Here is a 72,089-nt window from a genome sequence, read left to right on the forward strand (position 1 = left end):
CACCGCCTTCAAGGGCACCAATAGTGGAATCACGGCACCTCGCATTGTGTGAGGGCGTGAGGAGAATATGGTGGCCCTAGTGGCTTCTTGGGGAGCATTGTGCCTCCACACCCCTCCAACGGAGACGTACTTCCCTTCAAAAGGAAGGAACTTCGGTAACACATCCTCGTCTTCACCGGCTCCACTCTTGGTTATCTCGTGCCTTTACTTGTGCAAGCTTATTTGTGTTGTATCCCTTGCTTGCTTGTGTGCTTGTTGTTGATTGCATCATATAGGTTGCTCACCTAGTTGCATATCTAGACAACCTACTTTGATGCAAAGTGTAATTTGGTAAAGAAAAGCTAAAAATTGTTAGTTGCCTATTCACCCACCCACCCCCCTCTAGTCAACTATATCGATCCTTTCAATTGGTATCAGAGCCTCGTCTCTTTATTAAGGACTTTGCCGTCCGAAGAGTATGGTTGACACCGTAGACGGTGGGAAGGAGCACTCCGGTGTGAATCCGTCCTCGTCTACGGCTGATGGGGGAACCGCGATCTCTCGCGAGGAATTCAATGTGGCTTTGGACACATTGAAAACCTCCATGACGGAAGAGGTTGAAAGCATGTTTAATAAGTTCATTGAAGGGCTTAAACTATCTACCGCACCGTTGATAGTGGGTGATCCCACTAACAAGGTGACGGATGCTTTCAACAAGGACTACGGATTAAGCGAAGATTGGCTAAGGACGAGGTGCGATGCACGTGGGAAATGGTTCCAAAGTCGATGTGATCGCGGTCGGCACGCTACCTCTACATCTACCTTCGGGATTAGTTTTAGACCTGAATAATTGTTATTTGGTGCCAGCGTTGAGCATGAACATTATATCTGGATCTTGTTTGATGCGAGATGGTTTGAAACAATGCGGAATAGTTTCGCAACTCACGCCACCCGGAACACCACAGCGTAATGGTGTGTCCGAACGTCATAATCGTACTTTACTAGATATGGTGCGATCTATGATGTCTCTTACTGATTTACCGCTATCGTTTTGGGGTTATGCTTTAGAGACGGCTGCATTCACGTTAAATAGGGCACCATCGAAATCCGTTGAGACGACGCCTTATGAACTGTGGTTTGGCAAGAAACCAAAGTTGTCGTTTCTAAAAGTTTGGGGCTGCGATGCTTATGTGAAAAAGCTTCAACCTGATAAGCTCGAACCCAAATCGGAGAAATGTGTCTTCATAGGATACCCAAAGGAGACTGTTGGGTACACCTTCTATCACAGATCCAAAGGTAAGACATTTGTTGCTAAAAATGGATCCTTTCTAGAGAAGGAGTTTCTCTCGAAAGAAGTGAGTGGGAGGAAAGTAGAACTTGATGAGGTAACTGTACCTGCTCCCTTATTGGAAAGTAGTTCATCACAAAAAATGGTTCCTCTGACACCTACACCAATTAGTGGGGAAGCTAATGATGTTGATCATGAAACTTCAGATCAAGTTACTACTGAACCTCGTAGTCAACCAGAGTAAGATCCGCACCAAAGTGGTTCGGTAATCCTATTCTGGAGGTCATGTTACTTGACCATGGCGAACCTACAAACTATGAAGAAGCGATGGTGAGCCCAGATTCCGCAAAATGGCTTGAGGCCATGAAATCTGAGATGGGATCCATGTATGAGAACAAAGTGTGGACTTTGGTTGACTTTCCCAATGATCGGCAAGCCATAGAGAATAAATGGATCTTCAAGAAGAAGACTGACGCTGACGGTAATGTTACTGTCTACAAAGCTCGACTTGTTGCGAAATGTTTTCGACAAGTTCAAGGGGTTGACTATGATGAGACTTTCTCACCCGTAGCGATGCTTAAGTCTGTCCAAATCATGTTAGCAATTTCCGCATTTCATGATTATGAAATTTGGCAAATGGATGTAAAAACTGCATTCCTGAATGGATTTCTGGAAGAAGAGTTGTATATGATGCAACCAGAAGGTTTTGTCGATCCAAAGGGAGCTAACAAAGTCTCCAGCGATCCATTTATGGACTGGTGCAAGCCTCTCAGAGTTGGAATAAATGTTTTGATAGTGTGATCAAAGCATATGGTTTTATACAGACTTTTGGAGAAGCCTGTATTTACAAGAAAGTGAGTGGGAGCTCTGTAGCATTTCTAATATTATATGTGGATGACATATTGTTGATTGGAAATGATGTAGAATTTCTGGATAGCATAAAAGGATACTTGAATAAGAGTTTTTCAATGAAAGACCTCGGTGAAGCTGCTTACATATTGGGCATCAAGATCTATAGAGATAGATTAAGACACTTAATTGGACTTTCACAAAGCACATACCTTGACAAAGTTTTGAAAAGGTTCAAATGGATCAAGCAAAGAAAGGGTTCTTGCCTGTGTTACAAGGTGTGAAGTTGAGTCAGACTCAATGCCCGACCACTGCAGAAGATAGAGAGAAAATGAAAAGTGTTCCCTATGCTTCAGCCATAGGCTCTATCATGTATGCAATGCTGTGTACCAGACCTGATGTGTGCCTTGCTATTAGCTTAGTAGGGAGGTACCAAAGTAATCCAGGAGTGGATCACTGGACAGCGGTCAAGAACATCCTGAAATACCTGAAAAGGACTAAGGATATGTGTCGTGGGTTTGTCACGGCAGATGTCCTAGCGAAAGGACTTAGTCGTGGAGCCATCGCAACGGGTTAGCTTAAAGGGGTTAAAACGGACAAAGGACACGAGGGTTTATACTGGTTCGGCCCCTTGCGATGAAGGTAAAGCCTACGTCCAGTTGTGGTGGAATTGCTGTGGTCTCGAGGATCAAGGAGCGGAATCGCTTTACCTAGATCTCGAGTTGTTGTTTCTTGTCCCTGAACCGCCGCCGGGTCGTGAATTATATATACACAGGTCGACGCCCGCCGGCTTACAGAGTCCCAATGCCGGTTTATACACATACCGGCTCGGTCTCTACTTTGTCATACCTTACAATACAAGTCATGTATTACATGGCTGTTTATAGCTACAGGCCTATATCTACCTTTGGGCCTTGGGCCTTCGAGTCTCTGTAGTGAACCGCTTTATTCCTTGTCTTCATGGGCTTTAAGTATAAACAATCCATTATGGGGATAACCCGGCTTCCTTGGCCGGTTTACACCTAGTAGTAATATCCCCAACATTAGGCCCCAGATTGATTTGAACTGGTTCATGTCAATCTCCAAAACCTTGAGAAAATTTCTTCTTCCATATCTTCGCATAAATCTTGTAAACCGCCATGACGTCACCTGTTATTTTAAACGGTATATTCTTCACCTTCATTAATGAGCCTCCGACAATCGAGGCGTCAAATCTGTCACATATCCATTTGTTAGGCTCCTCGATTCTTGCGCTTGACCCTTATCCTTTCGTCTTTATAAATACGGCCGAGGGCCCTTTACATTTTCCCCCCTTCTCTTCGTCTCCTTCTTCCTCGCGACGTCTCAGAACCCGAGCTCTGCCGCCGCCGTCGACCTTCGTATCTGCATCAACCAAGGCCGCCGCATCAACCTGATCGAACCAGAGCAACGCGGCGCTCCTCCGCTGTTCCGCAGCACCGGTAAGTTCATTTTCTTTTCAACCTCAGATATGCATTAGGGTTCCGCCGTTCGTCGGTGTTCTTCCCTGTTCGTCTTCCTTCTGTTCTTAGATCTCATAACTTGATTTGCAACTGATAGTAGAAGTAGGCAATGATAGTCCAACGTCCTTTGCCAACCTCAAAAAACACCTTTTACTGCCTGAGATCCAATCAAACAAACGTGTTCTTCCACTGCCACCATTAATGGTTAAATTTATTTCCTCTTTTTAGAACTGTGGCAGATCCAAATTTATACCACCGATCTATGAAATCTGTTTGCGCCATACTTAGAAATTTATTGTAAATCTGTAGCCTCTATACCATTGTGGGCAGTTTATCCTTTAAACTTTGATAACTCATCATATACCATTAGCCCTCTGTTAAACCGCCAACCTGCTTTAAATGCTGAAATCCGGTTTAGTACACCCAAAATGCCTGAAATATCATCATCTTCCATCATTGCACCGGTTTGTAAATTGTAACCATGAACTTTAAACCGGATATCGTGCTTTTTTCCAGCTTGTCACCAGAAATGGCCAAACAATTTTGTTCCTGTAATTGGGTTCCTTCCCGGGTTACGGAAGCGCAGCTGGCTGGTTGTGTTGCAACGGGCGCTTTAGCAAAGAAGGACACTATCCATTGGCGACTCCCCGGCCCAGAATTTCCTCCTGAACCCCAAGACGGAGAAGTTATTGTATTTGCTGATCACCTGAGCCGAGGCTTCACTCCTCCCGGATCGAAATTCTTCTGTGACGTGCTCGCCGACTTTCAAATCCATCCCCAAGATCTCGGTCCAAACTCCATATCCAATATTTGTGACTGGCAAGTATTCTGTGAAGTGGACCTGCAAGAGGAACCTACTGTTGATCTGTTCTGGGATTTCTTTTATCTAAACCGCCGTACTGAGTTTACGGATGGCCCCAATACTGAATTAGGCGGGGTTTCAATTCAGAAGAGGAGAGATGTTGATTTCCCTCATGCCAAGCTTCATAGTCATCCTAAGGACTGGAATCAGACTTGGTTCTACTGCCGCAACACCGCCCCAGCCAATGAAAATCCTTTGCCGGGTTACCGTCCACATCAGCTTACCCAAGCTCATCCCTTTCCTCAACGGTTGACCGCCCAAGAGCGAGCAAAATATGCCCTTCAACTGGCAAAGCTCAGAGCCTTTCTTGCAAATGGGCTGACAGGCGTGGATTGTGTCCGATGCTGGGTTTCATGGAGCGTTTTACCTTTAAGCCGGCGGCCTGGTTTAATGTGTGAATACACAGGGGATCTGAAAGACCTGCAACGTCATATTGACATCCAGCTGACTGATGATGAAGTCACCGAAGCTGTTAAAAAGATGCTTAATGAGCCAATAGATGTATGCAGCAAAACCGGGCTCAGTCCTTTCTATGCTGCCAATAAACCGCCAAAGGTATAATCTACCATATTTCTGCATTGATCCATCCTTTGTTAAATTTCTCCTTTGATGACTTACTATTTGCCTATGCAGGCCGATGATCCATTCTGGAAGAGGAAATCACAAGATAAACCGGTAAAGAATCCTCGGCTTAAGACCAAGGCTTCAAAAAAGCCTATGAAAAGAAGGAACGTTGAACCGTCCGAGCCCATTATTGATGATGATCTAGTTAATCCGGATTCAGAGGTAGAACTTGACTCTCTCGGTTCATTTTTTATACACCTTATTGACAATGATCATTATCAGGATGAAGCGGAAGCCAGCCATGCTGATGAGGTAACTATTCTTTCTTCTGATTCTGATCCTGTGCCAGTACCAAGAATTCGTCGAGCCATTCGGAAAGTAAAATTTTCATGCCCTCTTTCTTATTTGGACCCGCACTTTCTTTTAAAGACGCAGCAGCATGAAGCTCGCCGCACAACTCGACATAGCGGCCAAGTGGTGACCTCCTCCGGTTTACCAAATTCGCCGGTTCGCAAACGCCGCCAAGAGGTTGCTTATACTCCTGACACCCTTTACCCTAAGGCGGGTTACACCCGATATCCTCTTAATCCATCTGACTCAAATTATCAGGGAACTTCTCATTCATTTTCCGATGAGTCGTCAGCAACACAACTTCCTCCTCCGAAAACCGTCCCTGGGTAAGCATAACATACTTTTAAGTTTTTGGTCTTGTATTATATTGTCATATTCATCTTCGTGTCTGCTCTTTTTCAGTGCTAAAGCCAGACCCAGCAAGAAGGCTAGATTGAATAGGCCAACCGACCATGAACCGGCTACCGAGCCGGAGAAAACCCCAGAGGCTATTGACCCGGAGGCTAACACTGTTATTGACAATCCGAAACCTCAAGCAACCGACACGCTTGTTGAACCGGTAGAAGATAATCCAACAAACCAGTCAGCTGATCCTTTAAGTCCAACTGTTGATCCGCCGAGCCCGGCTAAACCATCTGATAAACCGCCAAGCCCTGCCAAGGCTACGGACGATGATGTTGTTCTAACTGGCCTTGGTTTCAGCTCCCCAGGTCGTCCTGTCGCTTTATCAAAGTATAGCGCCAAAGAAGAAATTTCTGCTATGGACAAAGGGAAATGGAAATCCGAGTTATCCAACTATACCAACCTCAGCGCTCAAGACCTTCATTCTGGTTTTTTAAACCGCCTGTATACAAGCCGCGACTTTGAAGCCGGTTTAGTAGGCCTGATGAAGGAGTGGTATGAGGTAAATGTCACTTTCCCTTTGCATAAATATTCCAATAGTCCTTTTGCTAGAACTGGTCTAACGTATCAACTCCAGTAGCCCCCAAGGGCCAGTTCATAATATTGGTTTGAACCGGGTCTTGAATCGATATTTGCATTTTGCTGGTGTAGCCCCCATGGACCGGCTTATATCTTTTTAGAATGATCCGGTACATCCTATAGATCTCACCACTTATAATGATGACAATCCATCTGAATCTGAATGAATACGCATTAGCCCCCAAGTGTCAAGTAGATAACTTGTTATGTGCTTGAGACTTTAAATTAATAGCTGATAAGAAGCAATCCGCATTAGCCCCCAAGTGCCAAGTAGATAACTTGTTATGTGGTTGGGACTTCAATGCTGTAATGCTAACTTATTATCTGTATTTTGCAGGCTGAGTTGTCCAAAAAAGACTCCCAAATCACTGATCTCCAAGGAAACATCAAGTCTATGCAAGACGAAACTTGCAAAGTTAAGAGCGAGCTGACCACCACTTTAACAACCATGGAGCAGCTGAAGGAATTCTTCAAAGGCGAACGGGCAGATTGGGAAACTGAAAAAGCCACCTTGTTAAAGCGGGCAGAAGATGCAGAAAACGCCCTTAAACCGGCCACAGAAGAGCTGAGCAGCCTGAAGCGGCAGATTGATGCCATGTCCTCTGCCATCTTTGGTAACAATCTCTTCTCCAATATGTAACAACACCAGTTATAAAAACTTCCGGTTAAATAATAATTTGATCCTTTTGCAGGTAGCCGTGTTACTCATCTTGGCGCAGATATGCGCAAAAAATTGAAGGCCGTCTATACTTTGGTAGACCAGCTTTATACCGGCGCGCAACGGGCCATCTGCACAGCTTCCAATAACCATCCGCCCCCGCCGCTAATCAAGGAAACACTGGAAAAATTGTCTATGATGCCTGCCCGGATTGTGGAATTGAAGAAATCCGCTGCTAGGTCCGGCGCCCTTACTGCACTGATGCGCGCCAAGGCCTGGATCTCTGACCTTGATCCGGAAGATGTTGGAAATGGTTACCCAAGCCAAAAAGAGGACGGTTCAGAATTTAACAATGATGATCTCCGGGCTATCACAAGAGAGATGCGACCACTGGCAAGTAAGTTAGCTGAAGATACTAACTTGTCAATTTACCAGAATGTATATGATGCCAGCGGCAAGCGAATAAGTGCTCCCACTTATGACGTGGAAAATCTGATCCCGCCGATCCGTAAGCACACTTACGCTCCTGATGTTGAACCGTCTGATCTTATACACGATGAAGCTATCTTTCAAGCCTTAACAAGAATTGATTGGACAACTATTGACTTCCAGCCACTGAGTGGAGAGAAGGAGGATGAACCGGCACATGAAGATCCGCAACCTTCACATCAACCTGAGGCAGAGTCATGATCCGGAAGCCGGTTTAACTTGTGCCTATTGTCATCCTTGTGAAAAACAATCATTCTTTTGGGCAGTCGAAACGCCTTGTAATAGGCTAGTTTGAACAGCTGATCTGATATGCCATCGTGCATACGTGTTGCACACAATATTGTTAATCCGTCATGCTATATTTGCTTATGACCTTTATCGGTTTGATACAGCCCTGTTTCTGCATAAAACAAAGTGAAAACTGTCCTGGCGGTTTACCGCCGGACGGGTCATAATGCCCAATATAGCCAAGGTTGATAACCATAGCTTTAAATAATGAAATATGAAAACATATCATACCTGTGATATTGAATCACTTTGTTGGTTTACCAACATTCTTGTAATAAGGGTTGCGACCCAAATACTGAGTATTGATAACTCAAACCATGTTATGCTGGTGTATAATAAGTGATGCCGGGTTATGATAAATACCGGATGATCATCCTGACAACTTATATTTAACTCCAGGCCAGGTTAAATAAACACCGGTTTATACAGATGACTTATAATCAGGCCGAGCCATTGGACGCCGGTTTAGCTCAAAACTTTAACAAAGAAGAAAAACTGACCAATAAAAACCAGAGGAAAAACTTGTAGTCGAGGCTTTTCAAGGGCTACCAGGCCCAAATGCGAGGCTTTTCATGGGCTGCCAGGCCACTGAGTTAAACCGTTTTACAAAGCCTTTTAAGATGGTCCTCAGTCTTTAACCAATCGCCGGTCTATCATTGACAAGTTCAGGGTCATATGCGATTGACTTGTCAAGTTGGCGGGTCATACCAGGCTTACCTGGGCAGAGTGACTTACTTAATGAAGGCAGGTTAACCCAGGGTTTTAGGTGTATACAGCAGGCTTCCAAGCCACGGCTTGATAGCCTATTGCAAGTGTAGATTTCTTTGTTCATTGCGATAGCAAAGAATCCCCAAGCAACATTGTGAGCTGTGCTCAACGGGTGCCTATGTTTGAGTTGTTCTTGACAACACTCTTTGGCCCCTAAGTAATGGCATTGCGCCAGCCAAAAGGTGTAGCTATGGTTGAACACAACCAAGCCCCCAAGTGACTTACTGTCGTGGCTGTTGAGCCAGCCAAGAGGTGTAGCTATGGTTCGAATACAACCAAGCCCCCAAGTGACTTTCTTTTGCGGCCTTGAGCCAGCCAAGAGGTGTAGCTATGGTTTGAATACGACCAAGCCCCCAAGTGACTTATATTGATAGACAGCTGTAGAAGCTGAATCAAGGGGTAAACCGGATGTCGCTTTACAAACAGAAACCTCCGTGTAACCACTCATGATATGAGAAGAACAGCAGATACCCCTCTTTAGCTGGGGCTCTGGTTTATTATATTGATCATAATATATACATCGTCAAAATATGTACATGATAGGAGCCTATGGCTCAAGTGTAGTAGGGCCATAGATGAGCTATGTTCCACGGCCGGATCGTCTCCTCCTCTGATTTGCGTGAGTCTTTATGCTCTCGAACATCAATGAGGTAACCATTGTTCAGATTCTTGCTGACCACAAAGGGCCCTTCCCAAGGCGGGGATAACTTGTGCATATCGGTCTGATCTTGGATAAGCCGGAGCACTAGATTGCCTTCTTGAAAAGTTCTGGTTTTAACCCGGCGACTGTGATAACGCCGCAGGTCCTGCTGATAAATCGCCGAGCGAGCCACCGCTACGTCCCGTTTCTCATCCAACAGGTCCAACGCATCCTGGCGTGCTCTTTCATTATCTGCTTCAACATAAGTTGCCACTCGTGGTGAGTCATGACGAATATCACTTGGAAGGACAACTTCCGCTCCATAAACCATGAAGAAGGGTGTATAACCCGTAGATCTATTGGGGGTGGTGTTAATGCTCCATAAAACGAAAGGCAACTCTTCAACCCGACAACCCGGTGTCCTCTGCAAAGGAACCATAAGCCGGGGCTTGATCCCCTTCAAGATTTCCTGATTAGCTCTTTCCGCTTGACCATTAGACTGGGGGTGGGCCACTGAAGACACATCAAGACGGATGTGCTCTCTTTGACAGAACTCCTCCATAGCACCCTTGGAAAGATTCGTGCCATTGTCTGTTATAATGCTGTGTGGAAAACCAAAACGGAATATCACCTTCTTCATAAATTGAACCGCCGTGGCTGCATCACACTTGCTAACTGGCTCTGCATCCACCCATTTGGTAAATTTATCAACCGCCACCAAGAGGGTCTTCTTATCCTTAGACCTCTTAAAGGGTCCAACCATATCAAGCCCCCAGGTTGCAAATGACCAGGTAATTGGAATCATCCTCAGCTCCTGAGCCGGAACATGAGCCCGACGTGCAAACTTCTGACAGCCATCGCACCTTTTGACCAAATCCTCAGCATCAGCATGAGCCGTCAGCCAATAGAAACCATGACGAAAAGCCTTGGCCACCAGGGACTTTGAACCGGCATGATGACCACAATCACCTTCGTGAATTTCGCGTAAAATTTCACGGCCTTCTTCAGGAGAAACACAATGTTGAAATGCCCCTGAGACACTGCAGTGATGTAGCTCACCATTGATAATAGTCATGGACTTGGAACGCCGGATTATCTGCCTGGCTAGAACTTCATCCTCTGGTAACTCACCCCGGTTCATATACGCCAGATATGGGATCGTCCAATCCGGGGTGACACGAAGCGCCGCCACTAACTGAGCCTCCGGATCAGGAATAGCTAAGTCCTCCTCCGTGGGTAGCTTGACCGACGGGTTATGCAAAACATCAAGAAAAACATTGGGCGGCACCAATTTACGCTGGGAGCCCAACCGGCTTAAAGCGTCCGCCGCTTCATTCTTTCGCCGGTCCACATGATCAACCTGATAACCCTTGAAATGACCTGCAACATTATCCACCTCTCGATGATACGCTGCCATGAGGGGGTCCTTGGAATCCCAAGTACTAGAAACTTGTTGAGCCACTAGGTCCGAGGCACCAAAACATTTAACCCGGCTCAGATTCATCTCTTTAGCCATCCGAAGACCATGGAGCAGGGCCTCGTACTCAGCTGCATTATTAGTACAAGGAAACATCAAGCGGAGAACATAACAAAATTTGTCACCTCGAGGGGAAGTAAGAACCACTCCAGCCCCCGAGCCCTCCAATTGCCTGGATCCGTCGAAATGAATCGTCCAGTATGTGTTATCCGGTCTATCCTCCGGCGCCTACAACTCTGTCCAGTCATTGATGAAATCCACGAGCGCTTGAGACTTGATGGCTGTGCGAGGCATATATTTTAATCCGTGAGGCCCAAGCTCAATAGTCCACTTAGCAACCCGGCCAGTCGTTTCTCTGTTCTGGATGATATCTCCCAAAGGAGCAGAACTGACCACAGTAATGGGATGGCCCTGAAAGTATTGCTTCAGCTTCCAGCTTGCCATAAAAACCCCATATACAAGCTTCTGCCAATGTGGATATCTCTGTTTTGACTCAATGAGCACCTCACTGATATAATAAACCGCCCGTTGAACCGGATACTCCTTTCCTGCCTCCTTGCGCTCCACCACAATAGCCACGCTGACAGGCCGAGCATTAGCAGCCACATATAAGAGCAATGGTTCCTTGTCAATAGGAGCCGCAAGAACAGGTGGTTCGGCAAGCTGCCGCTTTAGAGCCTCAAACGCTTCATTAGCCGCATCACTCCAGACAAAGTTGTCTGTTTTCTTCAGCATTTGATATAAAGGGATGGCCTTCTCCCCGAGACGACTTATAAACCGGCTCAATGCTGCGATCCGGCATGCCAGTCGCTGAACATCATTGATGCACTTCGGTTTAGCCAGTGAAGTCATAGCCTTGATCTTCTCCGGATTAGCTTCAATGCCCCTGTTAGACACCAGAAAACCCAAAAGCTTGCCTGCTGGCACACCAAAAACACACTTGGCCGGGTTGAGCATCATCTTATAAACCCGGAGGTTATCAAAGGTCTCCTTTAAGTCATCTATTAATGTTTCCTCCTTCCTGGACTTCACCACAATATCATCCACATAGGCATGAACGTTGCGCCCAATTTGGTATGAAGACAGTTCTGAACACAACGCTGATAAGTTGCCTGGGCACTCTTGAGCCCAAAGGGCATAGACACATAGCAGAAGGCTCCAAAGGGAGTTATAAAAGCTGTCTTCTCCTGGTCCTTAACTGCCATCTTAATCTGATGATAACCTGAATAAGCATCCAGAAAACTCAAACGCTCACAACCCGCCGTAGCATCAATGATTTGATCGATACGGGGGAGGGCAAAAGGATCAGCCGGACATGCCTTGTTTAGATCCGTGTAATCCACACACATACGCCAGGTGCCATTCTTCTTAAGCACCAGCACCGGATTAGCCAACCACTCCGGATGAAAAACTTCAACAATGAACCCTGCCGCCAAGAGCTGGGCTACCTCCTCACCAATAGCCTTGCGCCTCTCTTCATTGAACCGGCGAAGGAATTGTCGGACCGGTTTAAACTTGAGATCAATATTAAGGGTGTGCTCAGCGAGTTCCCTCGGTACACCTGGCATGTCAGAAGGCTTCCATGCAAAGATATCCCGATTCTCACGGATGAACTCGATGAGCGCGCTTTCCTATTTCAGATCCAGATTTGCACTGATGATGAACTGTTTGGATGAATCGCCGGGCACAAAATCAACCGCCTTAGTCTCATCAGCCGATTTAAACTTCAAGGCTGGATCATGCTTCGTGGTTGGTTTCTTCAAAGAAGTCATGTCCACCGGATCAACGTTGTCCTTATAAAACTTCAACTCCTCTGTTGCACAAACCGACTCAGCATAGGCCGCATCACCTTCCTCACACTCCAAAGCGATCTTGCGGCTTCCATGTACTGTGATGGTCCCTTTATGACCCGGCATCTTGAGCTGCAGATAAACATAACAAGGTGGTGCCATGAACTTAGCATAAGCCGGCCGTCCAAACAGGGCATGATACGGGCTTTGGATTTTCACCACTTCGAAAGTCAATGTCTCTGATCTTGAGTCATACTCATCTCCAAAAGAGACTTCCAGAGCTATTTTACCAACCGGATAAGCTGATTTGCCAGGCACCACACCATGGAAAACAGTGTTCGACGGTTTAAGATTCTTATCTGTCAACCCCATACGACGGAAGGTGTCATAATATAAGATGTTAATACTGCTGCCTCCATCCATGAGCACCTTCGTGAACTTATAACCTCCAACCTGAGGCGCCACCACCAATGCCAAATGACCCGGATTGTCAACCCAGGGCGGGTGATCCTCTCGGCTCCAGACAATAGGCTGCTCAGACCATCGCAAATAATGAGGCACTGCCGGTACAACCGAGTTCACCGCTCGTTTATGAAGCTTCTGATCGCGTTTGCATAAGCTGGTGGTGAAAACGTGGTACTGTCCACTATTCAACTGCTTTGGGTGACTTTGGTACCCTGATTGTTGCTGCTGCGGTCCCTGTTGGTTATAACCGCCCTGGTTGCTCTGATTGCCTTGATTGCCATGTCCACCCTGATTGCCTTGGAATCCTGAACCGGAGTTGCCTCCTCCATAGCCCGGCCCATAGGACCCGGATCCTGAACCGCCGGATGGTCCATGATCATTCCGGACGAAATCTGAATTTTTGAATTCTCGCATGATATAACAATCTTTCCAGAGGTGCGTGGCCGGTTTATCCTGCGTTCCATGCTTCGGGCAGGGCTGGTTCAACAGGTAATTCAGGCGCTTCGGATTAGGACTGGGCTCTGCCCTTCTTGGGGGCGGCTTTCCTTTACGACGCTGACCATTCCCCTGTGTATTGGTGTTAGCCACAAAATCTGAATTATGATCTGGCTTCCGCTTACCATTATTATTGTGGACCGTCGGGTTATGCTGCTGCCCCTTGGCGTTGCCGCTCTTCTTTCCCTTCCCCGGTTTGTCATCGTCAGACTCGGGGTCCTTGGTACTATCAGAATCAGCATACTTAACCAGAGCAGCCATAAGTGTTCCCATGTCATTGCAGTGACGCTTGAGCCATCCCAACTTCAACTTTAAAGGCTGAAACCGACAATTACCCTCCAATGTTATAATCGCCGAGTCGGCATTGATGTGATCCGAAGAATGTAAGATCTCTGAAACCCGGCGCACCCAATGGGTTGTTGACTCGCCTTCTCCCTAGACGCAGGCGGCTAAGTCCACAATTGACATAGGTTGCTTGCACGTGTCTTTGAAGTTTGCTATAAACCGGGCTTTTAACTCAGCCCATGACCCAATGGAATTAACTGGTAAGCTTTTCAACCACGTGCGAGCTGTTCCATCCAACATCATAGCGAAATATTTCGCGCAGGCCGCTTCATCCACATCTAACATCACCATAGCCATCTCATAACTCTCAATCCACGACTCGGGAGGAACATCAGCGGTGTAATTAGGCACCTTACGGGGGCCCTTGAAATCCTTGGGCAGCCGTACATTGCGCAAAGCCGGGACGAGGCAGGGCACCCCCCAAGAGCTGAAAGTAGGGCCTTGCTCTACGGAAGCCACCGGATGAACCGGACTGAGCTGTCGGTCCTGCGCTGCTCCGTTGTTCACCACATCCTGAGCATTTGCCCCACCACGCGCCGGATCAGGTCCTCGAGGAACATCTCGGTTCCGCGCACTACTTGACACAGCCGGTTCATCGATGTGCCTGCTATAACTCCGGCTAGGGCGTGGGGTTGAATGAATTCTTTCTCTGCTATATGAATAAGCCTGCTGCTGCACCATAGCCGTCTGAAGAAGATCCCTAGCACGCCGCGTCTCAACCACTGCTGGGGATTCACCCTCCATTGGAATAGCGGCTAATCGTGATGCGGCGGTGATCATATTATCCAAAGGGGTGGAGAAGTGACCCGGCGGCGCCGGTACATACTGTGGCGGGTTATGGGTCCGTTGAGGGGGATCCGTCACTCGTGGCTGATCCAGTGCTCCGGTCCTCGGCGTCTCAATCCGGTTCACCGCTGCTGGATTACTGGTTCCTGCTCCTGGCGTGCGAAAAAGATTCATTGCCTCATAAACCGGTGGTAGTCGCGATCGATGCCTTCTCCTTAACACGTCGTTTGAAGCGTTCTGATCCAACAGGAGTCAATAATTTTCTGCCTGGATCCGCTGTGCTTGTGCCTCTAAAGCGGCCCACTCCGCGGCTATCCTGGTATCCTCAGCTGCTAAGTCGACTTTTGCCTGGGTGATCTGATCTTTCACCTTCGCAACTTCCGCATTGTGTGCACCTTGATCCGCCGGGTTAACCTCCGCCATCAGCATTGCCAGCACATCAAACAAATTAGATAGAACCTGCGCTGGCGGTCGCGGCCTCCTGCCCCAGTTGCCGCCGCCGCTGTGGTTGAAGAGTGGAGCGCTGGCTGTGTACCGGCCATGAAGATCGCCACCCGGTTTGGCAGGCCGAAGGGGTCCGGAATACTGTCGCCATCGGAATAGCCCCCGAGCTAGCCATCTTGTAGTTGGTACAGTGACTCGGTCTCCCCGGTGGACGACTCGCCATCTGAGTAGACGACGGTCTCGCCATCGGACGCCAGTTCAAGTTCCGCACCATTGATGAATCCTACGAACGCACGCTTCACAGCGGGCTGAATCTGGGCAGGGCTTGCACGCTGAGCCGTCTCGACGAGGTCGGTGCAGATGTCCGGCTCAGGGCCCGGTTCGCCGATCTTGCCGATGAAGACGTGAATTCCTCCAAAGGGGACCCGGTACCCGTACTCGATTGAGCCGGCCTCGGGGCCCCAGCCCGCGTCGTCGATGTAGAGCTTGCCGCGAGGACTCTTGGTCATCCGGCCCACGGCGTATCCCTTGAGCCCTTCGAAATTGCCCTTCAAGAACTCGAAACCATCACGCGATAGCCCCACGGTGGGCACCAACTGTCGTGGGTTTGTCACGGCAGATGTCCTAGCGAAAGGACTTAGTCGTGGAGCCATCACAACGGGTTAGCTTAAAGGGGTTAAAACGGACAAAGGACACGAGGGTTTATACTGGTTCGGCCCCTTGCGAAGAAGGTAAAGCCTACGTCCAGTTGTGGTGGAATTGCTGTGGTCTCGAGGATCAAGGAGCGGAATCGCTTTACCTAGATCTCGAGTTTTTGTTTCTTGTCCCTGAACCGCCGCCGGGTCGTGCCTTTATATACACAGGTCGATGCCCGCCGGCTTACAGAGTCCCGATGCCGGTTTATACACATACCGGCTCGGTCTCTACTTTGTCATACCTTACAATACAAGTCATGTATTACATGGCGGTTTATAGCTACAGGCCTATATCTACCTTTGGGCCTTGGGCCTTCGAGTCTCTATAGTGAACCGCTTTATTCCTTGTCTTCATGGGCTTTAAGTATAAACAATCCATTATGGGGATAACCCGGCTTCCTTGGCCGGTTTACACCTAGTAGTAATATCCCCAACAATATGTTTCGCGTTTATGGAGGTGACAAAGAGCTCGTCGTAAATGGTTACATCGATGCAAGCTTTGACACTGATCCGGACGATTCTAAATCGCAAACCGGATACGTGTTTATATTGAACGGTGGAGCTGTCAGTTGGTGCAGTTCTAAACAAAACGTCATGGCGGGATCTACGTGTGAAGCGGAGTACATAGCTGCTTCGGAAGCAGCAAATGAAGGAGTCTGGATGAAGGAGTTCATATCTGATCAAGGTGTCATACCTAGTGCATTGGGTCCAATGAAAATCTTTTATGACAATACTGGTGCAATTGCCTTGGCAAAGGAATCCAGATTTCACAAAAGAACCAAGCACATCAAGAGACGCTTCAATTCCATCCAGGATCAAGTCCAGGTGGGAGACATAGAGATTTGCAAGATACATACGGATCTGAATATTGCAGACCCGTTGACTAAGCCTCTTCCACGAGCAAAACATGATCAGCACCAAGACTCCATGGGTGTTAGAATCATTACTGTATAATCTAGATTATTGACTCTAGTGCAAGTGGGAGACTGAAGGAAATATGCCCTAGAGGCAATAATAAAGTTATTATTTATTTCCTTATTTCATGATAAATGTTTATTATTCATGCTAGAATTGTATTAACCGGAAACATAATACATGTGTGAATACATAGACAAACAGAGTGTCACTAGTATGCCTCTACTTGACTAGCTCGTTGATCAAAGATGGTTATGTTTCCTAACCATAGACATGAGTTGTCATTTGATAAACGGGATCACATCATTAGGAGAATAATGTGATTGACTTGACTCATTCCGTTAGCTTAGCACTTGATCGTTTTAGTTTACTGCTATTGCTTTCTTCATGACTTATACATGTTCCTATGACTATGAGATTATGCAACTCCCGATTACCGAAGGAACACTTTGTGTGCTACCAAACGTCACAAGTAACTGGGTGATTATAAAGGTGCTCTACAGGTGTCTCCGATGGTACTTGTTGAGTTGGCATAGATCAAGATTAGGATTTGTCACTCCGATTGTCGGAGAGGTATCTTTGGGCCCTCTCGGTAATGCACATCACTATAAGCCTTGCAAGCAATGTGACTAATGAGCTAGTTACGGGATGATGCACTACGGAACGAGTAAAGAGATTTGCCGGTAACGAGATTGAGCTAGGTATTGAGATACCGACGATCGAATCTCGGGCAAGTAACATACCGATGACAAAGGGAACAACGTATGTTGTTATGCGGTTTGACCGATAAAGATCTTCGTAGAATATGTAGGAACCAATATGAGCATCCAGGTTCCGCTATTGGTTATTGACCGGAGACGTGTCTCGGTCATGTCTACATAGTTCTCGAACCCGTAGGGTCCGCACGCTTAAAGTTCTGTGACGATCGGTATTATGAGTTTATATGTTTTGATGTACCGAAGGTAGTTCGGAGTCCCGGATATGATCACGAACATGACAAGGAGTCTCGAAATGGTCGAGACGTAAAGATCGATATATTGGACGACTATGTTCGGACATCGGAAGTGTTTCGGGAGGTTTCGGACATATACCGGAGTACCGGGGGGTTACCGGAACCCCCCGGGGAGTGTAATGGGCCTATTGGGCCTTAGTGGAGAAGAGGAGGGGCAGCCAGGGCAGGCCGCGTGCCCCCTCCCCCTCTAGTCCGAATTGGACAAGGAGGGGGGGCGCCCCCCTTTCCTTCCCCTCTCTCTCCTCCTTCCCCCTTCTCCTACTCCTACTAGAAAAGGAGGAGTCCTACTCCCGGTGGGAGTAGGACTCCCCCCTTGGCGCGCCCTCCTCCTGGCCAGCCGCCTCCCCCCTAGCTCCTTTATATACGGGGGCATGGGGGCACCCCATAGATAACAATTGATCATTGATCTTTTAGCCGTGTGCGGTGCTCCCCTCCACCATAATCCACCTCGGTCATATCGTAACGGTGCTTAGGCGAAGCCCTGCGTCGGTAACTTCATCAACATCATCATCACACCGTCGTGCTGACGAAACTCTCCTTCGAGCTCTACTGGATCGTGAGTTCGCGGGACGTCACCGAGCTGAATGTGTGCTGAACACGGAGGTGCCGTACATTCGGTATTGAGGATCGGTCGATCGTGAAGACGTACGACTACATCAACCGTGTTGTCTTAACGCTTCCGCTTTCGGTCTACGAGGGTACGTAGACACACTCTCCCCTCTCGTTGCTATGCATCACCATGATCTTGCGTGTGCGTAGGATTTTTTTTGAAATTACTACGTTCCCCAACAGAATTGACAACTCAGCTGCTAATACTTATAAATATTCTGTGGCTCCCCTTGTGTCGAATCTATAAATTTGGGTTGAATACTCTACCTTTGAAAACTATTGCGATCCCCTATACTTGTGGGTTATCAAGACCTTTTCCTGGCGCCGTTGCCGGGGAGCATAGCTATATTTGTTGAGTCACTTGGGATTATTATCAAATTATCACTATGATGAATCTGAAGGACACTAAGACTAAGATTTTTCCCTCTAAGACGAGGGGAGGTAAGGAACTGCCATCTAGCTCTGCTTTAGATTCACCTTCTGTTGTAAATAAGCTTGCAACACCACCTCATTCTATCAATCCTGATATGGCGCAAGTTATTGATGATGCTACTTCTGCTATGAATGATATTTATGATGATGATAGTACCTTGCTTGATGATAATGTGCCACTAGGTGAATTTCTTGATGAACAAATTTCTAGAACTAAAGCTTTTGAGAATGCTGAAACTGATGAAGAGCTTGAAACTGAAAATCTTGAAACACCTATTAGAACTGGTCCTCCTAGATATGAATTGCCTAAGGTACCGGAGGGTTATGTTATGAATGAGGAGACAACTAGAGACATTCTTGCTTGTAAGGATAGAGATTATCTAGAAAAAATATTATGCAAGTATAAAGAAAAGACTTTGAATGCTAAAATGAAATGTGATCCTCAGTTTGCTACTTCACCTATCTTTATTGATGATAAGGATTATGAATTCCCTCTCGACCCAGAGTTGATTAGTTTGGTTGAATCTGATCCTTTCCATGGTTATGAAACTGAAACTGTTGTGGCACATCTTACTAAGTTGAATGACATAGCCACCCTTTTTGCTCATGATGAGAAAATTCGCTACTATTATATTCTCAAATTATTTCCGTTCTCATTAAAGGGTGATGCTAAAGCTTGGTACAATACTCTTGCTCCTAATTGTGTGCGTAGTCCCCAGGATATGATTTACTACTTCTCTAAAAAATATTTTCCTGCTCATAAGAAACAAGCCGCCTTACAGGAAATATTTAACTTTGTGCAAATTGAAGAAGAGAGTCTCCCACAAGCTTGGGGGCGGCTTCTCCAATTGCTTAATGCTTTGCCGGATCATCCTCTTATGAAAAATGAAATACTTGATATCTTCTACAACGGACTAACCGATGCTTCTAGGGATTTCCTAAACAGTTGTGCTGGTTGTGTTCTCAGGGAATGAACTATTGGGCAAGCTGAAGAATTATTGAATAACATATTGAAAAATTATGATGATTGGACCCTTCCTGAACCACCGCTTAAACCCACTCGGAAGAAGAGGGGTATTTTATATCTCAGCCCTGAAGATATGCGAGAGGCAAATAAATCTATGAGAGAAAAAGGTATTAAAGCCGAGGATGTTAAAAATTTACCTCCTATTGAAGAAATACATGGGCTTGATACACCACCACTGCCTAAGGTGGTAGAGGTAAATTCTCTTATGAAATTCAATGATAATGATAACCCTCACAATATGCACCCTAGCCAATGCCTGTATGAGTTTGAAAATTACATTAGAAAGCAGGATCACTTCAATGCAAATGTTATGAAACAATTGAAATACAATTCTGATATGATTGCTCGCTTGAGTGACTTGTTATTTAGAATCTCAAATGATGTTAGAGGTGTGGGGAAGCATGCTTCTATGGTTCAAACTCAGTTAGAACAAGTTGCTAAATCTTAAAGAGAGTTGCTTGATGAAATGAACAATAATACCAATGATCATGTTGTTAGAGTAATGACTAGAGGAGGTAGAATGACTCAGGAACCACTTTATCCTAAGGGACACCCAAAAAGAATTAAACAAGACTCTCAAAGAGTTAACACTGATGCACATAGTCCTTCTACAAAGAAAAAGAACAAGAAAAATGATAGGACTTTGCATGCCTCTAGTGAACCTGAAGTAGAAAAACTTCTTGATAATGATAATGAAGTTTCTATCTCCGATGCTGAAACTCAATCTGGTAGTGAACACTCACCTTCTGATAATGAAAAAGATAATGATGAGGTTCGGGAAGAGACTCAAACAAATAATAAAGAACCAAACAATGATGTTGAGATAGAACCAGCTATTGATCTTGATAACCCACAACCCAGGAATAAAAGATATGATAAAAGAGACTTTGTTGCTAGAAAACATGGCAAGGAAAGAGAACCATGGGTTAAAAAACCTATGCCCTTTCCACCTAAGTCAACTAAAAAGAAAGATGATGAAGAATTTGAACGCTTTGCTAAAATGCTGAAGCCAGTCTTTTTGCGTACTCGCCTGACTGATATCTTGAAAATGCCTCCTTATGCAAAGTACATGAGAGACATCATCACCAATAAGAGAAAAGTACCGAAAGCAGAAATCTCCACCATGCTTGCTACTTATACTTTTAAAGATAGAGTACCTAAAAAACTTGGAGATCCAGGAATACCAACTATACCTTGCTCCATCAAAAGAAATTATGTGAAAACTGCTCTATGTGATTTAGGAGCTGGTGTTAGTGTTCCGCCTTTCTCTTTATATAAAAGACTTGATTTGAATAAACTCACACCTACTGAAATATCTTTGCAAATGGCTGATAAATGAACTGCCATACCTATCAGTATTTGTGAGGATGTGCCCATTGTTGTTGCTAATGTTACTATTTTGACTGACTTTGTTATACTTGAGATGTCCGAGGACGACAACATGCTGATTATTCTTGGTAGACCCTTCTTGGACACTGTAGGGGTTGTTATTGATTGCAATAGAAGCAAGGTCACTTTTCATATCAATGGTAATGAGCATACGGTGCACTTTTCAAAGAAACAATTCCATGTGAATGGCATTAACGTTATTGAAAAATCTCCGACAATCACTATTGGAGTTTTCAACTACCTCTACCTACTGTTAAAAAGAAATATGAAATGCTTATAATTGGGGAAATTCATATCCCCGTTACGGTAACTTAGTGGTTTACGAAAGTTCTTCGGTTTCATACTAATCGAAAGTGGTTGTTAATAAGACTTGATCAACCTTATTAATGGATCATTTTTTAGAGGTATGAAGTTGATGAATTTAGTGAGCACTACCTTTTGTCCGTAACTTTTGTTTTCTATTTTTATTAGTGAAATAAAATAAAATGACATGTTTTGTATGTTTTCTGAATTTCCCGTGCAATAAAAATGACCCAAAAATAGAAGTTCTCATAATGCTCTGAAATTTTAATATGATTTTTTTTTATTATTTTAGAATTTCTGGTGCAAATAACATCAGAGGGAGGTGCACCAGGTGGGCACAACCCACCTGGGCGCGCCAGGACCCCCAGGCGCGCCCTGGTGGGTTGTGGTCCCCACGTGGGCCCCCTCACCACCTACCTCCAGAAAAAAATCACCATTGCTCTCTCTTTCGTGTTCTTGCTCTCAAACCCGCGGATTTTGATCTCTTTGCTCGAAGCTCCGTTTCCGAAACTGTTTCGGGGGATTGTTGCTTGGTATGTGACTCCTCCGTTTGTCCAATTAGTTTTTTCTTAGTGGTTTATTATTTGAATAATTAGCTACTATTGGTGCTGCTGTAGATGAGCTTGCATGTTGAATTCTTAGAGTTCTAAGTGGTTTGAATGCTTGCTATGGCCTCTATGAATACCTATTAGTAGTTGCTATCAATCTTGTAAAGTTTTGTTGAGAAAATTTTGTGGACTAAAAATTTCAGAATTTTGTTCATAGAAAAAAAATGAGTATCTTTAGGAAGTTTGCTTCCAAGAAGAACTCCAAGGGAGTTATTGGGGAGTCATTTGATAGTGATCTCCATACCATGAAGATGGGGACATCCTCCACAACGCTTGATGCACGAGGTAAGGGGGCCAACGCTCAAGCGCCGTGCTCCATGGGCGAGCAAAAGGTTCACGATTTAGCAATAAGTTTTCAAATTAAAAAAGTTCATGAATTTGAAAAAAAAAGAAACGGGGAAAATAGAAAAATGAAGACAAAAAAAGAAAATGAAAAAGAAAAAGAAAAAAAGAAAAAAGAAGAAGAAAAAACCCAGTTGGGAAGCTTCCCAAAATCGGAGGGGGCCTTTTGTTTTTTGAGGTGTAAGTGGAGGGGCTTCTGAAAAACAAAACGTAGAACTCTTATATGGTTTGGCCCGTTATAATGATGTGAGCGAGGCGGGTGCGGGGTGGGGGGACCTCCTCCTTGACGCCTTAAGCACCAAGGAAGGATGGGAACCGGCGCTCACGCGCACCTCTCATAGGCCAGCCCATTATGGAGGCCAACATTTGATGGAGTAGCGTGATTTTGCTTGGTTCTCTAGTCGCAATTGACCAGTCGGGGTTAATCGATCAATTGTTGACCGTTGACTATTTGAAAAAAGTGATCTTTTTTTTACAAAAATCAGGAATTAGAAAAAATCATTCACACATTCGAAAAAGTTTACGGGTTCAAAAAAAAGTTAAGAAATTTGGGGAAAAAGCATAGAAAGGAAAACAGTTTCTAATTTTGAAAGAAGTTCATAGATTTTGATTTTTTTGGAAAATTTGAGAAAAGTTAATTAAAATTAAAATTTAAAGTAAATAAAAGGAAAAAGAATAAAGAAAAATAAATGAAATAGAAAAATAAATTAATAACCATACAAACCGGTCTAGAAATAAAAAAGAAAAGATTCTAAAAAATAAATAAAAAATAAAAGAAAATAAAAAACCCGGCTTGAAAGCTTCTGGAATCTTCCCAAATCGGAAAGAGGTCTCTCCCGTTGCACCCCTCATATGGGCTGGTCCAGGTCCGAACGCCTGGCGTAGAAGGCGCCAAATAGAATTCAGGGGATTTGGTGCTTGGTTTGGGAAGAAAGTTTTTTATTTTTCTGAGACATTTTTTTTTTGAGACAAAGTTTGTGAAGAAGGTGCCTAGGGCAAAAACTGTGAGGGCTGATCCTTTGGTTATAAGGCCCAGAGCCCACGACATGCCGATTCTCTATAAGCGGAGAAGAAAATGATAAGACGGCTAAACCTAGATGCCACATCCTATCGCCGCCGCCGCCGCCGCCGCCACCGCCACCACCACCGCTGCAACCGCCACCTTCGATTCGGCGGAATTGGAGGGGAAGACACTTGGATCTGCCTGCTGCATGTATTATGCCTTATTTCGCCTGTCTTTTACTTCCTTGTTTATATCATTCATCATCTAATTCGTGATCTCTGTTTTGCAGGAGTAGTGGGGAGAAATAAAATGAAGGCGCGGCAGTTCCTGAATGTGGTGATGCAGAGGTATGGCAGTGTCAGCTCGTATGCGGTGAGTCGCATCAAGCCCGAGGAGCACCTCTTCTACAGATCCACCGCAGAAGCACGGGCAGCAGCAAAATCTAAGTTTAATATGGAGTGGCCATCATCAGCCGTGGCGCCACCATGGATGGAGAGCATCTCGCGGATGCCTCCGCCCAGGCTCGGATTCGAACGGTCCATCTCAGACGACAAAAGACTGGATTTTCTGCCCTTCTATGAACGAAGCATCGCCATCGGTGGTGCTAGCAAGATCCTCTGCGTGGACGCCGAGGGGCACACCGTCCTATACGACATGGACGCCGGCTCCCTCCAGCCGATTCCCTGCCTTAACAGTCCCAAGGGGAGCAGGCCCATCGGCTTCTCCGCCACTAATGCCGAAGCCTCCGACCCCGAGCGTGCTGATGTCTTCTACGTCATGGGAAGGTACCGTGTCAGCCGCAGTCCCTGCAACTTCGAGGCACTCATGTACAGCGACCCTTCCAATGGCGGGAGGTTGAAAGGCTGGCATTGGCACCGGCTACCGCCACCACCCGTCTCTGATGACAATTACAATGTCATTTGCCATGCGCTGCTTGCCATTGACGGCCACTCGATTCTTGTTGTCTCCTCTGGACAACAAAGCTACTGCTTCAACATGACCAGTCGCAAGTGGTTTAAGGCCGGCTCCTGGACACTGCCATTCTTCCGTCTTGCTGTGCATGTACCAGAGCTCGACAACCTCTTGTTTGGCATTGACAATGATGAACACCACTTTTGTGCAATGGATATCTCCCCTCTACGCTCGGACACTGGTCCGCCTTTGGTGTACAGTTGGCCACACCTTGGTCTGCCTGAGGACTGGAGGATGCTAGACTGCAGCTTTGTGTACTTGGGAGCTGGGAAGTTTTGCATTACCAAGGTCTTTGAGTTTGGTTTCGACCAACGCACTCGCAACCCGACTGACACGGGTGCTGTCATGTCTGGTGTGGAGGTTGTGCGTCACAAGAAGTCTGGACTCGTTATGGTCAACCATAGGTCCAAATTCTACAAGTTCATCACGGATGACATCCAGTGTGTCTTGTAAGGGTAACTCACTAGTGAAAGGGGAGCAAATAAACTGGTATGTCCTAGAGGATTGGAACTGTGTGTCTTCCCCTTTCCATTCCATATGTATTTAGTAGTTACAACTTCAGCTATGTTAGTTTTTGGTAGTAGTGCTCATTTCCTTTCAGTATGTTGTATCACTATATTTGCTGCAGTTGCTGTATACATAGCTTCTTAGGTGCTTTTATTTTATTATTAGATGGACTAGAATCTTGATGAAATTATGATATGGTTTAACTGGTAAAAGCCTGAATGGTTTGAAAAGCTGGAACGTTCATATAATGTATAGTGAAATTAGTGATTATGCAAATTATCGGATAGAAACACCATTTGGTGCAGCAATGTTGTATCTTAGAGCTGGATTTTCAAGACGGGTGCTAAAAGTGGGCAAATCTCTACTATTAGAGGGGAGTCTGCGGTCGTCGCGATGGTTCCACCCCCCTTTCCTACACCACAATCCATCCACACAGCAGTGCAAAGAAAATTACAGAGAGAAAACCTAGAAAATACGAGCTGGTTGGAACCCATGAAATTACAGAAAGAAAACCGAGACAATACAAGTCGGTTGGAACACATGAACCCAACACATGGCTCCACTCCCCATACATCTGTTTACTCCTCCCCTCCCTTATAACCCCTTGGCACCGCCATGATTGCATCGCTCATGATGCGCCGCTACTGGGTCGTCGTTCTCTGCAAATGTGTGCAGTTCTCCGTGCACCCATGTGCTGCTGCCGGCCGCTGCCTTCACCGCCTCCAGTGGATGCCGTTGTGCTCGTCTCGAAAGAAGTCCACATAACCCCCCGGGGTTGCACAAACCAGCCACCCCACCCCCTGAAGTCTAAAACCAGTTTCTTAATCCCCTGACCTTTCCAATACCATTTAAACGACCCCCTAAACCGGATTAGAGTGGGTTTTAGCAAGTTGTTTTGCCACCGTGGCCTGGGCGTCGCTATTGCCAAGCAAATGACCCCTTGAACCCCACCACGACCCAGATTGCACTGCTTCGGCTTCTCTGTCTATGACGACGCGGCAGCGGGTCGACGGGATGATCACTGCCTGATAAGCGTACACACGATGACGAGCAGGTTAGGACCCATCCCGGTCACTCCCAATGTTACAGCGTTGGTAACATTTTGATTTTTGGGAAGATTGCGGCTGTTTGGTGCTGGGGTTAGGGTTGTGGACATAGGTGTTTGGGACCAGCCAGCTAGGGTTTGAAATCTATGCCAAGTTCTGATCATGACATTTATCGCATTTACTCTTTATATGTCATGTTTGACATGTTAACTGTTTGATCTTTGCCAAGTCCTGATCATGACATTTATGCCATTTACTCTATCCTCTTATGTGTATGTCATATATTTTTGTCATGTTTGATCTTAGCCTGGAAACAGCCTCTTGCAGAAATGTAGGGAAAGGCTGCGTACAATAGACCCAAAGTGGTCGAACCCTTCCCCGGACCCTGCGCAAGCGGGAGCTACATGCACCGGGCTGCCCTTTGATCTTTGCCAAGTTTTGAAAACAATGATGCTGAATTATCAAACCACTTTTAATCTGAAAATAGAGTACATTCAGTTTGAAAACATAGTATATTCAGCCTAGAAACAGAGTACATTCAGTCTGAACTTTGCTTTTCCAAGTGAAGAACAGCAACTGACATGTCAAGTGCTTCAGCATTTTTCTTTATGTGAAAACCAAGGACAGGATCAGCATGCTTCGGTAGAGGATCTTGCTGCTGCTTTTTCTGCATTAGCCAGATCTCTTCGTCGGAGCACTCATTAACAACATATATGCAGCAATACAGATTATCAACTCACAACTGAATTACCTCTTGTTTCATCTTTATATATAGCCTTTCTACATAGAAAATTGCTGCTTTTCCAGCGTTTTGATCGGACACTTGGTTGTAGCTTAGCCATCAGATTTGTCTAAGCCAATTACAATATCCTGAGTGCAGGATACCACGAGCTTGAGCTCTGCCGGTGCGCGACGACAGCAGCGGTGCTTGTGGATGGAGCATGGGCAGCACAGGAGAAACTTCCAGTGCCAGTTCACACCTATTCCAAAGGATTCATGCATCCACCTAGCTAACCTGGCACCCCTCCTGCCACGCGGGCAAATCAGTGTAGGGGGTTATTTAAATGGCATTGAAAAGGTTAGGGGATTAAGAAATTAGTTTTAGACTTCAGGGGGGTGGAGTGGCCGGTTTGTGCAACGGTGCAACCCCAGGGGGTTATGTGGACTTCTTTGCTCGGCTCAGGGAAGTGCGCACGCATCGCGCTGTCACATCAGCTCAGGGCAGCAAACGCCACGCTGCCGCACTTCCCCACGCACCACTGCCTGCTGGTCTTGAGCCTGGACGCTTCCATTGCTCCACTTCTTGCACGCACACATCGTCTCATGTTAGCGCTTGCGTTGTGGCACCAAGCTCCAATAAGGGGCTGCAAGGTTCTCGGTCTGGGGGTCTTCATCTCGAATTGCAAAGTACGGTCCGGTAAGGATTCTGATGTGTATCATGCTCGATCTATTGGAGATAACACTTATGCCCAAGATTTTACTGTAAAACTGATGATTAACTCCAGCTCGTTATACTGACAGGCCATCAAACTAATAGTACCGACGCCTATTTGATATATGGCAGATGTAAGAAGGGGTTGTTAGTGTTCCCTGGTCTTTAGTTTTTATTGCAGTCCGCACCTCTCCAAGAATCAAATTAACTTGCTTGTTCTTCAATTCTTCTGTAAAGCACTTACATAAAATTTGTTTATTCTTAAATTCTTACCGGACAACAACTTGCACATGCATAAAAACAATGTAAGGGGTAAAAAATAGGGAAATGTCCCTTTTAGACGAGCCGATTGTTAGCCCAACAACTTGTGCACCTTGAGTGAATCAGGATTCAGGAGGCTTTACTATTAGAGTTTTTATCTGTACATCACACATTCACACCACTGCATCCTGGATCTACTTATTCTTCCTTTCCCCTAGGATCCTATTTAGAGCATTCACCTTTTAATTTTAACACAAGGCATTTGTGAGGTCCAGGATGTATCACAGGAGAATTATACATAATGGTCCTTCAAGACAATCTCGTAGTTATTGTTTCGTTAGATTTGTGAGCCATTTTACCTATTTAGAGCCATCACATCTCTGTGAATTAATTTGTTCTGCTTAGTTGTGAAATTGAACATAATTAATAAAATGTATCCAACATGAGACTCTGGATATTGAGACCAGAAGGTGAACATGTGCTGTTACTTATTCTTTGTGAATATGTTCTAAATTTCTATTTTTTGCGGATATGGGTTGCATATGTTCAGTGGAATGGATATGTGTGCCAATGTGCATATTTGTAAATTTCTTTTCTTTCCAGCTTTGGAAAATAAATGTTCAGTCAAATGGATATCAAGGAAGATACAGCAGAGAAGGAGCTCGCATCTCCATGCCCTTCCAACTGGAAGTTAGTTCTCCACTTTTCTCCATTATTCCTCGTTCAAAGTTCTCAGTCATTGAAGTGTAATACATTCTGGCTTCTAGCTGCAATTTCATGGTAGTAGACGCTGAATGTATATGGCATGGATTTAGATTTTATGAACTGATTTAGAGTATGTTGACCCCTCGTGTTCTGAAGGCTTTTGCTGTATGGTTCTATTTTGAAAGAATTGAAGCAATTGTTCTATGGAGAGAAATACCATTTTCATCCTCAAACAACAGGCGATGTCATTAAGTTTCTTATTCACCAATCGAAATATGTGTCAGTAATAGCACAACTAAAGTTTTTTAACATATCGTTATAAAATAAAATGTTTGGCTTGATTATGGTCTGTATGCATTCTACGAGGATAATTTCCTGTGAAGTTACAAATTAGTTTTACCCTCCGTCCCAAAATAAGTGTCTCAACCTTAGTAAGGTAAGGTTGAGACACTTATTTTAGGACGGAGGGAGTATTTCCTATGAATACTGTTTGTGAAATTTTATCTGGCTAGCTCTTTTTGTTAGGAAATGAAGGGGGAGACTGTTGTATTTCCCCCTTGTAAACCAGCGACATGGAAGGACACCTTTATTACAAGTCTGAAGCTATGTTTTAAAGGCGTCTGTGAGGCGATGCCTAGGCGTCGAGGCGCCCCCCCAGCGCTTTGCAAATATACCCGCTTTAGGCGCCTAGGCGTCGAAGCGCCCCCCAGCGCCTTAAAGCAAAGCGTCGCCTTTAAAACATAGGTCTGAAGTCTGCTTGCGTGTTAATGGCAGGACACCTAAGTGGATGATATCGACAAGCTTGATGGCCACAATGAGCCCGCTGTTGTCGACTACATGGACGACATCTGTAAGTACTACAAGGCTGCACATGTAACTACAATCTTCCTCTTCAGCATGTCCGTTGAAGCGACACAAAACAGCTTTTCTTTTAATCCTTTCTGAGATGAAATACAAGCACATAGTCTACATACTGGCAATGGAATTTATGCTGATACAAGCCTCACTAATCTTAAACTAAAGACTGACTATTGTGGAAATGAAGTACACATGTTTGAAGTCTTTTTCAAGTCGGTGTTTAGTTTAGGCTGATGCACAGTGAACAAGAGTAGCATTGAGTAGCACACTTTTGCTTCTAAAACTAGAGATACGCATGCTCTGCTTCTCACACAACCATCCAGTACCATTTCGATGTTCTTGCCTCTTCCTGTACACTTTCTTTTTCTCCTTTTCGCTGAAGCTACCCAATTATCCTGGGTAGAGTTGTTTTGAGAATTTAATTGCTCTGAGTTTTTCCATGTGTTGCAATCTATCCAGTATTTTTTCTCAAGAAAACATTTGATTCGTTTCTTGCGCTTTCCATTTTTGTGTTTTCACCATCAGTTTATTTAATTCTGTATGAATGATCTCAATTGCCTGATGAACTTTTGAAGTTTGGGAGTTATCAAGAGAATGTTATTTTTCTGTATATTGACTTACTTTTACAATTGATTTTGTAAACAGATTTCTTACCAAAAGATATTCTGCATATGCCCACTAACTGAAACGAACTTAGTCAATTTTGACATGATTTATTCCGTGAAGAATTCATAGTGTATTTATTTCTTTCCTGCTGCTTCTCATGAGGGAGAAGAAAATCCCTGAATTATGTGTTATGAGGGCGGCCTGTTATGTCATTTTATTCTCTTACAGGACATCTTAGCGGCGGACGTGGAGTTTCTGTGCGCGAGCACATATAAGCTCGTTATCTAGGACGTTGAGAATCACGTGGGGATCTGAGCCGAGATGTTTGTCGTGGGAATACAGAAGAGTTGGAGATGGGTTCGCGGCAGGACCTGATCTGTGGGCCAGAAAAGCGGCCTCCGTCCGTTGTGCGTGCCGGCGACAGGGACGGCGGTTGCTGAGTTCTTCCTGATCCGTGGATCAGATCGTTTGCCGGGCAGTTGGTCCGTGGACCAAGAAGCTTGCTTGCCACCGCGGGTTGGTATGGAGATTTATTGTGCGCACAGTGGTCTTGCTGTATGATTCCTTTTCATCTACGGGGAGAGAAGAGGAGAGCGAGTGCTTCTGAAGACGAAGTCGTGCACAGTAGGGCGACTTGATTCCCCGGCCATGGAGTTTCTAATGCAGCCGATAAGCAGGTAAACATCTCGATTTATGTGGGTTGAGGGGTGGAGTTTCAGGTTAATATTTTTTGCGATTCGTTGATTTCCCCCCGCTCTTCTGTGCGCATATGCCGGGATCCAGATTCCCCTTCGTTGAGGAAGTTGACGAGAGCTCAAACCCAATGGATCTGGTGGAGTACGGACTGAAAGGGTCGAATCCGAGGTTGCGGCGCCGGTCATAAATGGCGCGCAAATCTGCGAGGGAGAAAGGGCCAGGCCGCCAGGGAGATCAGACGGGAAATATCACCACGAGCATCTGAGCTTTAGACCGGCAAGATGAACCCCAGGTGTGTACAGGAGACACAGATATTGTGCACTTCTGTTTTGTTATTACAAATAGAGGCTAGAATGTCTCCAAGGAAATGGATTAGTTGGCAATGTTCGTGCGGGCCAACTACAGCCTGTGAAGGCCAATTGGTACTTGCTGATGATGAAACATTCAGTATTCAGTCATTGTTATGAAACCATTACAGTATAAATCACTGTAACACCGCTGAAGGCTCAGATTTAATTATCTCATAGGCTAGATCCAATCAATTTGACAACTTAATTGGGATGAAGGCAGCCTGGAACACCTCGTGATAGTTCATTTTGGCGGCTCTACATTGTAAATGCAGATGTATTGTCTACAGTAGGTTTCTATTCTTTCAAAACGCAATTCTGGTTCTAATGGTAGGGTACTAGTAGTGCACATATTACACATTGATGGTCCATGGTTAGCAGAAAAAAATTAGGTACCTGCAGAAGCCGACTCATGAAGGCTACTTAAAAATGAACTTTTATGGATTAAACGTTGGAAATCCCCACTGTATTTTAGCGCTTCAGTTATTGCAGTGAAATCATACATTTGTACTGCTGAAATACCCATTACATTGATTGTGTGTTTTGTGGGAGGGGGTTGGAGATTGGGAGCTGGACGGGTGATAGGGAATGAAAAATAATGACAACTGAGGGGAGGGGGGATACGAAATATGAAAAAGGTTTATGAGAATGTGCTCTACAGGCAGTAAATTTCGGAGTAATCAGTACCTGCGTTGGGAGCGCAGGCTGATTGCTGCGTTGGTGTGTTGGTAGTTGGTACTGATGAGCAGGATGTATTGCAGGCTGAGGATTGGAGCAGCTCCACCTTGCCGGACACCGTGCTCTTCGCGCATGTCTGCGTTCAAGAACTTGGTGAGTGGTTTTGTGGAGAACCCTAAAGAAAATGTGATTGTGCTGGACATTGGGACAAGTTTTGACTCGCTGAGAGAAGTTTATGATTTATACAATCTCTATTATTTGGAGAAAGAATTTGGGATAAGATATGGCAAGAGCAGGCACAACAACTCACTGTTGCCTCATTTTGGAGAACAAAACACTAGCCATCTCTCAAGCACATTGATGTGTACAACCAAGACTTGATAAATATTTATTGACTTCATGGAGCTTTTTTTCTTTGAGATTTTTAAGAAATAAAACTACGAAGTTTGGTCAGTACATATATCACCTTTTGGATTTATTTTGTCTTTCAAAAGATTTCAGTTGAGTTATGTTGCCTGCTGATGTGTGAATGCAAATTCAGCCATGGCTTTCCAAATGAATGGCAGGGTTTGATGGGGATCGATGTATGTAAAATCGGTAAGTGCAATGTTCTTGTGTGCTTATGTACTTCTATTTGTGTTGGTTGATAGTTCATTTTTGTTTAATTCTTCTACATATAATTTCGTCTAACAGGTGTTCTGCTATGCCTTATTATGGCAACTGGAATATGTGCACTAATCCTTGGGTTATGGCCTATGCATCTTATTTAGACATACTACTGCATCATCATTTAAAGTGTGTATCTTCTGCAGTTTCACTTTTAACGATCACATTAATACATGTTGAAATACTCATATTATGCATTCTCATTTTCACGGAGGTGGAACCAGAATGGTTGGACATGTTGTAAAGAAGCTTCTACTTATTGCTTCTGCTGTGACCTTGATCTTATGGTTAATATTAGGCATCTCGGGAAGTGCTTTTGCTGGATTATTATATGGCTTTCCAGCACAAATAATGACCGCCATTTGTTTGTGTTTATGACAAAGCCATTTGTTCAATTCTTTGTGGTACATTTTTCTCTTCATCAAGCATACTACTCCCTCCATCCCATAATATAAGAGCGTTTTTTACACTACACTGTAGTGTAAAAAACGCTCTTATATTATGGGACGGAGGGAGTATTTGTTTTTGTTTATGACATTTCTGCTTTGTTAGAACACATTTTACATTTTTCTTACCATCTCAAAACTGTAGGATGGAACATGGAGTAGTATTATTGGAATTTGTACAGTGATCATTGATTTGGAAAACATGATTTCCACTCCTATTTTCCAGTTATGGATGATCTTCGTTTTCAGAGACCTCCTGATGGAAGTCTATATGAGATAAGGTTTGCTCTTTGTTTTTGTCTAGTAGCGCTTTACCTTTGTGCCTCAAGATCACAGAACTTTTCTATGTTACCTTTCCTCTTTGGTCCTTTTAACATATATGAACCTTTTTCCCGACCTCAGAGCTGAGAGAAACGAGGCCTAGATGCAATGTTCTGTATTTAGGCAGCACATTTCTTGTCTTCATTGGACAACTGTAAATGGTAAATACCGAGTACAATTATTTGTTTGCAGATTCCTTCATATTCCCGGGGCATTGTTAACTGTTGCTTGTGGACTCATACTGGATGCACTAATGTTCACAATAATTGCCATCTACAAGTGCCCTGTGATGCTTTTCAAATGGTGGAAATGCCTGATTAAGGATTTGATTGGGGGAGAAGTACTTTTTAAAAGTGGCATGTATTCTTGTCTTAAGAGTGACCTGTGCATGATGGTCAGGGGCACCACGGCAATCTTATTACTCCCTCCGTTCCTAAATATTTATCTTTTTAGGATTTTAAATGGACTACCACATATGGATGCATATAGACATATTTTAGAGTGTAGATTCACTCATTTTGCTCCGTATGTAGTCATTTGTTGATATCTCTAGAAAGACAAATATTTATGAACGGAGGGAGTATGTGTTAGAGATATACTCTAGCATAGAGCTACAATAAATTTGTCGAACTTGTGTTGCAAAAAATTGTTTTATGATTCCAAACACATGTCACAACTGGTTATATTTTTGTGTGTTTTCTCTGATTGTGTTATACAATTGCTTATCACGCCTGCACAGCTGTTCTGCTGCGGATGCAAAGTAGTGCTAGCTTGAGAAGAGATGCCACCCGAGACAAATTTTGGCTTACAAATTGTTATCTTTGCAATGCATCCTCAATATTCGATTGGCTAATCATCCATTCCTTTAATATTCCTGCAATGGTCACACCTTTCCAAATTGTCACCAAACTCACCGGATAGCGACAGAGCTTTGAGCTCAGCTTAGTTTGTCTTCTGCGGACGGCCGACCCCGATCAGGGGACCCACATCGAAAGTCAGGGGATGGGGATGAGGATTTCATTCATAAGAGCAACTCCATTTGGTCCGCCCGCGTCCGTTTGGGTCGGCGCGGACAGAAAAGACGGCCCAACGCGCCGATCCGTCCGCGCCGACCCAAACGGACGCGCGTCCGCTTTCGTCCGCCTGCCGACCCATTCCCCGCCCATTTTTAAGCCGGATTTGCGTCGACGCGGACACAAGACGGACACGCGCGCGCCCTCTCTCCTCCCCGCGCGTGCACAACCTCCACCACCTGCTTCGTGGCTGACGCCGCCGGCTATTTTTTTTGATGAAAAAGGATAGATAGATAGTTCTTGCGTACACAGATAAAAGAAAAGATCAACTAATCTCTCCTCCCCGCGCGTGCACAACCTCCACCACCTGCTTCGTGGCTGACGCCGCCGGACATTTTTTTCGATGAAAAAGGATAGATAGATAGTTCTTGCGTACACAGATAAAAGAAAAGATCAACTACTCATCGGTTTTCGACACTGACTCGGTAATGTCCTCCTCCGACGTCTGAATATAGGCGTCAGCAGAATGCTCGTCCGTGAAGTCCCACCCCGATGTTTCTCGCAGCCTCAGTCTCATTTGAGCGGCCAGCTTCCGCGCACGCTTGCCCTCCCGATAGGAGGCTCGCTCCGTCCTCCTGGCCTTCCTCTCCGTCCTCCTCTGCTCATAGAACTGACGTTCGTCGACGATGTCCTGCGGGAAGCGTTCGCGCCATAGCACCAAGGCTTGCACGTCCATCTCGGCGATGGCGAGGCGACGCATCCGCCTCCGATGGACGCGACGATCCTCGTCAGTGAAAAGCCGTGGGAGAGGCGCCAGATCCTGCGCCCGCTGGCTCGACACATCAGAAAAATTCATCTCCCGACCCGGCCGCCGGAGGCGCCACGCCGCCGCGTCGTACGCGCGGGCCGCCTGCTCAGCGGTGTCGAAGGTGCCGAGGATGAGCCGTTTCTCGCCAAACAAGATCTCGGCGGAGAAGGCGACGGAGGGGCGCTCGCGGACTCCGTGAAAATCCGAAGCGTTGAGGATGTGCATCGACATGGTGGCGAGTCTAGTGAGAGGGGGCGAGAAGAGTGGGCGGCGGCGGCGGACTGAGTGTGGAGGGAGCGCCATCTTTATAACGAGCGCCGGCCGCGGCACGCCAAAATATGCGCGTGAACATTTCCCACACTTTAGAGCGCCAAAACCAGCGCGCGCTAGGCCGAATTTCTCCCGCGCACGAACCTTTCCCGCGCGCTGGCATGGCCGCTGGCATGATCTAAAGCGCGCGCGTCATGAAATGGGTCGGCGCGTTGGGCGCGCTGCCGACCCAAATCTAAAAAAAGACGGATGACGGACGGGCGGCCGATCCAAACGGACAAAAAGCGGACAAAAACGCCTTCCGTTTGGGTCGGCCTGTTGGAGTTGCCCTAAAGAGCTCTTTATTCTAGCGACGATTGCGTCTTCAGACTCTTCAACATCCACCATACTCTTCACCAAGAAGCTAGCTAGAGGACGATCCATCGCGTATGGCGGCCAGCAACGGCGGCGGGCTCCCCGTGGTGGATCTGGCGCCGTTCTTCGCGGGGGAAGGCGCCGACGACGCGGGCGCGCGCGCCCGGGCCACCGAGGCCGTGCGCGCGGCGTGCCAGGCCACCGGGTTCTTTCGCGCCGTGAACCACGGCGTGCCGCGGGAGCTCATGGCGCGCGCGCTCGACCTGTCGGCGGCGTTCTTCGCGCTGCCGGACGAGGAGAAGGGCAAGGTGCGGCCTGCCGAGGGCCCCTCCGCCTCGCCGCTCCCTGTGGGGTACGCGCGGCAGCCGGCGCACTCCGCCGACAAGAACGAGTACCTGCTCCTCTTCAACCCCAAGCTCGGGCTCAACCACTACCCCGCCCAGCCGCCCGGATTCAGGTTATTTCTTTCTTGCTCTGCTTCAATTCTGATTTCTGATTCTGAATTGTGAGTGCGTCACAGAGACAGAACTCTCCTTTTCCCCTTTGCATCAATTTTCCCCTGTCATATCAACTGAAAGAAAAACCATCTTCAGGGATGCGCTGGAGGAGTGCTATGCCAAGCTCACCGACCAGGGGCTGCTCATCCAGGACATCCTGAGCGAGTGCATGGGCCTGCCGCCGGGCTTCCTCGCAGAGTACAACGCCGACCGCGCTTCGCTACTTCCCGGCGACATCCTCCGACGAGAACAACGGCATCAGCGCGCACGAGGACGGCAATTGCATCACCTTCGTCCTGCAGGACGGCGTCGGGGGCCTGGAGGTGCTCGGGGAGGACGGCCGCTGGGTCCCCGCAGAGCCCGTGGAGGGTAGCATCGTCGTCAACGTGGGGGACGTCCTGCAGGTGCTGAGCAACAAGAAGTTGAAGAGCGCCACGCACAGGGTGGTGAGGAGGCCGGGGGCACACCGCCACTCCATCGCCTTCTTCCTCAACCTCCACGGCGACAAGTGGGTCGAGCCGCTGCCGGAGTTCGCGGCCCACGCCGGCGAGCCGCCGCGGTACAGGGGGTTCCGGTACAACGAGTACATGCAACTGCGGATGAGGAACAAGACCCACCCGCCGTCCAGGCCCGAGGATGTCGTCCACATCACCCATTACGAGATCTAGCTTCCATGATCCATGGGTACTCTGTACGGTGCCTTTTTTTCTGTTCTCAAATTTCAGTTCGTCTGTGGCGTGAACAGCAGCCTGGGGTTATTTTTGCCTTCAGTCGAATGTGGTCAGAACCATTGGATTGTGTAATCCAAAGCTTTAGAGCATCTTTTTTTTGTTGAGAAAAGCTTGCATCTACAATCGACCCATCGTACTCTCTCTATACGTTCTGCTGAACGACCCGGTCATTTGTTTTCCACCCAACTGAATCGGGCAAATTCAGCCCAAACGCCTGGCTGACTGGCACCTCCCCTATCAAATCCATATATGGAGGTCGATATAAATATAAGGACGCCCGAACTTATCCCGTCACACTGGACTGATGGCTGGGGCGTGCCAAATCTCTTCAAGACATCCCCGACCTTGCTTCTCTCTCTCTCTCTCGCCTTGTCCGTACAACCGTCATCGTAGCTTCACGGCAATCATTGCTTCGACGTAGTCCCCAACCCACAACGCCTGCAGCCGTGCCTCCATCGCACGTTGCCCCTGGTACGTGCAATTCCTCCTGACATACACCTCGTGCTCTATGTGTTTGATGAAATGTTCGAGCATTTTTTTATTTTTTTGGTCATTTTTAGGTCACCTATGGATTCATCGTTGGATGACGAGTATGAAAACGGTGACCTTGGCAAATTCATATACAAAGAGTTCACTGATTCGTCGGATTCGGACAAGAAAGATGCTGAAATGATGATGATGAGCACCCAGGAAGAATTAGAGAACCAAGAGGAGCATGTGTCGAACTTGAAGGGTTCGATAAAGGGCAGGAGAGTTATTCTCCAGGATAGGATCGCGCGCTCACGGCTCTTGTACACGGGCTACTTCATATATGACCCAACATACCATGAAGGTTTCTTTCGATGTCGCTTCCAGATGAGTAGAGATTTGTTCTCCACGTAGTGAATGTCGTAGAAGATGCTAATGACTACTTCAAGCCGAGGAAGAATTGTTGCGGGCCATTTTCCTTCTCTCCTCTACAGAAATGCATGGTTGCTCTGAGGAGTCAGGATGCTTGCTTGTACACATATGTCACTGATACTGAAATCCGATGGGAGAGACCACATGCTTGGACACTACAAAGCAATTTGCACGCGCCATGGTGAAGGTGATTGGACCAAAGTACCTGAGAGAACCAAGTGCGAAGGACATGTAAAAACTGTTGGCAATTGAAGCATGGATAGTCAGTTGATTGCATGTACCGGCAATGGAAGAACTACCCGAAAGATTTGCGTGGATAGTGCAAATATCAATCCAAAGCGTCCACTATTATATTAGTGGCAACCATGCTTTTTTACTTTCGAGCAGTACAAATGTCCTTCATACGGAAGCACCACTGCTTTTCCACTTTCGGGGAAGCGCAACTATGTTTTTTTACCTTCCAAGAAAGACAAATGTGCTTCATACGGAAGTAACTGTGTTTTTCACTTTTAGGGAAGCGCAACTATAAAAGACACATCACTAGTAGAAAAAGGGTCAAATGTGAAGCACATTAGTGCCGGTTTGATTTTGAGCCGGCGCTAATGTGTCCATTAGCGCCGGTTCCAACGGCTAGCCGGCCGCTCTCATTAGTACCGGTTCGTACCACGAACCGGTACTAAAGTGAGTGGTGGCAGGATGTTGTCAGTCTGGGGCCCCTCCAGCACCTTTAGTACCGGTTCGTGGCACGAACCGGTGCTAAAGGTCGTCCTACATAAACCCTTCGTCCATCCGAGCTCGCTCTGTTCTTCCCCTTTCCCCTCTCCTCTCTGTTCTTCCCCTCTTCCTCTCGAGCTCATCACACATTTTGCCCAAAATTTGACAAGATTTGAAGGCCCCCATCCATTCAAATGATCACAAAGGTTAGCAACTTTGTCCTTCCATCTCTCATTGCTAGATTAGCTCTTGCAATGCTTTGTATAGTGATTAATTTGTGAGTTTAGTAATTTGGGAGGAATTATATGTGCTAGTATTTGATTTATATGCAATTTGAGGTAAAAAATAACACTTAGTTTGCATATCACTAGTACAAAACAGGGCTTTCGTCACAGGGCAATTTTCACATTAGTCCCGGTTCAGTCACGAACCGAGAGTAATGTGAGCATTGGTCCCGGTTCGTGCGGCTAAGGCATTAGTCCCGGTTCACCTGGGCCCTTTAGTCCCGGTTGGTGCCACGAACCGGGACTAAAGGGTGCGATGCCCATTAGTACCGGTTGGTGGCACCAACCGGTACTAAAGGTCTAACCTTTAGTACCGGTTGGTGGCACCAACCGGTACTAAATGTTAGACCTTTAGTACCGGTTGGTGCCACCCTTTAGTACCGGTTGGTGGCACCAACCGGTACTAAATGTTAGACCTTTAGTACCGGTTGGTGCCACCAACCGGTACTAATGGGCTTTGAGGCATTAGTACCGGTTCATGGCACGAACCGGTACTAAAGGGCCCATTTTCAAACTCTACCCCCCCTGGGACCGCCTTTTCAGTTTTAGAAAAAACAAAAGAAAATGATGGAAATGTCAAAAAAATAAAATAAAATAAGTTTCCCATGTGATATGTGGTCTAGTTGTTGGGAAAATTAACAAATATGAATTTCGACTTTATTTGCAAAATCTCTCTGGAATTTCTTAAAATGGGCATAACTTTTGCATACGAACTCGGATGAAAAAGTTTTTTATATGAAAAATCATCTACTCGAAATGTTACATCATCGGTGACGGTGACCAAGACGGGGCGGCTGTGGTGCTGCAATTTCGATGATGTTGCGTGGCCTCCGGTGCCGCAATGGAGCATCGCATTCGGCCATCGTCGGTGACGATGACCACGACGGGGCAGACGATGTCGCTGCAACTCCGATGATGTTGCGTGGACGACAGTGGTGCAATGGAGCATCGCGTCCAGCCATCATCGACGATGGTGACCATGACGGGGCGGTCGATGGCGCTGCAATCCCGATGATGTTGCGCGGCCGCCGGTGCTGCGATGGAGCATCGTGTTCGGCCATCAATGGTTACGGTGGCCACAACAGGGCGGCCGATGGCGCTGCAACTCCGATTATGTTCCGCCGCCGCCGGTGTTGCAATGGAGAATCGCATTCGGCCATCCTTGGCGATGCTGACCACGACGGGGCGACCGAGGGCAATGCAACTCCGATGATGTTGTGTGGCCGCCGGTGCTACAATCGAGCATGTGCGGACGCCGGTACTGTGACGAGCATTGCCGGCTCTCCGACCACCATTGTGCTGCAAGCTAGAAGGCCAGCGACCGCCAGGGGTCGATACTGTTGTAGTGTTTGCAAGCTGGATGGGCGCGGTTGCATGCTCGTCATGGTGAGCTCGATGGCGTTTTGCTACGAGCTAGCCGAGCGCGGCTGCTCGCCGGAGTCATGTGGACCCTGCGTTGTAGCATGCTCCGTAAGAGTTGGAGCGCTTGAGCGACGACGGAGCAGGCAGCGGCTAGGCGCACCGCCGGCAGTGCTTCCCAAGGACACTGGTTGTGCAGTTGTGCTACGATCTGCACCACCACCCCCTCATTCATTCATGTGTTGCCTGAGATTTGGTAGAGCGAAGCAACGACAAACCCCCCACTATCTGTTGACCAAATCAGACGGCCACCATGCGTCCTGGTCAGAATGATCAGACGGTTGCCCACCCGACTGACGCCTAGCAGGCGCCAATAGAATTCAGGGGATTGGTGCTTGGTTTGGGAAGAAAGTTTTTTATTTTTCTGAGACATTTTTTTTGAGACAAAGTTTGTGAACAAGGTGCCTGGGGCAAAAACTGCGAGGGCTGATCCTTTGGTTATAAGGCCCAGAGCCAACGACATGCCGATTCTCTATAAGCGGAGAAGAAAATGATAAGACGGCTAAACCTAGATGCCACATCCTATCGCCGCTGCCACCGCCACCGCTGCAACCACCACCTTCGATTCGGCGGAATTGGAGGGGAAGACACTTGGATCTGTCTGCTGCAGGTATTATGCCTTATTTCGCTCGTCTTTTACTTCCTTGTTTATATCATTCATCATCTAATTCGTGATCTCTATTTTGCAGGAGTAGTGGGGAGAAATAAAATGAAGGCGCGGCAGTTCCTGAATGTGGTGATGCAGAGGTATGGCAGTGTCAGCTCGTATGCGGTGAGTCGCGTCAAGCCCGAGGAGCACCTCTTCTACAGATCCACCGCAGAAGCACGGGCAGCAGCAAAATCTAAGTTTAATATGGAGTGGCCATCATCAACCGTGGCGCCACCATGGATGGAGAGCCTCTCGCGGATGCCGCCGCCCAGCCTCGGATACGAACGGTCCATCTCAGACGACAAAAGACTGGATTTTCTGCCCTTCTATGAACGAAGCATCACCATCGGTGGTGCTAGCAAGATCCTCTGCGTGGACGCCGAGGGGCACACCGTCCTATACGACATGGACGCCGGCTCCCTCCAGCCGATTCCCTGCCTTAACAGTCCCAAGGGGAGTAGGCCCATCGGCTTCTCCGCCACTAATGCCGAAGCCTCCGACCCCGAGCGTGCCGATGTCTTCTACGTCATGGGAAGGTACCGTGTCAGCCGCAATCCCTGCAACTTCGAGGCACTCATGTACGGCGACCCTTCCAATGGCGGGAGGTTGAAAGGCAGGCATTGGCACAGGCTACCGCCACCACCCGCCTCTGATGACAATTACAATGTCATTTGCCATGCGCTGCTTGCCATTGACGGCCACTCGATTCTTGTTGTCTCCTCTGGACAACAAAGCTACTGCTTCAACACGACCAGTCGCAAGTGGTTTAAGGCCGGCTCCTGGACACTGCCATTCTTCCGTCGTGCTGTGCATGTACCAGAGCTCGACAACCTCTTGTTTGGCATTGACAATGATGAACACCACTTTTGTGCAATGGATATCTCCCATCTACGCTCGGACACTGGTCCGCCTTTGGTGTACAGTTGGCCACACCTTGATCTGCCTGAGGACTGGAGGATGCTAGACTGCAGCTTTGTGTACTTGGGAGCCGGGAAGTTTTGCATTACCAAGGTCTTTGAGTTTGGTTTCGACCAACGCACTGGCAACCCGACTGACACGGGTGCTGTCATGTCTGGTGTGGAGGTTGTGCGTCACAAGAAGTCTGGACTCGTTATGGTCAACCATAGGTCCAAATTCTACAAGTTCATCACGGATGACATCCAGTGTGTCTTGTAAGGGTAACTCACTAGTGAAAGGGGAGCAAATAAACTGGAATGTCCTAGAGGATTGGAACTGTGTGTCTTCCCCTTTCCATTCCATATGTATTTAGTAGTTACAACTTCAGCTATGTTAGTTTTTGGTAGTAGTGCTCATTTCCTTTCAGTATGTTGTATCACTATATTTGCTGCAGTTGCTGTATACATAGCTTCTTAGGTGCTTTTATTTTATTATTAGATGGACTAGAATCTTGATGAAATTATGATATGGTTTAACTGGTAAAAGCCTCAATGGTTTGAAAAGCTGGAACGTTCATATAATGTATAGTGAAATTAGTGATTATGCAAATTATCGGATAGAAACACCATTTGGTGCAGCAATGTTGTATCTTAGAGCTGGATTTTCAAGACGGGTGCTAAAAGTGGGCAAATCTCTACTATTAGAGGGGAGTCTGCGGTCGTCGCGATGGTTCCACCCCCCTTTCCTACAGCACAATCCATCCACACAGCAGTGCAAAGAAAATTACAGAGAGAAAACCTAGAAAATACGAGCTGGTTGGAACCCATGAAATTACAGAAAGAAAACCGAGACAATACAAGTCGGTTGGAACACATGAACCCAACACATGGCTCCACTCCCCATACGGCTCTTGTACACGGGCTACTTCATATATGACCCAACATACAATGAAGGTTTCTTTCGATGTCGCTTCCAGATGAGTGGAGATTTGTTCTCCACGTAGTGAATGTCGTAGAAGATGCAAATGACTACTTCAAGCCGAGGAAGAATTGTTGCGGGCCATTTTCCTTCTCTCCTCTACAGAAATGCATGGTTGCTCTCAGGAGTCAAGATGCTTGCTTGTACACATATGTCACTGATACTGAAATCCGATGGGAGAGACCACATGCTTGGACACTACAAAGCAATTTGCACGCGCCATGGTGAAGGTGATTGGACCAAACTACCTGAGAGAACCAAGTGCGAAGGACATGTAAAAACTGTTGGCAATTGGAGCATGGATAGTCAGTTGATTGCATGTACCGGCAATGGAAGAACTACCCGAAAGATTTGCGTGGATAGTGCAAATATCAATGCAAAGCGTCCACTATTATATTAGTGGCAACCATGCTTTTTTACTTTCCAGCAGTACAAATGTCCTTCATACGGAAGCACCACTGCTTTCCCACTTTCGGGGAAGCGCAACTATGTTTTTTACCTTCCAAGAAAGACAAATGTGCTTCATACGGAAGTAACTGTGTTTTCACTTTTAGGGAAGCACAACTATAAAAGACACATCACTAGTAGAAAAAGGGTCAAATGTGAAGCACATTAGTGCCGGTTTGATTTTGAGCCGGCACTAATGTGTCCATTAGTGCCGGTTCCAACGGCTAGCCGACCGCTCTCATTAGTGCCGGATCGTGGCGAACCTTTAGTACCGGTTCGTACCACGAACCGGTACTAAAGTGAGTGGTGGCAGGATGTTGTCAGTCTGGGGCCCCTCCAGCACCTTTAGTACCGGTTCGTGGCACGAACCGGTGCTAAAGGTCGTCCTACATAAACCCTTCGTCCATCCGAGCTCGCTCTGTTCTTCCCCTTTCCCCTCTCCTCTCTGTTCTTCCCCTCTTCCTCTCGAGCTCATCACACATTTTGCCCAAATTTTGTCAAGATTTGAAGGCCCCCATCCATTCAAATGATCACAAAGGTTAGCAACTTTGTCCTTTCATCTCTCATTGCTAGATTAGCTCTTGCAATGCTTTGTATTGTGATTAATTTGTGAGTTTAGTAATTTGGGAGGAATTATATGTGCTAGTATTTGATTTATATGCAATTTGAGGTAAAAAATAACACTTAGTTTGCATATCACTAGTACAAAACATGGCTTTCGTCACAGGGCAATTTTCACATTAGTCCCGGTTCAGTCACGAACCGGGACTAATGTGAGCATTGGTCCCGGTTCGTGCGGCTAAGGCATTAGTCCCGGTTCACCTGGGCCCTTTAGTCCCGGTTGGTGCCACGAACCGGGACTAAAGGGTGCGATGCCCATTAGTACCGGTTGGTGGCACCAACCGGGACTAAAGGTCTAACCTTTAGTACCGGTTGGTGCCACTAACCGGTACTAATGGGATTTGAGGCATTAGTACCGGTTCATGGCACGAACCGGTACTAAAGGGCCCATTTTCAAACTCTACCGCCCCCCCCCCCCCCCCCCCCCGTGGACCGCCTTTTCAGTTTTAGAAAATACAAAAGAAAATGATGGAAATGTCAAAAAAATAAAATAAAATAAGTTTCCCATGTGATATGTGGTCGAGTTGTTGGGAAAATTAACAAATATGAATTTTGACTTTATTTGCAAAATCTCTCTGGAATTCCTTAAAATGGGCATAACTTTTGCATACGAACTCGGATGAAAAAGATTTTTATATGAAAAATCATCTACTCGAAAAGTTACATCATCGGTGACGGTGACCAAGACGGGGCGGCTGTGGTGCTGCAATTTCGATGATGTTGTGTGGCCTCCGGTGCTGCAATGGAGCATCGCATTCGGCCATCGTCGGCCACGATGACCACGACGGGGCAGACGATGTCGCTGCAATTCCGATGATGTTGCGTGGCCGACAGTGGTGCAATGGAGCATCGCGTCCAGCCATCATCGATGATGGTGACCATGACGGGGCGGTCGATGGCGCTGCAATCCCGATGATGTTGCGCGGCCGCCGGTGCTGCGATGGAGCATCGTGTTCGGCCATCAATGGTTACGGTGGCCACAACAGGGCGGCCGATGGCGCTGCAACTCCGAGTATGTTCCGCCGCCGCCGGTGTTGCAATGGAGAATCGCATTCGGCCATCCTTGGCGATGCTGACCACGACGGGGCGACCGAGGGCAATGCAACTCCGATGATGTTGTGTGGCCGCCGGTGCTACAATCGACCATGTGCGGACGCGGGTACTGTGACGAGCATTGCCGGCTCTCCGACCACCATTGTGCTGCAAGCTACAAGGCTAGCGACCGCCAGGGGTCGATACTGTTGTAGTGTTTGCAAGCTGGATGGGCGCGGTTGCATGCTCGTCATGGTGAGCTCGATGGCGTTTTTCTACGAGCTGGCCGAGCGCGGCTGCTCGCCAGAGTCATGTGGACCCTGCGTTGTAGCATGCTCCGTAAGAGTTGGAGCGCTTGAGCGACGACGGAGCAGGCAGCGGCTAGGCGCACCGCCGGCAGTGCTTCCCAAGGACACTGGTTGTGCAGTTATGCTACGATCTGCACCACCACCCCCTCATTCGTTCATGTGTTGCCTGAGATGTGGTAGAGCGAAGCAATGACAAACCCCCCACTATCTGTTGACCAAATCAGACGGCCACCATACGTCCTGGTCAGAACGATCAGACGGTTGCCCACCCGACTGATTTCCCCTGGAAATCAGTCGGATGACGCCTAGCAGGCGCCAATAGAATTCGGGGGATTGGTGCTTGGTTTGGGAAGAAAGTTTTTTATTTTTCTGAGCCATTTTTTTTGAGACAAAGTTTGTGAAGAAGGTGCCTGGGGCAAAAACTGTGAGGGCTGATCCTTTGGTTATAAGGCCCAGAGCCCACGACATGCTGATTCTCTATAAGCGGAGAAGAAAATGATTAGACGGCTAAACCTAGATGCCACATCCTATCGCCGCTGCCACCGCCACCGCTGCAACCGCCACCTTCGATTCGGCGGAATTGGAGGGGAAGACACTTGGATCTGTCTGCTGCAGGTATTATGCCTTATTTCGCCCGTCTTTACTTCCTTGTCTATATCATTCATCATCTAATTCGTGATCTCTGTTTTGCAGGAGTAGTGGGGAGAAATAAAATGAAGGCGCGGCAGTTCCTGAATGTGGTGATGTAGAGGTATGGCAGTGTCAGCTCGTATGCGGTGAGTCGCATCAAGCCCGAGGAGCACCTCTTCTACAGATCCACCGCAGAAGCACGGGCAGCAGCAAAATCTAAGTTTAATATGGAGTGGCCATCATCAGCCGTGGCGCCACCATGGATGGAGAGCATCTCGCGGATGCCTCCGCCCAGGCTCGGATTCGAACGGTCCATCTCAGACGACAAAAGACTGGATTTTCTGCCCTTCTATGAACGAAGCATCGCCATCGGTGGTGCTAGCAAGATCCTCTGCGTGGATGCCGAGGGGCACACCGTCCTATACGACATGGACGCCGGCTCCCTCCAGCCGATTCCCTGCCTTAACAGTCCCAAGGGGAGCAGGCCCATCGGCTTCTCCGCCACTAATGCCGAAGCCTCCGACCCCGAGCATGCTGATGTCTTCTACGTCATGGGAAGGTACCGTGTCAGCCGCAATCCCTGCAACTTCAAGGCACTCATGTACAGCGACCCTTCCAATGGCGGGAGGTTGAAAGGCTGGCATTGGCATCGGCTACCGCCACCACCCGCCTCTGATGACAATTACAATGTCATTTGCCATGCGCTGCTTGCCATTGACGGCCACTCGATTCTTGTTGTCTCCTCTGGACAACAAAGCTACTGCTTCAACACGACCAGTCGCAAGTGGTTTAAGGCTGGCTCCTGGACACTGCCATTCTTCCGTCGTGCTGTGCATGTACCAGAGCTCGACAACCTCTTGTTTGGCATTGACAATGATGAACACCACTTTTGTGCAATGGATATCTCCCCTCTACGCTCGGACACTGGTCCGCCTTTGGTGTACAGTTGACCACACCTTGATCTGCCTGAGGACTGGAGGATGCTAGACTGCAGCTTTGTGTACATGGGAGCTGGGAAGTTTTGCATTACCAAGGTCTTTGAGTTTGGTTTCGACCAACGCACTGGCAACCCGACTGACACGGGTGCTGTCATGTCTGGTGTGGAGGTTGTGCGTCACAGGAAGTCTGGACTCGTTATGGTCAACCATAGGTCCAAATTCTACAAGTTCATCACGGATGACATCCAGTGTGTCTTGTAAGGGTAACTCACTAGTGAAAGGGGAGCAAATAAACTGGTATGTCCTAGAGGATTGGAACTATGTGTCTTCTCCTTTCCATTCCATATGTATTTAGTAGTTACAACTTCAGCTATGTTAGTTTTTGGTAGTAGTGCTCATTTCCTTTCAGTATGTTGTATCACTATATTTGCTGCAGTTGCTGTATACATAGCTTCTTAGGTGCTTTTATTTTATTATTAGATGGACTAGAATCTTGATGAAATTATGATATGGTTTAACTGGTAAAAGCCTGAATGGTTTGAAAAGCTGGAACGTTCATATAATGTATAGTGAAATTAGTGATTATGCAAATTATCGGATAGAAACACCATTTGGTGCAGCAATGTTGTATCTTAGAGCTGGATTTTCAAGACGGGTGCTAAAAGTGGGCAAATCTCTACTATTAGAGGGGAGTCTGCGGTCGTCGCGATGGTTCCACCCCCCTTTCCTACACCACAATCCATCCACACAGCAGTACAAAGAAAATTACAGAGAGAAAACCTAGAAAATACGAGCTGGTTAGAACCCATGAAATTACAGAAAGAAAACCGAGACAATACAAGTCGGTTGGAACACATGAACCCAACACATGGCTCCACTCCCCATACGGCTCTTGTACACGGGCTACTTCATATATGACCCAACATACCATGAAGGTTTCTTTCGATGTCGCTTCCAGATGAGTAGAGATTTGTTCTCCACGTAGTGAATGTCGTAGAAGATGCTAATGACTACTTCAAGCCGAGGAAGAATTGTTGCGGGCCATTTTCCTTCTCTCCTCTACAGAAATGCATGGTTGCTCTCAGGAGTCAGGATGCTTGCTTGTACACATATGTCACTGATACTGAAATCCGATGGGAGAGACCACATGCTTGGACACTACAAAGCAATTTGCACGCGCCATGGTGAAGGTGATTGGACCAAAGTACCTGAGGGAACCAAGTGCGAAGGACATGTAAAAACTGTTGGCAATTGGAGCATGGATAGTCAGTTGATTGCATGTACCGGCAATGGAAGAACTACCCAAAAGATTTGCGTGGATAGTGCAAATATCAATCCAAAGCGTCCACTATTATATTAGTGGCAACCATGCTTTTTTACTTTCGAGCAGTACAAATGTCCTTCATACGGAAGCACCACTGCTTTTCCACTTTCGGGGAAGCGCAACTATGTTTTTTACCTTCCAAGAAAGACAAATGTGCTTCATACGGAAGTAACTATGTTTTTCACTTTTAGGGAAGCGCAACTATAAAAGACACATCACTAGTAGAAAAAGGGTCAAATGTGAAGCACATTAGTGCCGGTTTGATTTTGAGCCGGCACTAATGTGTCCATTAGTGCCGGTTCCAACGGCTAGCCGGCCGCTCTCATTCGTACCGGTTCGTGGCGAACCTTTAGTACCGGTTCGTACCATGAACCGGTACTAAAGTGAGTGGTGGCAGGATGTTGTCAGTCTGGGGCCCCTCCAGCACCTTTAGTACCGGTTCGTGGCACGAACCGGTGCTAAAGGTCGTCCTACATAAACCCTTCGTCCATCCGAGCTCGCTCTGTTCTTCCCCTTTCACCTCTCCTCTCTGTTCTTCCCCTCTTCCTCTCGAGCTCATCACACATTTTGCCCAAATTTTGTCAAGATTTGAAGGCCCCCATCCATTCAAATGATCACAAAGGTTAGCAACTTTGTGCTTTCAACTCTCATTGCTAGATTAGCTCTTGCAATGCTTTGTATAGTGATTAATTTGTGAGTTTAGTAATTTGGGAGGAATTATATGTGCTAGTATTTGATTTATATGCAATTTGAGGTAAAAAATAACACTTAGTTTGCATATCACTAGTACAAAACAGGGCTTTCGTCACAGGGCAATTTTCACATTAGTCCCGGTTCAGTCACGAACCGGGACTAATGTGAGCATTGGTCCCTGTTCGTGCGGCTAAGGCATTAGTCCCGGTTCACCTGGGCCCTTTAGTCCCGGTTGGTGCCACGAACCGGGACTAAAGGGTGCGATGCCCATTAGTACCGGTTGGTGGCACCAACCGGTACTAATGGGCTTTGAGGCATTAGTACCGGTTCATGGCACGAACCGGTACTAAAGGGCCCATTTTCAAACTCTACCCCCCGGACCGCCTTTTCTGTTTTAGAAAAAACAAAAGAAAATGATGTAAATGTCAATAAAATAAAATAAAATAAGTTTCCGATGTGATATGTGGTCTAGTTGTTGGGAAAATTAACAAATATGAATTTCGACTTTATTTGCAAAATCTCTCTGGAATTTCTTAAAATGGGCATAACTTTTGCATACGAACTCGGATGAAAAAGTTTTTTATATGAAAAATCATCTACTCGAAAAGTTACATCCGAATTTAACCGGGGAAACCCTGTTAAACATTTTCAAAATCCTCAAAAACCTAACAGAAACAAAGTTACGGGGCTTTTAAGATCTAGAGAGGCAAAAAATTCAAAAAATTTCAAATTGTGGTCAAACTGTGGTCAAACAATGGTCAAACTAATTATTCTAGAATATTAGTGTTACTAAATAATTATTTCAGTTTTTTTGAATTTTGGTCAAATCTGGTCAAACTGTGGTCAAACAGTGGTCAAACAAATTATTCCAGAAATATTAGTGTTACTAAATAATTATTGTTTTTTAAAACAATAGTTTCAGACTCAAACAGTGAAATGTGTCACTTCATGCTCAAGCTAAATTCCTGAGGGTTAATAGAATTGACATCTTACTATTGTCAGGAAAACAACAAGTGCAGACTTGGAAACGAGGGAGAATGATGAGGGGTGATTAGAGATTAGATGATAAATTGAGCAGTGATGAGGGGTGGTGATTAGAGATTAGAGGTTAAAATAATTCAGAAATTTGAAAATAAAAAAAATTAAAAAAATTCGCAAAAAAAATCAAAAAAAAATCATAAAATTTCCCAACCGGGACTAAAGGTGGAGCTCCAGGCAACCGAGACTAAAGGGGGAGGCATTAGTAACGACCCTTTAGTCCCGGTGGACTAAAGGCTCTTACCAACCGGGACAAAAGCCCTGTTTTGTACTAGTGGCTCCAGTCCACTGGCCCAATCATGATCCCTCCCCGTTCCGCATGTGCGACTCTCCGGCGCGGTGACACGTACGTACGTACCCGCCAGTACGTCGAGGCCATGGCGCTCTTCTAGCTGAGACGTCGTGCACGGACGCAGATGCTGTGGATGCTTGCGGCAAAATTTTATTCAAAGAGTCGTCCCGGGTAGTCGGGTGCAGAGATAATGAGCAACTGTAAACACCATAATGGAGTAGGAGTACTAGAGAGGCTGCCTAGCCGATGCGCAAACTCATAATTGTTAAAATTGAAGTTGCAAATTTCTTGGCAATGGGACCCACCTGCCATCGTCTCCTATTTTCTTTGCCAATTTTCCTATAATCCAACTGAACCAGCCGTGGATGATCCTACGGAGACTAGCAACACTGCACAAGCACGAGCACCCAGCATAAGGACCATCCTCAAGAGATATTTACGTCATGAGGAGGCACTAGAGAGCCTATATCCGGACTTGGCAAATTCGATCCCTCAAACGCCCGCTGACGCGTCCAGACGCAAAATTTGTGCATCCCTTTAAGTTTTAAGTTTGCCTTCTCACAACCGGACACCTCAATTATCATACCTCAAATTCATACAAACTCATGCAACTATGTCGATGCATTACACACATCGTCCGGCTACTACATCACTAAACATGCTATCGGACTACCAAACTTTGAAATGTTTGGCTATGACGGAGAAGATCATCCACGGTTGCCCTTGCCCTTCCCGGCACCCTTGCCGTCCTTGTCGCGGAAGTACCGGTCAAAGACGCGGTAGGGATCGAGCCGGATCTGCTCGTCGCCGCCTTTCTCCTTCGGTGGCAGTCCGACCATGGCACGGACCGTCCGATTCTGCTCTCGGGCGATGAAGTGGATGTTCCTCCTCTTCTTCAAAATGCGTGGCGGATGGCTTCCTCCTCTACGGCTGCCTGTGCCGCCGCATCAGCCGCCTCAGACGCCGCCATGTCTGCAGTGACTCGAGCCCCGGCGGCCTTTATGCTCTCCTTCCCACGGCGAGCACTCCAGTCCTTGTGGGACTCGTACTCCGCCCGACCAGAGATGGGCAAGGAGGGATTTGAAGGCTGCTAGGACCGCGATGATCCGGGGATTGACCCTCAGTCAGGCCTCCGATTCCAAGGAGTCGATTCAGCAAGTTCCCAGAGGATTTGAGCGCCCGTTGAGACGACGCTATGGAGTCGCGCCGGACAGATCCTGTCGTGGGCCGGGCTCTGTCCTCCCGGTAGTGGTGGAGTACAATGCGGACGGCCATTGCCTCTTCCAACCCGCACGGGGTGACAACCCAGTCTATGAAACCGGACTCGTTGGTGTCAGGTCCACTACCCCGCCATGCCGGAGATCGCCGGAGGCGAGCTTGAGTGGCGGAGGGATGTGGAGTGAAGTGGCTAGGATTTGGTCCGACGAGCGTATGGGAAGGGATATATGTAGGGTCGGACGGACCAGTGTGGGCCAGGTCCAGCGTGGCGAACGCGCCTGGGCGCCCCATATCCACCCCATATTTGGGCTGGATATGAGGGGTGCCAGTCTGCCCGGGCGTTTGATGCCGGTTTGAGGCGCCCGTTTGGGTCGAAATTTCGTGACCGATCAGTGACCAGGTCGTCCGCCTGGGCGTATAGGACAATTTTGGGGCGTCCGACTGTAGATGCTCTTACACTAACACCTTCCCCGAGACAGCCGAGGTACTCGGCGAGGATGCGAAAATTGGTGAGAGAGTCGTGGCTGACACTCCACCATCAGTCACTTCCATGAGCCAGTGCACCATTGAGACGCCCTTCCTAGTCTCGTCGGTGTTGGTGGACGCAGGGCAGCGATTTTAACGGTTAGATGTCTATTTTGGTGATGGGGTGCTAATTCCAGGAGGCCCGGCAGATATTTTGATAGTGGTGTGCCAATTTTGGTACGCGGGAGGTAGAGGGGAGGGGGATGAGAGGTGGGGGACGGTCTAAAGTTTCCTCCGCGCCATGGTTGGAGAGCACTCCAAACAGCAGCTCAAAGACGCCAAATATGGAGGACGCTTCAAAAATCATGATGATTAGGCACATGATGGCAGACTCTGCTAGAGTGCCCTTTGCGGTCGCGATTGCCATATTGACGGTTATTATGGTGATTGACTCTGCTAGAGTTGCTCTAAGATGTAATTGTTGAAATCCATGCATGATGGTGCGAATGATATGGCAGATATGGTACTTTGCCAAAGAACTCCACGTTCCCCGCCTTAATTGTCGGCTCATTCACTTCATAACCCTAATATAGAAATATTTGATTTGTTTTAGTTTATAGTTAACTCTTGAAACATTTCTTTGTCTCGTTTAATCGTTCTTTGACATATTTCAGTTTTGTCTTAATTAGCAACATCATGTTTTTCTCTCATCTTTACGTAGCCTCTTTTCTCTCTACACTTAGAAAAAATTAGAATTTAATTGGCACATGTAAATACGAGAATATCACTAATAAAAATTAATTTAGTGGCCTACCTGGTTAAATTTCAGATTAAATTGACATATTGTTTGAGAGAAACTTACGTTTTAAACTTACATGTGACCTGGGAGTTTCCAAAGCTGGGAATCTTGCACATGAATAAGAAAGTTTTTAGTCGATGGAGAGTTTGCAAAACAGACCACTGAGTTGAAACACATGACAAACAACGACAAAGTGAATGTGCAACATGGAGTAGAGCAATTCTTTATCATTACCGGCAAGGAATGCTACAGATTAATTACGACAATCACAAAAACCGTCATCTTCATCTTTAACTAATCACTACAGATTTCTTCTAACTGCAGTCAACTTTTCAAGCCTTACAGAGCCTCGGTTGCTCACCCGCGGCACCGTCCCCGATTCGTGTTTCGGGGCGCCGCTGGCCGCTACACCGGGCACCAGACCACGTCCTTCAATACCTCGGGCACCTGTCGTGCGCACGGGCGGGTGGTGTCTTCCAGGCTGCGGCATGCTTTCGCCATTTCCGCGTCCGGAAGACCAGCTGCTGCTTCCTCCACTGCCGCCGCCGGAGTCACATCGCCAAGGCTATCTCATGTGAGAACAGAGCACGTATGAATGGCCAATCCGTGTGGCTTCCATCGATCGGTTACCACACGAGCTCCTCCGCCGCCACCCTCTGAAGCAACGGCCGCGTCGCCACGTCGCGGCTGTTGGCGGCCGGCACGCCGCGGCGCTCCTCGGAGGAGACGCGGCGGAGGACGTCCCGGAAGCGGTCCTCGTCGCAGGGGAGCGCGATGGGGCCGCACGCGCCGGACGGGAACCCGTACTCCTCCTCCGCCTGCCGGAGCAGCTCCCGGAACACGGGGTGGTTCAGGTGCGCCGCCCGCACCACGAACCGCCGCGACGCGCCGCCCACGCACACCGCCACGTGCCCCGCCGGCACCGACACCGCGCCGTCGCCCGCAGCAGCGCGCGCCGCGGCACGGGAGCGCCACCGTCGCAGGGTCTGCCGGAGCAAGACGATGTTGTGGATCTTGCTGCATTTCGCCATCGACGAAAGTTGAGAGTTGAGCTGCTGGTCTGAGTCTGATGTTGTTGGGTGGGCAGAGGAAGAGCTGGCTTCCTGTAGGTGGCGGGGCAGGAGGTTTTATAGGAGGGAAGAAGACGATGGGGACTCGGCTCCGTCATCCGGTTGGCCTGGAATAAAAGACTCCATTTTTCTCATATGCTTCGGTGTTTAAATATTTACGTTTTTCGGTTGAATAACTTTATACTCACAAACGAAGGTCACTAGCGCTCACTGTTTTCCTTATATTTTCGCACGTCAGGTTAGCTGATTTCAAACAAAAAAAATATATATGTTGCCCCATGTCTTTGGAAATGGATGACAATACACTAAATTACATATTCATATCAAAATTACGCATATGCTCCGAAATGCGAAATGGAGGCCGAGCTTCATATAGACCTTAATTTGAAACTTCAAAATCCAAGCTTTTCAATTTCACAAAGTTCTGAAAACAAATACACATATACCTACGGACATATTGTACATGTGTAAATTTTCAGGTTGAAATACGTTAAAATGAGAGCTACACAAAACGACAAAATCTTTGGCAATTTAGCATACGTCTCACATGCAATTCATCTTCAACGTCCATGATTCTTTTGTACAGCTTGTATTTCATCCTAAAATTTTACACACATACACATTACATGTGTATTTTTTCTAGAAATTGTTGAAACTTAAAGGTTTGAATTTTCAAAATTAAGGCCTCTATGGAGTTCATTCTCCAAAATACCCCGCTCCATATTTTCCTCTTTTATATGTTTGACAATGTAGTCGTAAATTTTAAAACCCCCACAGAAATGCTACAGTACGCGCAAACCACAAAGACATATCATGTCTGGCCGGAGTCGGGATTAGGGAAAGCGGATCACGAGGCATGGTCTACATATTTTGGAGCGAAATACATAAAACCATCATAATAGCGTCCTGGTTAGTAAAAGAAACATCACAATGCAAATTGTGAGAACAAAAAATGCACAGCACGCAACGTATGACAGTGCAAAAAAAACACTTAATGTAAATGCTAAAAAAATTATGATGTTTCTAACAGGTCGAGATCACCCGTCACCAGGGCCGGTCCTGAGATTTTAGGGGCCCGGGGCGAAACTACAATCCGGGGCTCTTCGGGACCCTTAGTATAAATGTCTAATTAATAACCATCATATGTACATATAATTTGTATCAAAGAAAATAATTAAGTGCGTCCAAAATGATTGTGCATATCAAATAATGAATTACATATTACCTTCAAATTTTTCTTCTAACATTCTGAGATGCAAAATCACTAACGATGGTATCAATATCAATTTTATCAACCAAATTTTTCTCGATGCATAAAGTTGCCAAGCCATTTAACCTCTCTTGCGACATTGTAGATCTCAAGTAGTTCTTCAACAATTTCAACTTCGAAAAACTTCTTTCAGCTGATGCCACAGTAACAGGCATAGTAAAGAAAATCCGGTATGCAATAGCAATATTTGGATAACAATCTGCTTCCCTCGCAAACTCAAAAATCTCCATAGCAGACATTGTTCTATCGGGCAAAGTTGACTGCATAACAATTAACTCAGAAATCAGATCATTTAAATCAACATCAGATGAACCACCCGAAGAGAAAGCACTTGCAAATTTTGTACAACTGTCTTTAAGTTCAGAACGGTCCAATGACTTCAAGGCCGTTGAACTCATTAAAAATCCAAATATATTTTTGAATGACTCAAGTTCGTCAAATCTAATTTTCAGTGAAGTGGCCGCCTTATCAACCATAATCAAAAAATAATTGACTTTAAAATCCTTCTCAGCTTCCAATATCGCTTCATCATTGTCATCTTCATCAAATTGTTTCTTCCTAGAAACACGACGCTTTACTGGAAATGATGGCTCTACACCCATTGCAGCTGCGATTTCTTTGGCAATGATCACACTAGAATCAAACCCTTCCTCTCTATAAGTGTCAAAATAAGTCCTCATACCATCTATTTGCTTTAAGGCAGTCTCAATGCACATGGATGGTGATTGCAGCTTCCTGCTTACTGAATCTACAGCAAATAGAATGTCATGCCAAATGACCATGCCAAGTATGAACTCATAGCTGCCAAGCACATCAACTAATTTTTTGCATCACTCCTATCCTTGGGTTCGGTACCACTATCTTCACTTAACTCAAGTAAAGCTGATCTTATGTTAGGAGCTTGAAATCTAATTGCTTTAACACTTTTGATACGACTCTCCCAACGAGTATTGCTCAACGATTTCACAGTCAAATCTGTCACATGGCTGACAAAAACTTTCCATCTTTTCGTAGAACCACTGAATAATACATATATTCGTTGCACAATTTCAAAAAAAGAAACAGCTCTACCACAAGATTTAGCCATATCACAAAGGGTAAGATTAAGACTGTGGCAAGCACATGGCATATACAAAGCTCTTGGATTTACCTCAAGCAACCGACTTTGCACCCCCTTGTATTTTCCTTTCATGTTGGATCCATTGTCATAACCTTGGCCCCTAATATCATCAATATTAAGATCGAAGGACTTCATAGAATCAACCAATACCTTGAAAATTCCCAAACCAGATGTGTCCTCCACTACCAAAAAAGCAAGGAAGTACTCCACAATTTGTATTTTTCCATCAGATATATGAACACATCGAACCAACAAACTCATTTGTTCTTGATGACTCACATCCGGGGTACAATCTAGGATAACAGAGAAATATTTGGCCACTTTGACAATCTTGAGAATAGAATTTGTAATGTCACTAGCCATAAGAGAAATCAACTCGTTTTGAATTTTATGGCTAAGATAATGGTGATGGATCTCTTTATCTTGAATACGCCTAAGATGGTCTTGCATCACCAAATCAAACTCTGCAACCATCTCCACACAAGCTAAAAATTTCCATTAGTATCATCATAAAGTTGCTCACTGGATCCTCTAAAAGCCAAATTGCGCTTACCAAGAAATTTCACAATGGCAACAATTCTTAACAAAAACTTGCCTTATGCGTTCCTTCTCCTTTGTGATTTGTTGCTGTAAATCTTTGTCAATTCTTTCATGCTTGCTCAGTCTAACTCTCAATTCATTCCACGAGTTCATGTTGGTAATATGGTCGACACTAGCTTCGTGCTCTTTCAGTCTCTCATTAATATGCCTCCAATCACAAAACCCATCATTCCCCATTGCACTCTTGCATTTATCAGAATTGAAAAGCTTATAGCAAAAACAGAACACTTTATTTGTGTGTTTTGAAAACACTAACCATTTTCTATCACGCACCTCTCCATTGCTCATCTTTCTTGAGTAATGGCTATACGAAAAATGTCTTAAATTTTCATCCAAAGGATATTTAGTGTTTTCTTCTTCCCTTTTAGGCCCTTTTCCACTAATATGTCCCTCGCTTTGTTATCAATATTACCCCAATTGCTTGGATCATAAATATCCACACTTATCGGTTCCTCATCAACACTAGTAGATTCCGCCGCAGATGAATTAAATATGGGCTCATGATCACTCACACTGGTATCATCCATGTTGACGTCAGCATTGCCTTCTGTAGGCGTATCGCCATCATCTTCTGGATTGCCATTAGTTCGGTCACCCGCAAGAACTATCGCCAACTCGTCTGGATTTCTTGGCATGCTCGTATCGCTCTTATAATATTTGAAAAGAGATCCGCTCAATGCTTCTTTTTCCTCATCTGCCTCCTTCTTCTTCTTTCTTTTATGACTTCTGGATGGATACTTTCTACCCGTACTCGACATGACCCTGCTGAAATTGAAAGGAACAATTCACTTTAAAATTAGCGCAAAGCTAATTAAAATATTACATTAAGTACAGAAGATCATCTAATATAATAAGAATCTGCTAGGGCATGGTATAGTACCTTCTCTCTATAATCTAATCTGGCAACGTGGGCGCAATGATTCGAGCGCCCTAAAAATGATTCCCTGTTAATCTGTTCGAGCGATCGAGAAATTGGGAATCAGGATTAGAAAGAACAGAAATACGACGAAGATCATGCGAGGGAAGAGGGCGCGCCCAGGCATACCTGCTGCAGTCGCAGCCGAGGTCGAACTCGAAGAGATCCTGCTGCTGCAGTCGTCGCGTACTCGGCTACTCGCGTCGTTCGTTCGTGAGGAACAGCGGAATAGGAAAAGGGCAGGGAACGATCGATCCTTATTCCTAAGTTACAGGAAATCAACCCAACGATTCCTTTCCTCTCCGATCTCTCCTGACCACGTACGTGCAAACATGGGCCAGGCCCAACAGCGTATTGGATTTACTTTCCTAGGCTAGCACGCGAGGCTGAGGCGCTGAGCGAGGCAGTGAGAGATTTTTTCCATCCAAGAACTGTATGTGTATACCTAACGTACGTATACCTGGGAGGGGGCCCCTGGCTTTTGGGGGCCCGGGGCGGCCGCCCCGTTCGCCCCCCTAGGACCGGCGCTGCCCGTCACCTGATTGGCAAATAAAAAAAATCGCCACGCGGATGTTCACTTCACTTCTTCATCCCCTCCCCCCTCCCCTCCCCCCTCCTGCTATACCCCCTCTCTGTGGCATTACATCAAGCAACACATGTGCATCAGACAAAACCATGGGAGATGCACCTTGCGCCTCGAGCCGTCGTCGGCAACCGGCCGGCGCGCCGCCGCTGCTCCTTCCTTGTCCTTCCTCTCTTCTCCCGTCGAGATAGTGCCATGGTTATCTAAGCATGACCGTCGAAGCGGTCAATGAGGGGGCCGTCGTTGTAAAAGGCATCCTCACCATGGACGACTTCCCCATCCCACTCAGGCCCCACACAGACACCACACTCACTTCTTCTGGGGTGACGCGATTGGCCAGCCTCATCTGGTCAGCCCGCTTGATGCTCTACCACTTGTCATCGGGCGCGAGCTCGGCACAGGGGTATTCATCATCGGCGTGCATGTGTCATTGCTGCTCCGGGGCAGGCAGGGCGATGTCGGGAGCGAAGACGTCGCACCGCCGATTGCGCTTGTCGAGCTCCACGACGCTGGCCTTGAGGTCCCGGATTCGGTCGGCGACGCAGTGGCGGCCGGCGAGGTCGGACCCCCATTGAAGCCAACGCGAGCGGGAGGCATGCAACATCAAGTGGAGGAGGCGTTTTTTGAGGTTTCTGGCAAGGTCGCGCACCTACTTTTGGCACGTGTGCACCGTGTCCTTGCGGCACCCCTCGGCCGTGCACGCGGCAGTTAATTGCACCCGAAGGAAGGATTGCATCATTTGCAGCTCGCTGCAGATGAAATCCACCTCCCTCCTGCCGACCAGCAGCAGAGCTGCCTCATTGACCATAATTGTCCCCGCGCTGCCCAGCACGCCTCCCAGGGCAGTCTTGGTCAGGCTCACTGCCGTTGGCTCCATCTCTTTCTCTCGCAATCTATCTACAGAACTTTCTCTTGAGACTTGATATATTTTTCTTCTATGATGTGCACTACTAGATGCTGCTTGTGGTGCTATATATACAACTAGATCAGGATCGCGCCTTGGCGCGAGGGTGCCGGTCCCAACGATGTGGCAAAGCAAGTAATGGTCAAGTTAGTAGAAAGCCAGGCTTTATCAGGATATAACAGAATAAAGGAAAGAACAAACATTCACTGTAGTACAACACATCTCCATAGCCACCAGAACGGGGCGACCGAGGGCAATGCAACTCCGATGATGTTGTGTGGGCTCCGGTGCTACAATCGAGCATGTGCGGACGCCGGTACTGTGACGAGCATTGCCGGCTCTCCGACCACCATTGTGCTGCAAGCTACAAGGCCAGCGACCGCCAGGGGTCGATACTGTTGTAGTGTTTGCAAGCTGGATGGGCGCGGTTGCATGCTCGTCATGGTGAGCTCGATGGCGTTTTGCTACGAGCTAGCCGAGCGCGGCTGCTCGCCGGAGTCATGTGGACCCTGCGTTGTAGCATGCTCCATAAGAGTTGGAGCGCTTGAGCGACGACGGAGCAGGCAGCGGCTAGGCGCACCGCCGGCAGTGCTTCCCAAGGACACTGGTTGTGCAGTTGTGCTACGATCTGCACCACCACCCCCTCATTCATTCATGTGTTGCCTGAGATTTGGTAGAGCGAAGCAACGACAAACCCCCCACTATCTGTTGACCAAATCAGACGGCCACCATGCGTCCTGGTCAGAATGATCAGACGGTTGCCCACCCGACTGACGCCTAGCAGGCGCCAATAGAATTCAGGGGATTGGTGCTTGGTTTGGGAAGAAAGTTTTTTATTTTTCTGAGACATTTTTTTTGAGACAAAGTTTGTGAACAAGGTGCCTGGGGCAAAAACTGCGAGGGCTGATCCTTTGGTTATAAGGCCCAGAGCCAACGACATGCCGATTCTCTATAAGCGGAGAAGAAAATGATAAGACGGCTAAACCTAGATGCCACATCCTATCACCGCTGCCACCGCCACCGCTGCAACCGCCACCTTCGATTCGGCGGAATTGGAGGGGAAGACACTTGGATCTGTCTGCTGCAGGTATTATGCCTTATTTCGCCCGTCTTTTACTTCCTTGTTTATATCATTCATCATCTAATTCGTGATCTCTATTTTGCAGGAGTAGTGGGGAGAAATAAAATGAAGGCGCGGCAGTTCCTGAATGTGGTGATGCAGAGGTATGGCAGTGTCAGCTCGTATGCGGTGAGTCGCGTCAAGCCCGAGGAGCACCTCTTCTACAGATCCACCGCAGAAGCACGGGCAGCAGCAAAATCTAAGTTTAATATGGAGTGGCCATCATCAACCGTGGCGCCACCATGGATGGAGAGCATCTCGCGGATGCCTCCGCCCAGCCTCGGATTCGAACGGTCCATCTCAGACGACAAAAGACTGGATTTTCTGCCCTTCTATGAACGAAGCATCACCATCGGTGGTGCTAGCAAGATCCTCTGCGTGGACGCCGAGGGGCACACCGTCCTATACGACATGGACGCCGGCTCCCTCCAGCCGATTCCCTGCCTTAACAGTCCCAAGGGGAGCAGGCCCATCGGCTTCTCCGCCACTAATGCCGAAGCCTCCGACCCCGAGCGTGCCGATGTCTTCTACGTCATGGGAAGGTACCGTGTCAGCCGCAATCCCTGCAACTTCGAGGCACTCATGTACGGCGACCCTTCCAATGGCGGGAGGTTGAAAGGCAGGCATTGGCACAGGCTACCGCCACCACCCGCCTCTGATGACAATTACAATGTCATTTGCCATGCGCTGCTTGCCATTGACGGCCACTCGATTCTTGTTGTCTCCTCTGGACAACAAAGCTACTGCTTCAACACGACCAGTCGCAAGTGGTTTAAGGCCGGCTCCTGGACACTGCCATTCTTCCGTCGTGCTGTGCATGTACCAGAGCTCGACAACCTCTTGTTTGGCATTGACAATGATGAACACCACTTTTGTGCAATGGATATCTCCCATCTACGCTCGGACACTGGTCCGCCTTTGGTGTACAGTTGGCCACACCTTGATCTGCCTGAGGACTGGAGGATGCTAGACTGCAGCTTTGTGTACTTGGGAGCCGGGAAGTTTTGCATTACCAAGGTCTTTGAGTTTGGTTTCGACCAACGCACTGGCAACCCGACTGACACGGGTGCTGTCATGTCTGGTGTGGAGGTTGTGCGTCACAAGAAGTCTGGACTCGTTATGGTCAACCATAGGTCCAAATTCTACAAGTTCATCACGGATGACATCCAGTGTGTCTTGTAAGGGTAACTCACTAGTGAAAGGGGAGCAAATAAACTGGAATGTCCTAGAGGATTGGAACTGTGTGTCTTCCCCTTTCCATTCCATATGTATTTAGTAGTTACAACTTCAGCTATGTTAGTTTTTGGTAGTAGTGCTCATTTCCTTTCAGTATGTTGTATCACTATATTTGCTGCAGTTGATGTATACATAGCTTCTTAGGTGCTTTTATTTTATTATTAGATGGACTAGAATCTTGATGAAATTATGATATGGTTTAACTGGTAAAAGCCTGAATGGTTTGAAAAGCTGGAACGTTCATATAATGTATAGTGAAATTAGTGATTATGCAAATTATCGGATAGAAACACCATTTGGTGCAGCAATGTTGTATCTTAGAGCTGGATTTTCAAGACGGGTGCTAAAAGTGGGCAAATCTCTACTATTAGAGGGGAGTCTGCGGTCGTCGCGATGGTTCCACCCCCCTTTCCTACAGCACAATCCATCCACACAGCAGTGCAAAGAAAATTACAGAGAGAAAACCTAGAAAATACGAGCTGGTTGGAACCCATGAAATTACAGAAAGAAAACCGAGACAATACAAGTCGGTTGGAACACATGAACCCAACACATGGCTCCACTCCCCATACGGCTCTTGTACACGGGCTACTTCATATATGACCCAACATACAATGAAGGTTTCTTTCGATGTCGCTTCCAGATGAGTGGAGATTTGTTCTCCACGTAGTGAATGTCGTAGAAGATGCAAATGACTACTTCAAGCCGAGGAAGAATTGTTGCGGGCCATTTTCCTTCTCTCCTCTACAGAAATGCATGGTTGCTCTCAGGAGTCAAGATGCTTGCTTGTACACATATGTCACTGATACTGAAATCCGATGGGAGAGACCACATGCTTGGACACTACAAAGCAATTTGCACGCGCCATGGTGAAGGTGATTGGACCAAACTACCTGAGAGAACCAAGTGCGAAGGACATGTAAAAACTGTTGGCAATTGGAGCATGGATAGTCAGTTGATTGCATGTACCGGCAATGGAAGAACTACCCGAAAGATTTGCGTGGATAGTGCAAATATCAATGCAAAGCGTCCACTATTATATTAGTGGCAACCATGCTTTTTTACTTTCCAGCAGTACAAATGTCCTTCATACGGAAGCACCACTGCTTTCCCACTTTCGGGGAAGCGCAACTATGTTTTTTACCTTCCAAGAAAGACAAATGTGCTTCATACGGAAGTAACTGTGTTTTCACTTTTAGGGAAGCACAACTATAAAAGACACATCACTAGTAGAAAAAGGGTCAAATGTGAAGCACATTAGTGCCGGTTTGATTTTGAGCCGGCACTAATGTGTCCATTAGTGCCGGTTCCAACGGCTAGCCGACCGCTCTCATTAGTGCCGGATCGTGGCGAACCTTTAGTACCGGTTCGTACCACGAACCGGTACTAAAGTGAGTGGTGGCAGGATGTTGTCAGTCTGGGGCCCCTCCAGCACCTTTAGTACCGGTTCGTGGCACGAACCGGTGCTAAAGGTCGTCCTACATAAACCCTTCGTCCATCCGAGCTCGCTCTGTTCTTCCCCTTTCCCCTCTCCTCTCTGTTCTTCCCCTCTTCCTCTCGAGCTCATCACACATTTTGCCCAAATTTTGTCAAGATTTGAAGGCCCCCATCCATTCAAATGATCACAAAGGTTAGCAACTTTGTCCTTTCATCTCTCATTGCTAGATTAGCTCTTGCAATGCTTTGTATTGTGATTAATTTGTGAGTTTAGTAATTTGGGAGGAATTATATGTGCTAGTATTTGATTTATATGCAATTTGAGGTAAAAAATAACACTTAGTTTGCATATCACTAGTACAAAACATGGCTTTCGTCACAGGGCAATTTTCACATTAGTCCCGGTTCAGTCACGAACCGGGACTAATGTGAGCATTGGTCCCGGTTCGTGCGGCTAAGGCATTAGTCCCGGTTCACCTGGGCCCTTTAGTCCCGGTTGGTGCCACGAACCGGGACTAAAGGGTGCGATGCCCATTAGTACCGGTTGGTGGCACCAACCGGGACTAAAGGTCTAACCTTTAGTACCGGTTGGTGCCACTAACCGGTACTAATGGGATTTGAGGCATTAGTACCGGTTCATGGCACGAACCGGTACTAAAGGGCCCATTTTCAAACTCTACCGCCCCCCCCCCCCCCCCCCCCCGTGGACCGCCTTTTCAGTTTTAGAAAATACAAAAGAAAATGATGGAAATGTCAAAAAAATAAAATAAAATAAGTTTCCCATGTGATATGTGGTCGAGTTGTTGGGAAAATTAACAAATATGAATTTTGACTTTATTTGCAAAATCTCTCTGGAATTCCTTAAAATGGGCATAACTTTTGCATACGAACTCGGATGAAAAAGATTTTTATATGAAAAATCATCTACTCGAAAAGTTACATCATCGGTGACGGTGACCAAGACGGGGCGGCTGTGGTGCTGCAATTTCGATGATGTTGTGTGGCCTCCGGTGCTGCAATGGAGCATCGCATTCGGCCATCGTCGGCCACGATGACCACGACGGGGCAGACGATGTCGCTGCAATTCCGATGATGTTGCGTGGCCGACAGTGGTGCAATGGAGCATCGCGTCCAGCCATCATCGATGATGGTGACCATGACGGGGCGGTCGATGGCGCTGCAATCCCGATGATGTTGCGCGGCCGCCGGTGCTGCGATGGAGCATCGTGTTCGGCCATCAATGGTTACGGTGGCCACAACAGGGCGGCCGATGGCGCTGCAACTCCGAGTATGTTCCGCCGCCGCCGGTGTTGCAATGGAGAATCGCATTCGGCCATCCTTGGCGATGCTGACCACGACGGGGCGACCGAGGGCAATGCAACTCCGATGATGTTGTGTGGCCGCCGGTGCTACAATCGACCATGTGCGGACGCGGGTACTGTGACGAGCATTGCCGGCTCTCCGACCACCATTGTGCTGCAAGCTACAAGGCTAGCGACCGCCAGGGGTCGATACTGTTGTAGTGTTTGCAAGCTGGATGGGCGCGGTTGCATGCTCGTCATGGTGAGCTCGATGGCGTTTTTCTACGAGCTGGCCGAGCGCGGCTGCTCGCCAGAGTCATGTGGACCCTGCGTTGTAGCATGCTCCGTAAGAGTTGGAGCGCTTGAGCGACGACGGAGCAGGCAGCGGCTAGGCGCACCGCCGGCAGTGCTTCCCAAGGACACTGGTTGTGCAGTTATGCTACGATCTGCACCACCACCCCCTCATTCGTTCATGTGTTGCCTGAGATGTGGTAGAGCGAAGCAATGACAAACCCCCCACTATCTGTTGACCAAATCAGACGGCCACCATACGTCCTGGTCAGAACGATCAGACGGTTGCCCACCCGACTGATTTCCCCTGGAAATCAGTCGGATGACGCCTAGCAGGCGCCAATAGAATTCGGGGGATTGGTGCTTGGTTTGGGAAGAAAGTTTTTTATTTTTCTGAGCCATTTTTTTTGAGACAAAGTTTGTGAAGAAGGTGCCTGGGGCAAAAACTGTGAGGGCTGATCCTTTGGTTATAAGGCCCAGAGCCCACGACATGCTGATTCTCTATAAGCGGAGAAGAAAATGATTAGACGGCTAAACCTAGATGCCACATCCTATCGCCGCTGCCACCGCCACCGCTGCAACCGCCACCTTCGATTCGGCGGAATTGGAGGGGAAGACACTTGGATCTGTCTGCTGCAGGTATTATGCCTTATTTCGCCCGTCTTTACTTCCTTGTCTATATCATTCATCATCTAATTCGTGATCTCTGTTTTGCAGGAGTAGTGGGGAGAAATAAAATGAAGGCGCGGCAGTTCCTGAATGTGGTGATGCAGAGGTATGGCAGTGTCAGCTCGTATGCGGTGAGTCGCATCAAGCCCGAGGAGCACCTCTTCTACAGATCCACCGCAGAAGCACGGGCAGCAGCAAAATCTAAGTTTAATATGGAGTGGCCATCATCAGCCGTGGCGCCACCATGGATGGAGAGCATCTCGCGGATGCCTCCGCCCAGGCTCGGATTCGAACGGTCCATCTCAGACGACAAAAGACTGGATTTTCTGCCCTTCTATGAACGAAGCATCGCCATCGGTGGTGCTAGCAAGATCCTCTGCGTGGATGCCGAGGGGCATACCGTCCTATACGACATGGACGCCGGCTCCCTCCAGCCGATTCCCTGCCTTAACAGTCCCAAGGGGAGCAGGCCCATCGGCTTCTCCGCCACTAATGCCGAAGCCTCCGACCCCGAGCATGCTGATGTCTTCTACGTCATGGGAAGGTACCGTGTCAGCCGCAATCCCTGCAACTTCAAGGCACTCATGTACAGCGACCCTTCCAATGGCGGGAGGTTGAAAGGCTGGCATTGGCATCGGCTACCGCCACCACCCGCCTCTGATGACAATTACAATGTCATTTGCCATGCGCTGCTTGCCATTGACGGCCACTCGATTCTTGTTGTCTCCTCTGGACAACAAAGCTACTGCTTCAACACGACCAGTCGCAAGTGGTTTAAGGCTGGCTCCTGGACACTGCCATTCTTCCGTCGTGCTGTGCATGTACCAGAGCTCGACAACCTCTTGTTTGGCATTGACAATGATGAACACCACTTTTGTGCAATGGATATCTCCCCTCTACGCTCGGACACTGGTCCGCCTTTGGTGTACAGTTGACCACACCTTGATCTGCCTGAGGACTGGAGGATGCTAGACTGCAGCTTTGTGTACATGGGAGCTGGGAAGTTTTGCATTACCAAGGTCTTTGAGTTTGGTTTCGACCAACGCACTGGCAACCCGACTGACACGGGTGCTGTCATGTCTGGTGTGGAGGTTGTGCGTCACAGGAAGTCTGGACTCGTTATGGTCAACCATAGGTCCAAATTCTACAAGTTCATCACGGATGACATCCAGTGTGTCTTGTAAGGGTAACTCACTAGTGAAAGGGGAGCAAATAAACTGGTATGTCCTAGAGGATTGGAACTATGTGTCTTCTCCTTTCCATTCCATATGTATTTAGTAGTTACAACTTCAGCTATGTTAGTTTTTGGTAGTAGTGCTCATTTCCTTTCAGTATGTTGTATCACTATATTTGCTGCAGTTGCTGTATACATAGCTTCTTAGGTGCTTTTATTTTATTATTAGATGGACTAGAATCTTGATGAAATTATGATATGGTTTAACTGGTAAAAGCCTGAATGGTTTGAAAAGCTGGAACGTTCATATAATGTATAGTGAAATTAGTGATTATGCAAATTATCGGATAGAAACACCATTTGGTGCAGCAATGTTGTATCTTAGAGCTGGATTTTCAAGACGGGTGCTAAAAGTGGGCAAATCTCTACTATTAGAGGGGAGTCTGCGGTCGTCGCGATGGTTCCACCCCCCTTTCCTACACCACAATCCATCCACACAGCAGTACAAAGAAAATTACAGAGAGAAAACCTAGAAAATACGAGCTGGTTAGAACCCATGAAATTACAGAAAGAAAACCGAGACAATACAAGTCGGTTGGAACACATGAACCCAACACATGGCTCCACTCCCCATACGGCTCTTGTACACGGGCTACTTCATATATGACCCAACATACCATGAAGGTTTCTTTCGATGTCGCTTCCAGATGAGTAGAGATTTGTTCTCCACGTAGTGAATGTCGTAGAAGATGCTAATGACTACTTCAAGCCGAGGAAGAATTGTTGCGGGCCATTTTCCTTCTCTCCTCTACAGAAATGCATGGTTGCTCTCAGGAGTCAGGATGCTTGCTTGTACACATATGTCACTGATACTGAAATCCGATGGGAGAGACCACATGCTTGGACACTACAAAGCAATTTGCACGCGCCATGGTGAAGGTGATTGGACCAAAGTACCTGAGGGAACCAAGTGCGAAGGACATGTAAAAACTGTTGGCAATTGGAGCATGGATAGTCAGTTGATTGCATGTACCGGCAATGGAAGAACTACCCAAAAGATTTGCGTGGATAGTGCAAATATCAATCCAAAGCGTCCACTATTATATTAGTGGCAACCATGCTTTTTTACTTTCGAGCAGTACAAATGTCCTTCATACGGAAGCACCACTGCTTTTCCACTTTCGGGGAAGCGCAACTATGTTTTTTACCTTCCAAGAAAGACAAATGTGCTTCATACGGAAGTAACTGTGTTTTTCACTTTTAGGGAAGCGCAACTATGAAAGACACATCACTAGTAGAAAAAGGGTCAAATGTGAAGCACATTAGTGCGGTTTGATTTTGAGCCGGCACTAATGTGTCCATTAGTGCCGGTTCCAACGGCTAGCCGGCCGCTCTCATTAGTACCGGTTCGTGGCGAACCTTTAGTACCGGTTCGTTCCACTAACCGGTATTAAGTGAGTGGTGGTAGGATGTTGTCAGTCTGGGGCCCCTCCAGCACCTTTAGTACCGGTTCGTGGCACGAACCGGTGCTAAAGGTCGTCCTACATAAACCCTTCGTCCATCCGAGCTCGCTCTGTTCTTCCCCTTTCCCCTCTCCTCTCTGTTCTTCCCCTCTTCCTCTCGAGCTCATCACACATTTTGCCCAAAATTTGTCAAGATTTGAAGGCCCCCATCCATTCAAATGATCACAAAGGTTAGCAACTTTGTCCTTTCATCTCTCATTGCTAGATTAGCTCTTGCAATGCTTTGTATAGTGATTAATTTTTGAGTTTAGTAATTTGGGAGGAATTATATATGCTAGTATTTGATTTATATGCAATTTGAGGTAAAAAATAACACTTAGTTTGCATATCACTAGTACAAAACAGGGCTTTCATCACAGGGCAATTTTCACATTAGTCCCGGTTCAGTCACGAACCGGGACTAATGTGAGCATTGGTCCCGGTTCGTGCGGCTAAGGCATTAGTCCCGGTTCACCTGGGCCCTTTAGTCCCGGTTGGTGCCACGAACCGGGACTAAAGGGTGCGATTCCCATTAGTACCGGTTGGTGCCACCAACCGGTACTAATGGGCTTTGAGGCATTAGGAAATGTCAAAAAAATAAAATAAAATAAGTTTCCCATGTGATATGTGGTCTAGTTGTTGGGAAAATTAACAAATATGAATTTCGACTTTATTTGCAAAATCTCTCTGGAATTTCTTAAAATGGGCATAACTTTCGCATACGAACTCGGATGAAAAAGTTTTTGATATGAAAAATCATCTACTCGAAAAGTTACATCATCGGTGACGGTGACCAAGACGGGGCGGCTGTGGTGCTGCAATTTCGATGTTGTTGCGTGGCCTCCGGTGCTGCAATGGAGCATCGCATTCTGCCATCGTCGGCGACGATGACCACGACGGGGCAGACGATGTCGCTGCAATTCGGATGATGTTGCGTGGCCGACAGTGGTGCAATGGAGCATCGCGTCCAGCCATCATCGACGATGGTGACCATGACGGGGCGGTCGATGGCGCTGCAATCCCGATGATGTTGCACGGCCGCCGGTGCTGCGATGGAGCATCGTGTTCGGCCATCAATGGTTACGGTGGCCACAACAGGGCGGCCGATGGCGCTGCAACTCCGATTATGTTCTGCCGCCGCCGGTGTTGCAATGGAGAATCGCATTCGGCCATCCTTGGCGATGCTGACCACGACGGGGCGACCGAGGGCAATGCAACTCCGATGATGTTGTGTGGCCGCCGGTGCTACAATCGAGCATGTGCGGACGCCGGTACTGTGACGAGCATTGCCGGCTCTCCGACCACCATTGTGCTGCAAGCTAGAAGGCCAGCGACCGCCAGGGGTCGATACTGTTGTAGTGTTTGCAAGCTGGATGGGCGCGGTTGCATGCTCGTCATGGTGAGCTCGATGGCGTTTTGCTACGAGCTGGCCGAGCGCGGCTGCTCACCGGAGTAATGTGGACCATGCGTTGTAGCATGCTCCGTAAGAGTTGGAGCGCTTGAGCGACGACGGAGCAGGCAGCGGCTAGGCGCACCGCCGGCAGTGCTTCCCAAGGACACTGGTTGTGCAGTTGTGCTACGATCTGCACCACCACCCCCTCATTCATTCATGTGTTGCCTGAGATGTGGTAGAGCGAAGCAACGACAAACCCCCCACTATCTGTTGACCAAATCAGACGGCCACCATGCGTCCTGGTCAGAACGATCAGACGGTTGCCCACCCGACTGATTTCCCCCTGGAAATCAGTCGGATGACGCCTAGCAGACGCCAATAGAATTCAGGGGATTGGTGCTTGGTTTGGGAAGAAAGTTTTTTATTTTTCTGAGACATTCATAAATCCACAATTCATCGGATCTTGGCAAACACACCGCAAAAAAGTATTACATCGAATAGATCTCCAAGAACATCGAGGAGAACATGGTATTGAGAATCAAAGAGAGAGAAGAAGCCATATAGCTACTAGCTATGGACCGGTAGGTCTGTGGTAAACTACTCACGCTTCATCGAAAGGGCAATAGAGTTGATTTAGAAGCCCTCCGTGATCGAATCCCCCTCCGGCAGGGTGCCGGAAAAGGTCCCTAGATGAAATCTCACGGGTACAAAAGGTTGCGGCGGTGGAAAAGTGTTTTCGTGGATGCCTCTGGTGGTTTGGGGATATTTGGAAATATATAGGCGAAAGAATTAGGTCAAGAGGTGCACGGGGGGCCCACAAGGGTGGGGGCGCGCCCTCCGTCCTTGTGGCCGCGTTGTGGCTCCTCCGACTTCATCTCCAAGTCTCCTGGTTGTCTGCTGGTCCAAGAAAAATCATCGCAAAGGTTTTATTCCGTTTGGACTCCATTTGGTATTCCTTTTCTGCAAAACTGCTCTAGGTTAATAGGTTAGTCCCAAAAATAATATAAAATAGCATATTAATGCATATAAAACATCCAAAATAGATAATATAATAGCAAGCAACAATCAAAAATTATAGACATGTTGGAGACGTATCATGCCTCATGGCCAAAGGCACCAAGGTAATCAATGATTCACCATCTTCCTCAAGTGAAGATGATTCTGATGATGAACTCACATCTCCTAGCTACTCTAAACTTGCTAAAATTGTTGCTAAACAACAAACTACTCTAGAAAGGGTTCACAAGTTGTTAGATAGAAGTGATGATTTGTTGAACGATTAAATGGAACATTCTCAAATTCTAACTGAAGACCGTGAACGTCTACGGTCAAAATATGACGAACGTGAAAGTCGTCATGTGTCCCTCTCAGCCGAACACGAGAAGTTGTCCTATGAATTTCTTCAAAGGAAGCAAGAACTCGAAAAGTTGAGAGCGTCTCATGATGATCTTCAAAAATACAATGATTAAAAGTTGAGAGCGTCTCATGATGAGCTCAACAGATCAGCACTTCTCAGGAAGAATTTATTGCTCCAGGCTTAAAATGCCTTGAACGTGATAATGCAAATTCTTTAGCTAAATGTTCAAATTCTTCAACTGCTGCTATATCTTCAACTGTCTCTGTGGTTTCAATTCCCTTATCTGAGGAGACCGCAAGTGTTACTGATGAAAATGCAGGTCTGAAGGAATTGCATGTCACACGCATGTACAAAAGCCTCAAAGGGAACCAAACCCTTTGTGGTGTGTTCAAGAAGCAGATTCTCAACAAGAACCCTAGGAAATGGGGTATTGCTTTTGCGGGAAAGTTGAACGCTGGTGGATCTTATTGGAAACCTGAGCAGTATCCCAAAGCCACATGACGTGCTACAAAAGAACCACCAGATGATTTATCCACTCTATCTAGATTTACATGTGATACTCCACATTCTTCTGATGAGTCATTTGAGTCCAACTATAAGCTATTCAAAAATCAGAATGGTGAAGTATTTGTAGATTTGTCGGTACTAACTGCAGGAATGGTTCCCCAGTGAAGAAAATATGGGCGCTCAAATCTGTTCTTCAAAATCTTCAGGTGAATGTCATCATGACACCACCAAAGAAAAGGAACAATCCCAGGGCATATTATTCACCTGGACCAAAGTCGTCAAATGGACGCAAGTCAACCTATGCTCGTACTAACACTTCAATGCATGGAAACAGAGAACGTCTGATGAATATGTACATTATTCTTCAAATCACTATGTGCACAAAACTGCTAAGATTTTCTCTGCATATTCTTATGAGTATTATACTGGCAAAAGCCTCAGAGTGCTGGCTATGGCATCGACGACTTGAACATGCTGGCATGAGGAATTTGAGCACACTAGTGAAGAAGAAGCATATCATCAGCATCGAGGTCATCAAATTCTTCAAGGATCACCTTTGCGGTGCTTGTGAAGCTAGAAAGATGACCAGATCCAAGCACTCCGCGAGACAACCATGACCACTTCTCGTCCCTTTGAATTACTTCACATGGATCTCTTTGGTCCCACTCATTATGCTACGTTAACTAATGCAGCATCACTCTATGGATTTGTCATTGTTGATGACTATTCTCGTTACACCTGGGTGCATATCATTACCTTCAAGACTGAAGTGTAGGATGGCTTCAGACGATTCGCTAACCGTGCCATGACGAATTATGGCATCAAGATCAAGCATATCAAAAACGACAACGGCACCGAGTTCAAGAACACAGGCCTTGATGACTATCTTGATGAACTTGGTATCACTCATGAGCTCTCTACTCCTTATACTCCTCAGCAGAACGGAATTGCAAAGCGCAAGAACAAGACACTCATTGAGATGGCCCGCACTATGCTTGATGAATACAAGACACCTCGTCGATGGTGGCCTAAAGCAATTGATACTGCTTGTCACATCATCAATCGGGTATATCTTCACAAATTCCTGAAGAAAACTTCATATGAGCTCCTCACCGACAAAAAGCCCAATGTAAGTTATTTCAAAGTCTTCGGTGCCAAATGCTGGATTAGAGATCCACATCGCAATTCTAATTTTGCACCGAAAGCACATGAGGGTTTTATGCTTGGTTATGGAAAGGACTCGCATGCCTACAGAGTCTTCAACACCTATCACAACAAGGTTGTTGAAACTGTAGATGTGTGGTTCGATAAACTAACGGCTCATAAAGAGAGCACCTGCCTCCTGTGCTAGATGAAATGCCTCCTGAGGAATCTATCAAGCTGATGGGCACTGGTGAAATAGTGCCCAGTGAAGAAATAGCTGAAGAAGAAGTATTCATTCCTT

At 46.9% G+C, this 72,089-nt stretch overlaps 3 protein-coding genes, 1 long non-coding RNA gene and 3 pseudogenes across 9 annotated transcripts; 2 read left to right on the forward strand and 5 right to left on the reverse strand.

Moving 5' to 3' along the window:
• Nucleotides 1-29,976: 29,976 nt before the first annotated feature.
• Nucleotides 29,977-33,578, forward strand: LOC109747494 (uncharacterized). 6 transcript variants are annotated; one of them, XR_012203407.1, is made up of 5 exons: nt 29,984-30,399; nt 30,506-30,710; nt 31,527-31,892; nt 31,985-32,040; nt 32,137-33,578. It is a non-coding gene; the product is annotated as an uncharacterized lncRNA (long non-coding RNA). The 6 variants fall into 6 exon arrangements; XR_006668960.2 differs by having other exon boundaries at nt 29,977-30,399; nt 31,527-32,836; nt 33,069-33,578; XR_012203405.1 differs by having other exon boundaries at nt 29,978-30,399; nt 31,527-32,513; nt 32,701-33,578.
• A 768-nt stretch (nt 33,579-34,346) lies between these two features.
• On the reverse strand, nt 34,347-34,928 carry LOC109747495 (uncharacterized). Its single transcript, XM_020306548.1, has one exon. The coding sequence runs from the start codon at nt 34,926-34,928 to the stop codon at nt 34,347-34,349; it is 582 nt and encodes a 193-aa protein (XP_020162137.1).
• A 404-nt stretch (nt 34,929-35,332) lies between these two features.
• On the forward strand, nt 35,333-36,658 carry LOC109747499 (2-oxoglutarate-Fe(II) type oxidoreductase hxnY-like; annotated as a pseudogene).
• Nucleotides 36,659-52,126: 15,468 nt separating this feature from the next.
• Nucleotides 52,127-53,286, reverse strand: LOC109747501 (indole-3-acetic acid-induced protein ARG7-like). Its single transcript, XM_020306550.3, has one exon. The coding sequence runs from the start codon at nt 53,224-53,226 to the stop codon at nt 52,822-52,824; it is 405 nt and encodes a 134-aa protein (XP_020162139.1). The 5' UTR covers nt 53,227-53,286; the 3' UTR covers nt 52,127-52,821.
• Nucleotides 53,287-54,492: 1,206 nt separating this feature from the next.
• Nucleotides 54,493-55,317, reverse strand: LOC109747497 (uncharacterized). Its single transcript, XM_040397821.1, has one exon. It carries the CDS (start codon nt 55,315-55,317, stop codon nt 54,493-54,495), a length of 825 nt encoding a protein of 274 aa, XP_040253755.1.
• Nucleotides 55,114-56,890, reverse strand: LOC109751825 (uncharacterized; annotated as a pseudogene).
• Nucleotides 56,891-57,834: 944 nt separating this feature from the next.
• Nucleotides 57,835-59,598, reverse strand: LOC109747498 (uncharacterized; annotated as a pseudogene).
• Nucleotides 59,599-72,089: the final 12,491 nt, after the last annotated feature.

Source organism: Aegilops tauschii, chromosome 2, assembly GCF_002575655.3.
Source record: "Aegilops tauschii subsp. strangulata cultivar AL8/78 chromosome 2, Aet v6.0, whole genome shotgun sequence".
In the NCBI taxonomy this organism is placed as follows: domain Eukaryota; kingdom Viridiplantae; phylum Streptophyta; class Magnoliopsida; order Poales; family Poaceae; genus Aegilops; species Aegilops tauschii.

What these genes read in the sequence shown, in the direction of transcription:
- LOC109747495 (XM_020306548.1), bottom strand. Translation starts at nt 34,928, where the DNA reads ATGTCGATGCACATCCTCAACGCTTCGGATTTTCACGGAGTCCGCGAG.
- LOC109747501 (XM_020306550.3), bottom strand. Translation starts at nt 53,226, where the DNA reads ATGGCGAAATGCAGCAAGATCCACAACATCGTCTTGCTCCGGCAGACC.
- LOC109747497 (XM_040397821.1), bottom strand. Translation starts at nt 55,317, where the DNA reads ATGGTCATTTGGCATGACATTCTATTTGCTGTAGATTCAGTAAGCAGG.